The sequence below is a fragment of the Notechis scutatus genome, chromosome 3 (assembly GCF_049901735.1).
Source record: "Notechis scutatus isolate UNSWTSFEM ecotype Mainland chromosome 3, rNotScu1.2, whole genome shotgun sequence".
Classification (NCBI taxonomy): Eukaryota; Metazoa; Chordata; class Lepidosauria; order Squamata; family Elapidae; genus Notechis; species Notechis scutatus.
This window is the reverse complement of record NC_142011.1, coordinates 147348027-147420115: the sequence shown is the minus strand read 5'-3', so window position 1 is coordinate 147420115 and position 72089 is coordinate 147348027. Positions and strand designations below refer to the sequence as shown.

The window sequence follows — 72089 nt, the reverse complement described above, 5'->3', positions numbered from 1 at the left end:
CAACTACAATGACGTGGGAAAATACCCGAACCAAGCCGAACACCATACATGTAAGTACCATGAAAACTTAAGAAAATATATATATATATATATATATATATATATATATATATATATATATATATATATATATATATTGTGTGATTTCATTGGTATTTTTACAGAGAAATAGGGAACAGTAAATGTACTGTATGCATTATTTTGCAATAATCACTTTTTGCCAGTTAATTATGATATCTATTGCATATCATCAACATAACTAAACGTTAGCATTTATACCTATAGGTTACAAATAAGAACACTGATTCTATGTTCACATTTTGTGTATTTCTTTTACTTTATTTGTATTAGTTCTGACTTTAAAACCTGGGTGGGCCTTAGACACTGGGCCTGTTGTGCCTAACAAATAAGTCAGCCTTGATTTCAAATATAGGTAGTCCTCAACTTACAACAGTTCGTTTAGTGAGCATTCAAAGTTATAGCAGCACTGACAAAAGTGACTGATGATGATTTTTCACACTTAACAACTGTTGCAGCATCCTCTTGGTCATGTGATCAAAATTCAGATGCTTGGTGACTGGTTCAGATTTATGACAATTGCAGTGTCCCAGGGTTTTGCAACCTTCTGACCAGCATAATCAATGGGGAAGCCAGATTCACTTAACAACCATGTTCCTAACTTAACAACTGCAAAGATTCACTTAACAACTGTGGCAATTAAGGTCATAAAATTCACTTAACAAATGTTTGATTTAGCAACATAAATTTTGGGCCCAATTATGATCATAAGTCGAGAACTACCTCCTAATGAGATTGGAACAGGTAGCAAATTGGATTCAGGTTATCATCTACCACCTTTCTGATAAATCACCTCTTTTGGCAGCTGCCTTACTATATCTAAGGTATATGACTCTGGACAGATTTCCAACCACATTAGTGTCCTAAAATGAAACCTTTTAAGGTAGCTGCCTCTTCTTAACAAGCATAGACAAAAATATGTAGTGCTAAAGCAGGATTCACCAAGGTTACATTTAAATGAACATTTCAACAGTTCTTCAGAACAGTAACTCAAGAGGCCAACTTTGGAAATAGGCCTGCTTTTTGTGCTCTATATCTCCAACAATTAGTTGAACTAGTCAGTTTCTTTCTGTATTATTCAACTCCTATCTATCTATCTATCTATCTATCTATCTATCATCTATCTATCTATCTATCTATCTATCTATCTATCTATCTATCTATCTATCTATCTATCTATCTTATCTACCTACCTATCTATCTATCTATCTATCTATCTATCTATCTATCTATCTATCTATCTATCTATCTATCTATCTATCTATCTATCTATCATCTATCTGTCTGTCTATCATCTATCTATCTATCAAAGCGAAATACCAGTCATGCATCATCACAAAATCTCCAGAACCATAAAGCCAACAAACATGAAATTTGGCATGTATGTTCTTCTTGGCTTCTAGGTGCTCATTAAGAAAGGATTTTTCAAAATGACCATCAGAGCATTAGTATTTGGCATATTATTAACACAGTTTGATCAGTTATGGAATTCAATATTTTTTTTACTACCAGTTCTATGGGCGTGGCTTGGTGGGCGTGGCAGGGGAAGGATACTGTAAAATCTCTAGTCAGAGGTGGTATTTGCTGATTCTCCAAACTAGTCAAAATTTCTGCTACCGGTTCTCCAGAACTGGTCAGAACCTGCTGAATACCACCTCTAGCTCTGATGCTAAGGAGTTCTACTCCCCCTCCCCACCTGAAAAAAAATGTACCAAATGCAAAACACAAGCAGAGGAGAGGAGTTTCAGTTTCAGTTTCAGAGCAGCAATCAGCTTTAGTACAGAACAGTTGAGCTAAGCCATGCCCAGGCTCCTTGCAGTCTCCTTCTTGCTCACACAGCAAATACTGCTTCTGTTTCCAAACAGCTCTCAACTCTCTCACACACTGACAGGACACTAGCCAGATGAATATCAATGGATACTTGTAGGCAGAGGCACAATCCCACCCCCTTATTTTCCTCCCCAGAAACTAAGCCAGATCACATAGTTTCGTAGTGAAGCACGGGTACAGAGCTAGTTTTTTACATAGATGATGGTATATTATAATATTGTAATTTTAGAGATATTCATGCCAATCTATATTATATTATTGGAATTAAGAGGAATAAATAAATATATCTTTAAAAATAGAATGTGCCTATAGAAATACTATTAGATTTTTAGAATTTGTTTAAAGTTGGTGGCCTATTCACTATTCATGCTTTCAATGGGTTCCCTGATACTCTTAGTTTTCTCATAATTGATAAGGGGCTTTTATTGGTGGAAAGATAAATTCACTGTTAATCTTAGAGGACAAAAGTTGAATCAAAGTTAGCAACTTCTGGTGCTGATTGGTGTCTGCCAATTTATTTCATAATCTATCTCTGTCATTCAAATAAATAGTGACACAGCAATCAACAAACAGCTAAATAATTTTAGCTCCCAATGCTTCACATATTTGTTAAATAAATGAGCCAACATAGAGCAGCGATCCAAGATTGGCTATCCTTTATAAAAACCAGCCTGCTTCAGATAATACTGTTTGTCATAAAATAATCCTCTAATTTGTATAATACATATTTAGCATACAGTTTGGCCACTGTATCTATTCACTGATTGGTTTGTAATTTGCTGGAAACCTCTGGTTCTTTTGTTATATATTGGAAGCAAAATCCTAACATGGTGTAACTTCAATGTAAAGGACCATTTGAAGATAAAAGATGTCCGTTAAATCAGAACATCAGCTAAACATGAACCTAATCATTTAAGTTGTTAGTTGCGAAGTCGTGTCTGAACCTCCGCAACCCTATAGACAATGTTCCTCCAGGCCTTCCTGTCCTCTACCATCATTTAAGCACATTTATGTAAATGTTTGCCTGTTTGCCAAATTGCATAATAACATCAATTACATCAATTTTCTGAAGTTTGTTTCAATAGACTTGTCTGCTAAATGGAAGGCATTGTCCATTAATCACCTCAAATTTTGTCTGGTTAATCTTAAATGTTAATTTTAAACCAAAGTCTTTTAAATTCAGAATTCCTTGTATTCCATTGCTGGGCAAGTTTCTGACCATGTTAAAATAGCTTAATTAAGATACAACACATCAACGTACATGTTTTTAAATACTTCTGCAAGAATATTTTTCTCCAAGCATTATTTTATTCATAAGAAGCTCTTTTCTTATGGGCTTGGGGCTATCCCTCGGGGCTATCAAAGGACTTGGATCTATAAATGTGAGATAAAAGCTGCTTAGTGTGTATATGTTCCTTACATTAAAGGCAACAGAAGTATTACAAAATATACACGTTATTTGGAGTTTGGTGGTGAACCTTTATCACACTGGTGACTGGAAAATCAGTTAAGTGTTGGATCACATTCATTTTTTAAAAAGGAAATAATGAAATGGAAGCATAGAAAGAAAAATAATATATGCGCTTTTAAAGTTTCTATTGAGGTTTGAGCCAGCATTACTGGAGCTGAAGCCCCAAAATTGCCAAGTTTGAGAAACCTTAATCCATAGGCTATCATGGAAAAGCATCAAAATATCAGTGGCTTCATTTCAGTGTCTTCAGGTAGTCCTCCACTTGTAACCATTCATCAGCCACAGCTTAAAGTATGTCGGTGCTGAACGAAGGGACTTACAACTGGCATTCCAACCTTACGGCCATTGCAGTGATTGGGTATTGGGCGGTCTGCTTACACTTAGGACTATGGGATGCTTCAAATCTTCCAACCAGCCTAACTCATCCCCTTATCCCTGCCCTTTTGGATGCCCTGCACAGTGGCATTTCTCAGTGGCGGCAGCAGCGCTGAGACTCCAGTACAACTCCAGGTCCTTCAGCAGGCTCAGCTGGCTGCTACTGCCCTGACCTCTACTTCAGTCCCAATGTAGCCAGCACCACTGCTGAGGAGTGCCACTCCAGCCCCACGCCACAACCAGCCACACCAGCACCACAGTGCAAAACCCCAGCTGCCCCATGTTATGTAGGCTGTTATGCCCAGCTGACCTTCCCTGTGTTCCTCTTGCTGCTGACAAAAGTGGGCCTGCCTGCCTCATGCAAGGCAGTTGTTGGCTGTGCCAGCCCTTCTTCCCAAGGTCGCTTGCCCTATTCTCCAAATGACATCTGCCATTCTCCAATTAGTGTACCATGTTCCTATATTTGTGATGACCCAGAGTGGGTTACAAAACAAACACAGCAACAGAAAACAGGTGAGGCCCCTTTTATGCCTTCAGTTTGCTTCCAAGCTCCGAATATCTTTAACGGAAGACAAAAAAACTCCCACACAAACAGTTACACAAAGAAGTTAAAAAAGCAACACAAATCGGGCAAGATAAGGGCTGGAGGATGTCCACAGATAACACACACTGGGAAGGACTCCAAACTCAGAGAGGAACTATAAACTAGAGATATTTACATGCTTTGTTTCCAGCATTCGCCAGTACACAGATCCAAACTCTTATTCAGTTGTCACAGCTGCAGCCCATGAAGAGGATCAAGGCCCTCTCCTCCTGAGTAGACTGTGTCTCTCCCTTATTCTCTCCTCCCTGCATGCCCTAGGATGGAGAGGGGATGGGCCTGGGTCCTCTGACTGCTCAGCCAGCCTCTGCCCTTCCCCAGCCTCTTCCACAACCTCCGGAGTCACACTTCCACTCCCTGTCGGCTGTTCCTCCTCTCGCTCAGAGTCAGTCTCCACCAGGGGCATGACAATATTGCTTTGGAAAGCATCAAAGGAATGGAGCACATTCTCTAAAATGACACCATAGAATGGGTTACGCTATTTGGAGAATGGCACACATGCCCTAATCTCTTCTGCCCAATGGGAAAGCACTGGAGAGTGGCACAGAGACCCACACATAGGAGAGCTGAGCGAAGACCTAGTTCTTTCCCATTGGACAAAACCACGTCCTTCCCCATTGGCTGGCATTTTAATTTGCACCAACCTGGTGAGCAATTACTATCTCTGTTCATAACAATGTGAAATCACAACTACCCGTTCTTTAGCTGGCCTTGGCCTAGGTGCATTGATTTATTCTCAGGAACTAGGATGTCCTAACATGGTATGCTGTATGTGCAGATCCAAGCAGTGTGGCATTTTGCAATTGGCAGATGTAAATTCTGTCAATGTGCAGATTTTGCCATCTAAACTTTTTTGGCCCAGCACCCAGTGTGCCGATAATGACTGGAACCACCGGTGCCTGTTTATGCCATAACCTTTCAATTTCAATTTTCAAATTTTGTTACTTTGTGACCTTCTCCAGTTTTTGGTCTTCTGTTCCTACTATTCTCTTGGTATTGCCACATAACTTATCCACACTTTCATCTTTTCAACCACAGCTAAATCTGTTGTGTTATAAGCCAAGACTTTATCATTCTGCATTATTATGATTATTCTATGGTCACAACAGTGTAAAGTCACAGCTGCCACTTCTTCAGCTGGTTATTGTATTACTTTGGGGGCACTGGGGGGCTTGAAGTGCCGAGTGGTGAGGTCAACTGGGACTGGGCTGGGGCTGGGCTGACTGTGCCTCCCCAGGATGCAGCAAGCAGCCCCAGAGCTATGTTGTTCACCGTATGTAAAGAAGGCAGGATGGAGGATGACCAAAAGCACAGAAATGGGGAAGGAAGTGGGGCGGAGGGAGGTGAAGGCAATCTTTTACCTCACTGAGGTTCAGGGCCGGGAGTGGCCAAGCCCAAACTTGATTGGATTGGGATGGATTCTCAGCTAATGGAAAGTAAAATTTGTCTAATAATAGCAACGGGGAGCGGAATTTCAGTCATAAATAGGGGATCTATGTGACTGTGTCACTTAGTGATTGTGCTTGTAAGCTGAAGACTACTTGTAATTTTGATAATTTTCTGCACCTGATTTTTAGGAACTGTTTAATGAAAATGTACCTCTGTAAGAATTCGTGGAGTGCCAGGAAGGTTAGTATAATTGGCTGTCAAACTTGGCCTCACCTAGAAAGGGCTCTGCTGGCATACCAGACTGGATGGGGCCAGAGGTGGTATTCAGCAGGTTCTGACCAGTTCTGGAGAACCAGTAGCAGAAATTTTGAGTAGTTCGGAGACCGGCAAATACCACCTCTGACTGGAGATTTTACAGTATCCTTCCCCTGCCATGCCCACCAAGCCACGCCCATAGAAACGGTAGTAAAAAGAAATTTGAATCCCACCACTGGATGAGACCCTTTAGAGAAGCTTGGTGTCTTTTGTGTCGAATTTGGTTGTGTCATTATTGTGGTTCGCTAGTTAGCTGTGAGACAGCAGTATTATAATTTCACAAGCATAATGAAAGAGAATACGTGAACTTCATCTACCCATTCTTACAAGAAAAAAATATTCTGACTAGACCTTCCATGTGTTTGCTGCTATCCACACTCTTACAATTGAGCAATCAAAACTGCTAGTCAGTCAGAATTTAAAAATCATATTTGAATTTAAAAATCATATTTGATTCAAGAGTGCATAATTGATTGGTCAGTCTTGAGCTCATATTCAGAGTGCTAGGAGCTGGAATAAATTCCCGGTTGTGTTGATGGCACCAGTACAAAAGTAATTTATTCCATTAGTTCAAGAGAGAGCTTGAAGAGAGAGAGCTAAAGCTGACCACATTAGAGCTGAAAGCTGAGAAAGTGAATGAAACCCAACCAATATTACTTTTGACACTCACAAGAACTCTGAGGCAGACATTCAGAGATATGATAACATTCAGGGGCTAGTTATTCATGTCAGTGTTAGAGGACTCATCACACACCAACCACTTTCAATATTCTACGCATATGGAATTGAAGTTGCAATATTGACATTGTCTGAAACAATCCCCGAAGAAGCAGAAAAACCATTTGTGAAGAACTGCTCAAAGCTGCAAAGCACTTCAAGGCCAGCCAATTCAATTTATTGCATCAGAGGGAAATGTGTACTTTGATTTGTCAAAAATGGAGTCATTTGAATGAAGTCTAAACTTATCAAAACAGGTCTCTGAAGCTTTGCACAGCCTTGTGATTTATCTGATAGTTTCCTCACCTGATCCTTTCCTGGCTTTAAAATCCCTCTGAAGCGGAGACAAAATCCTCAAGATGGAGTAGATTTGGTTACAATAAAACTAGAGTTAGAAAACTAGAGGTATTAGTATGTTTTCCTTGTACAAGGAGAGAGACAATCATAAGCAATGAAACCACTCTATATTCTGTTACAATACCTTTGAAAAATAGAGTCCATAGCCACTTTCCCCACCTCGCTCTGCTAGGAACTAATTTCCACCTTCCCAACATCTTTGCCCCTAACAACAAATATCCCAGACTGTCTGGGAGCCAATAGCAATTTCTACCATAACAAACAGCAGCTTTGGGTCCTTTTAATCAGTATGAATGCATTGGGATTCACTATGTTTTGTTTTTTTTAATTGGTTTAGACAGTGCGTCCTTACCTCTAAAAGAAATAAGAACTATGTTAAATGCAACTTAAAACGACAGGCTCAGTACCAACTCAGTAGTGGAGCCCTTGCTTTGCATGCAAAAACATCAACCCTAACTTCTTCAGTTAGAATTAAATAAGATAAGTATCTGAAACACAGGAAAGCTGTTCTGTTTGTTCACACAGGCTGGATATTTTGAGACTAACAACCCATTATATCTAAAAGATACCTTTAGGGAAGGCTGCTATAAACTCTGGTGGGCTAATAGTGCGCTCAGTAAAGTACAGTTTCTTATGTTCTTGTGAGGACATACTGAGTATCACATAAACTTAGTTTCTGAATTACAAGCTTTCTTTTCAAAATAATTTCAGTGTAATAGGCTGTATTGAAAAATATGATCCCATTGCTTATCTTAAAGGAGCCTTGAGCCTAATCACGCCTTTGTGAAACACTAATGATTTTTCTATCAGTAGCAAAAAGCAACAGATATTATCCACCGGGACAATGATATAAATTCTACAGAACAATTAACTGTAACTATCTGCAATATGCATGCTTCACAGGGAAATTTGTATATTAGCTAATAATGCAGGATTTTATCACTGTTTCATTTTCTGCTGCTGAATATCACTGGTGTTGTGATACTGAAATTAAATGTTATAACACTTAATATTCAGCTTATTCAAGAAAGTTGTTGTTTTACCTTATGAAAGAATCAGTCGCCGGGGCAAAATGCTGAGTTTTGATCTATATGGCCCTTAGTAGCTTGGGTCCTTGGTATCTAATGGAAGCATCTTCCTATTTTGGCCTTTGTCTGTCCTAAATATATCTTTGGAGACCTGCAAAGCTGACAAGTAGCTCCAAAAGCAGAGGAAGTATTTCATAACCTCAGCAACTTTAAAATGCATGGACTTCAACTCTCTAGAGTTCTCCAGCAAACATCCTATCAGCTATCTGTATTTCTAGGCAGTAATCTCTGGAACAGATTCTGTAGTCATTTTTTTCATGCACATTTTTTAATGTATAGATAATAATACAAATGCAACGTCAGGAAAATAGAAGCAATGTTTGCTGATCATGGAAGCTGTGGGTTCAGACTATGTAGGTTCAGGCCTAGTTAGAACTTGGATGGGAGACCACCAGGAAATCTCATGCCTATCAGTTAAATTAGGATTTTTTGGGGGAAAGGATAGTGTAAGTCGGTGATGCTGTAAAAAAGCTACATGGATGTCCCCAGGAGTCTAGCTGAACTAAAGGTTGTGGTTTTTTTCTCTTAGTAATGCAAATAAGTGATAATGCATGATAACAAAACATGATTCTCCCCCATGCCATAGTGTTCCCTCTGTCACAAGAGTTCTACCTCTTAAATTAAGGCACAATATAACTCAGTTTCCCAAGACAGACAGAAGCTATAGAATCATGGGGATAATCAAAGTGGTTTCAGTTCCAGATTTGTGCATCCCTTGAATACGGAAAGTCAAGCTCAAAATTAATGAATGCAAAGGTGATCCCCTAATCTGTCAATTACCAATTATATGTGAATATTTAAGGAACATTTAATAGTCAACATCATCAATTGACCTCTGAAGTTTTTGCAACATAGTTTAATATTTCGCAGCATTTGGCAATCGGCATGATGTAACAATCAACATTTTGCAGCATCTAATCAGCGTTTCACCATATGTGATAGCTGGCAATAATTGACAGCATTTGACAGATTACTTGAATTCATCCATTAATCCAAACAGTTGAAACTTTAATTTTAGCTTCCAAATTCAGGTGTCCAAATCAGAGCAATTAAAATGGCTTTCTGAAGGGTCCTGAAAATTTTCATGTTAATTTTTCTCACACTGAACACAAGGGGAGGCTTGTCATAGAGGTGGACAATCCCTAGCTGCTCTAAGAAACTTCAGAATCTTGCTATATGGCACAAACTGAGTTTAGTTTGTATTTGTTTTTTGATTATTGTAATCAAAATTTTCAATCAAAAATATTTTTAAAAAACATGCCGAGGGCACTCAGATCCTTTTGGAGGAGATGCTCCATAATGTAAAAATATTCTGAACAATAACAGAAATTGGATGTGCACAAAACTTGCAGAGTTATCAGACAAAACCAACTTTATATTTATTTTCTTCTGAACAGGTTACAGTCTCAATGGAAGACATTTGCAATGGAGCATGTTCACAACTTAAAATGGTCTTGGGACCAGGTAATTTCAGTGACTGGGAACCCTTTGTCCTGCTTTAACTGAAGTACCAGTTGTACCCCTTTTTAGGGGAGGAAGATCACATCACATATTGTGCTGCCCCACTTCCCTCACACACATGCACATACAGCAAGAGTTCTACAGGTGTTTATTTAACACACACAACCCAAACAGGTACTCAGAAAGCATCCTTTGTTGTGCAGGTTCAGATTCTGAACTCAGCACGCAAGAGTCCCTGGGTAACTTCGGGCACACACGAAGTCCAGGAAAGCAGTCCACGAGTGAACAGGTCAGGATACACAGCACGAACATACAAGGCACGGAACTGGGCATGTTACTGCAGCAACACTTAAATCCTCAAGGCGGGATTAAGTAGATGATACCAATATAACCCTTCATGAGAGGCAAAATTGCCTCCTCACATGTAGTCTAGCTGACCAGCATTGTGCCTGTCTCCTCTCTGCCCTATGTTTATTTTATTTTCCTGTCAAACATGTACAAGATAACAAGTATAGGTATGAACATAAACACGAACAAAGGAAGTAAATACAGATAAACGGGGACAGTAAGACAGGGACGGTAGGTATGTGTCCTTGAATCAGGTGGAGGTGTGGACTCAGTCTTCACCTGAAGCATCCTGGCCAAGTTGCTGCCACTGTGGCCAGCAGTGCCCTGCTCAGACTCAGCCTGTCACTCGTCCAGTCCACCCAGCTGAAGCTGTACCAATAGAATATAATTTACTGCAATTATATTGCTTTTCAATATGTTTCCAAAACCAGTTTAAAGATGCAGAAATATACAAATTATTCTCTATGTAATCAATTTTTTTCATCAAAATCCCTCTTGGGGACCTCTTTGGCAGAAATCCAAAGACTTTCCTCTAGAAACATCCAACATTTTTCTGAAATCCCACTGAAGAGCAGTTAGGTCTGTTAAATAGTTAAACTTGTATAGTTTCGACAGGACCTATGAAGCACTCTGATCTTATTTCAAAACCTGTTTAATTTTTGCTGTATTAATGTAATTGTTTTTTTAAATAATAATTGCACATTGTTCTGAGGCTTTTATTAGATAGAACATCATTTATAAATATTTTAAAATATATGATTGTTTAAATTTCCTTAACTTTTTATACTAAGCATTACTATATACTATTTTGGTTGCTGATGGCAAATTATTTTCTAAAAATCAACCTGAACAAGAAATTTTAAAAAGACAGTAGAATTTCTGTTAGGAGGCAGATAGAATTAAAACATATCTAATTTTTAATATGTTCTCTTAAATTTGTATTCTAATTAACTAGATGTGTCTGATTTCTTTGTACTTGGCTTAGATGTGTTTATTTTTCAGTCAGTAATTATTCTGCTTCTTATTGCTCAGATGTTAGTCATGGATAGCTTATTTCCTGACAATAACTTTAAAAATTCATATCCAAAAATGCATCAATCTGTGTGTGCATCTGTGTGCATGTTGTGTGTAGGTATGAGAAATGGCTAGGTATGAGAAATATTTAGCACTGTTTTTTCTTAATGGAAATGCTCCTGTCCTTGCTGATTTATATGAGCAGGAGGAGGAGGAAGAGAATGAAAAATGAACAAGTCATGGATTTTTCAGTGCTCTAATGACTTGTACTAATGTATTCCTTCATTTAAATACAGATTTCTATTTAAAATTCAGCGCACAGTAGTATTACGAATTCGAGTTTAATGGATTCCAAATAATTGCCCTTTAAAAATGATGAATAGCTGTTTAAAGACACTGATAAGAATATACTATTCCTCTCCTAACAATGGGCCTTCTGCATTGACTGTGTCATATATGCCTGAAATTAGTTTATTAATTTTTGTATTGATATGCAAAGTGCAGACTGATAGCAAATAAATTCCTCTAATCTTTCCCACCTACCCCAAAAGTCTCTGTGCAGTCATTCGGAGATGGGGGTTGTGAAACAGATAAGAGATAGTTTTTTGTATTGAAGCCATGCCACTGAAATGCAGATGGGTCTCATTTTATAGTTTCTTTGGTTTTCTCAGATTTTTTACGCTTTAAGAAGAATAGGGATCTAAAGATGAATTAATGACCAGGTTTTGCAAACTTCTGCATTCAAGAAGCTTTTTATAGGCAATTCATGGTTCCTCTTTATACAGCATAACAAAACATTTTTTTTGAAGAAAAAAACTTGTTCACCCCCTTTCTAAAACCAGGGACCCAGCACGAATGAAATTAAAAATGCATTATTCATTTATTCAAACGTGATAACAGGCTGACAAAGTTTTCACTTAGCAACAGAAATGGCTCCTTTGTTAATTGTATGGGGGGAATCTTTAAAAACCCACCAAATTCTAATGATTTCAATGGGCCTTAGATGAATTATGCCCCAAATACTGTTCAAAAGGATATATTTTCCAAATGGGCTACAGAGACATGTGTAAAATACTATATTTTTGCTTTGAGGGATTATACAGTCCCAAATTTTCCTTGTTTTGTTAAACATGAGAATCAATAATAGTTTCTCTTAAAGAGTTTTTATGACCTGGAGGAGGGAAAAAGGAGTAAATACCCGTCCCCCATATACACACACTCTTTCTGAAATAGCTTTACCTTTTTCAATATCTTCTATGCCTTGGTTCTAAAAGAAAGACACTTGGCATAAAAATCAGAGGTTAAACCAGCCCACTCAGTTCTGTGGCTTTTGATTCAGAACTCTCCCTCCTCCCCCCTTGTTCTATAGAAGGAGTGAGGAATCATGGCGCTTTCATGACTTGTGGACTTCAACTTCCAGAATTCCTGAGCCAACCATGCTGGCTCAGGAATTATAGGAGTTGGAGTCCACAAGTCATAAAGGGGTCATCATTCTCCACCCCTGCTCTAGAGGAAGAGAGCCAATTTAGTGTAGTAATAAGGTGGGGGGCGGGTCAACCTTGGCCACTTTAAGGTCTATGGACTTCAACTCCTAGAACACTCCAATCCAATGGTTGGGGAAGTTTGGGTGTTGAAGTCTGCAAGTCTTAAAAGTGGTTGGATATCACATCAGATTGGAAACCAGGAGACCAAATTGCAGTCCCATCTTAGGCACAGAGCCATTGGGTGACTTTGGGCTGGTCAGTCTCTTTCAGGAAGGAGCTAGTAGCAAGCTACTTTTTAAATCTGGCCAAGAAAATTTCAGGGAATTGTCCAGGGAGTTGCCAATCAAGGCTGACTGGAAGGCACTGAAGAAAAAAAAAAGGAGGGAGCTGTGGCTACTTTCTCCCCATTTCTATGTGCTTGGTTTTGCTTTCTCCTCATCCTACTGGTACCCAGTTGAGAAGAGTTCTTGTGTTTGTCTCAAGCCCTGGGGCATAGTGCATCCTAGCTTCATTCAGCAGGCCTTTTCACTGCATTTATGTCATCCTGCCAAAGAGATGCTGAGAAGAGGAGAAATTTGAATGACCAGGGCCAGGAAGTGGATGCTGGGAACACCTCCAAATTCCATTAAGCAAACCATATCTATCAACTTGTGATCTCCATGGTCATCTTCTCTGTCTCTTTAAGTGTGTGTGTTCCCAAGCTCTCTTCACCAAAAATGTAAAGGTAATATTGCTCCAATTTTAGCTGCTATTTTAAATAGTGACTTGTATTAAATACTATAGAGGATACAACATGGAGTATATACTACAATGGGTTTAAATGGAACAGGGTGAATCATTTTGATTTAAAATCTATTGGTCTTTCCAGCCAATGGGCTAGATTCAAAATTTGTCAAAGTTGTGCTTGAGATCTGTGGTTCAGGTTCAGTTCCGCTGATTTCAAGGGAACAAATCTATTTCAAAGTCTATCCTAAAACAGTCAAGTCTGCTCCCAACTGCTGATTTTAGAAAGCAAATAGCAGACTGCTCAACAGTGCTAAAGTGTTTGGTGGAGCTTCTATAAGAGGGTCAAACTGGCAGCCTGCAGGCCGGATAAGTCACGTGCAGGCCACGCCCACTCCATCTCTGCAAATGGGAAAAATATTGTGAAACATCACATGACGGCAATGTGATGCAGTGAGTTTGACCCCATGTTCTTTAACAAGAGGCAATCCATGTTCAAAGAACTATGGCAAATAGGCAGCTTTAGTGATTGGTTTGGCAGCTTCTTAGAGACCTTTGTATGGCATGTGTGTAGGTCATAAAGGTGGAGGAGGAGGAGGTGCCCTTTGATAGGAGAATAAGGCAGGCAGGCCATCTCCTTGGGTGTTCTAATGGGTTTATGAATTCATCCCTGCAGGCTAAAGTGTCAGTTATTGTCAGTTATCGGTTATCACAGTGAAGATGCCTTCCTAGAGGTCAGTTGCTCTTCAGTAGGGCTCCTGGACTCTGGTAAAGCTTCCCTTCTTTTATAGCCAACTCTCAAGAGAGGTAAGTGAGGGTGAGAGTTTGGGTTAGGTTTAGGGTGTGGGTGAGAGGGTTGGGGGAAGGATGAGGTTGAAGTTTAGGTTGAAAGGGTGAGGGTGAGGGATAGGTTGAGAGGGAGGGTGAAATTAAGAGTCAGGGTCGGGATCAGGGGAAGGAGGACAGGGTGGATAATAGATATAGGGAATGAGAGGAAGAAAAAGTAAAAAGAGAGGCAGTGAAGGAAAAGGAGGAGGGGAACAAAAAAGTGGAGTAGATGATAGGAGAGGGAAAGGGACAGGACAGGGAAGAAAGGACAAGGGAGGGTGAGAGGGATGAGTAGGGAATTTGGAGGAGACAGGGAGATGGGGTAGGTGGGGAAAGGGAAGGAGAACAACATTTCATTTCTTCCCTTCTCCTCCCCACTCCCTTTGATTCCCCATCCTGATCCCCATTTTATTTTAGTTCTAGAATAGAATTACAATTACAATAGAATTAAAATTACAAAAGAATCTAAATAGACTAGAATTAGTGCAGAATTAGAACAGAGTATCAGAATAGATAGGGTAGGGTAGAGTAGAATGGAATGGAATAGAGTCGAATAGAATAGAATGGAATAGAATAGAATAGAATAGAATAGAATAGAATAGAATAGAATAGAATAGAATAGAATAGAATAGAATAGAATAGAATAGAATAGAATAGAATATATGATTACTATTTGATTGCATGTAGGCCTGAATTGGAAACTTGAATTTGAAAGTTCAAGATTTAATTTTATGTCTTGGCTTGATATACATTGGAACAAAACAATTTTTATTTTATTTATTTTATTTGGTTTGTCAATTGCTTACAAGATAATAGGTATAAATAAAAACATAGTTATGAATACATGGATACATATAAGAAAAATAAAAGAAACAATAGAACAGGGACGGTAGGCACATTGGTGCGCTTATGCACGCCCCCTACAGATCTCTTAGGAAAGGGGTGAGGTCAACAGTGGACAGTCTGAGGTTAAAGTTTTTCAGGTTTGGGGAGGAAACCACAGAGTCAGTTAGAGTATTCCAGACATTGACCACTCTGTTGCTGAAGTCGTATTTCCTGCAATCATGTTTGGTGTGGTTAACCTTGAGTTTGTATTTATTGTTTGCTCTTGTATTGTTATGGTTGAAGCTGAAGTATTCATTTGCAGGTAGGACATTGCAATGTATGATTTTATATACTATACTTAGATCGGACCAAAGGCGGCATAGTTCTAGGTTTTCTAGGTGTAGAATTTTGAGTCTGGTGGCATAAGGTATTCTGCAACGAATAGAGGAGTGGAGAACTCTTCTTGTGAAATATTTCTGGACTTTCTCAACTGTGTTAATATCAGATACCTAATGTGGGTTCCAGACTGATGAGCTGTATTCGAGTATTGGTCTAGCAAATGTTTTGTATGCTCTAGTTAGTAGTGTAATATTATCAGAGAAAAAGCTATGTAAGATTAGGTTAACAACCCTTAATGCCTTTTTGGCTATGTAGTTACAGTGGGCTCTAGCACTTAGATCATTAGAGATTAGTACTCCAAGATCTTTGACAGAGTTTGGATCATCAACAAGGTCTTGACTATTCAACCTGTATTTTATTTTCTGGGTTTATTTGCCAATATGTAAGACAGAGCATTTATTTGTTGAGATTTGAAGTTGCCATTTGTTTGACTGTTCTGATACATAGTCGAGGTCTTTTTGAAGGGTAGCAGTATTGTCTGTGGTGTTGAATAGCTTTACGTTGTCAGCGAAGAGAATGCAGTTGCTCTTAATATGATCACAGAGATCATTTATGTAGAGTATGAAGAGAGTTGGTCCTAGAACACTGCCTTGGGGGACACCACTGATGACAGGTACAGAATTTGATAGGACACTCCCAATTTTGACCATTTGTTGTCTGTTTGACAAGAATGCTTCTATCCAGTTATGCAGGTGTCCAGAGATACCATAAGATTTTAGTTTTAGTATATAAACTAATATGTTTGTGTGTTGTGTGTTTATGTTTTTGGGAGAATTAATAAAACCTTGCAGAAATATAGAATGAGAATAATGGTAACCAAGTCAGAAAGAAATAGATGAAATAATAATAGTGAAATTGAATAAGAGTAAAGAGAAGTAAAGAGAAACTGGATAAGAGGTATTTGTATGCTCATATGGAAATGGTTTAAAATAGAATTATATTGTATAAAATAAGGTTTTATTTGACTTGTAAAATTTATAATGGAAAAAGGTTCAAGTATGTAATGGTTAATGATGATTTGTTTGTCTTTAAAATTAATAAAATTTGTTTAAAAAAAAAAAAAGATTTTAGTTTTAGTAGTAGTTTGTCGTGTACCACTGAATCAAAGGCTTTATAGAAGTCTATGTAGATTATGTCTATTGCTTTGCCCTGATCGAATTGTGGAGTCCATATGTTTTTGCAGTGTAAGAGTTGCAGATTACAGGATAGTTTTTTTTTTCTGAAACCAAATTGTTTATTAGAGAGTAGGTTGTTTGTCTCTAGTTGGAGGATAATGGATTGGTTAATAATTGATTCCATGACTTTACAGGTGACGCAACATAAAGAGATTGGTCTGTAATTTTCAACTAGGCTGGGGTCTCCCTTTTTGAAGATGGGGATGACCGTGGCTTGTGACCATAGTTTTGGCAAGGAGCTGGTCTTGAAAGATTTTTCAAAGATTATGCTTAGAGGTTTGGCTATGGCAGTGGATAGCTTTTTTAAGAAGTAGGCACATATTCCGTCTGGTCCAATAGATAGAGATGGTTTTAGATTGCGTAGTGCTTTTTCAACATTGTCTTCTGTAAAATTGATAAGGATTAGATCATTGTAGTTGTCTGTGGTTGGACTAGGAAATACTGGGCTTGATCCATTGCTGTTTACAAATACTGAGCCAAAGTATGTGTTAAAAAGGTTGGCTTTAATGGTGTCATCATTGCAGTTTTTTCCATTAGGTCCTTTCAGGGGTGGGATGGACCTTGAGTCTTTTAGTTTGTTGTTTACAATATTGTAGAAAGCACAGGTGGAATTGGTGCGTAGAAGGTTTTCCTCTTTTTTAATGTGATAATTGGTGCATTCAGTCTTTGGCATAAATTTTTGTATTGGCTTTTGAAGTTGGCAACGTGATCAGATTTGTTTTTCCACCAAAGATGACAGTTAGATGCCAGTTTAAGAGCTCTGGCTTTTTTAGGGGAAGAACTGTGAGCTGCTGGCATAAGACTACAAATTATGTACTTCTAACTGCTTGAACGGTGTACTTACATGAAGAACTCTATGACTGATGGTATACTTTAAATTTCTCTTTTATCTTTGTGATATGGCTGCGCAAATGCAGATGCACAGCACAATTGAAATAGGATACACCCATTTAAATAAAGAAGAAGAAGAAGCAGTGTTTAGTAGCAATTCCTTTTTTTAAAAAAAATTACTCCAACAAACTAGCCCTCGTGGGTGTATCTGGTCAGCCACTATCAGCCTATTGAATCAAAGCTACAATCTTCTTTTTAATTACTTAATTTATCTTTATTTATGGCTATAGTGATAGCGTTCAAATGACACTAGATCATTTAAAAACCTCTTAGCCAGATCCTACTGGGACTGCCATATAATTGAAAACATTTAGCAGAATATTTTAGGGAACGATGCCAAGGAATGAACAAGAGACTTACATTTCAGTTTAAACTACCAGACAAAAATCATTTCAAACAGTCAAGGCTGTAGCTGGGAGAAAATGCAAGCTTTGTAATTTACATAGACTTTATTTTTTATAACCTAAAATTATTTTCTCTCTTTGTTGCACTTGACATCTTACTAACATCACTTCTGAACTGTCTGACATTCCCTTTAATCAACTAGCGAGGCGTAACAGGCACAGCTCTGATATAAAAGCATTACATCATTAGCTAAAAGTGCTGAAGGAATCAAGACCTGTATATCAGGTTGTGGAAGCAGTAACCTCCATGAGGATAACTAAGGGTCATGCCACATGCAGTAAATTTTCTTAGCAAAAGAAGAAATAATTCCCACTTTTTCCTATTAGGGAAAGCCACATATCAATTGGCTACAGTGAATCCTCTGGTGTGTAAGCAATGGGAGAGTATGGATTGAATCATTTGTTTTTATCTTCTTATCTATGTATCAATCAGTCTGTCTGTCTATCTCCAATCAACATTTACAAATCTATATATGCAATCTGTGTATGTGTGTGTGTGTGTCTGTATGTGTATACACACACATACAGACACACACACACACATATTGCATATATAGATGCATGTGTACATATATATAAAGGTAAAGGTTCACCTCGCACATATGTGCTAATCGTTTCCGGCTCTAGGGGGCGGTGCTCATCTCCATTACAAAGCCGAAGAGCCAGCGCTGTCCGAAGATGTCTCCATGGTCATGACTAAATGCTGAAGAGGCACGGAACGCTGTTACTTTCCCACCAAAGTGATCCCTATTTTTCTACTTGCATTTTACATGCTTTCAAACTGCTAGGTTGGCAGAAGCTGGGACAAGTAACGGGAGCTCACTCTATTATGCTAGGGATTTGAACCGCCAAACTGCCGACCTTTCTGATCGACAAGCTCAGTGTCTTAGCCACTGAGCCATTGCATCCACTGTGTGCGTATATATACACATACACACATACAGATTGCATATATAGATTTGTAAATGTTGATTGGAGATAGATATACATATTGCAGTGCAGGTTTAATTTTATAAAATTAGGCAATGTATCCTAATAGACCAAATCATAAACACTGTAGTGATATTTGCTTTTGTTTAGTTTCAGGTTTCTTCCTCAAAAACTCCCACCCGTCTATCGCAAAGTGCTTCAACAATTGCTGTATAAACAACCTTATCGTATTTAGGCCTGACAACACTTGAATAGAATTTACCAACTCAGGTGCACTTGAGAATCCAGATGGAACTTTATAATAATCATAGTGCAATACAAAAGTTGTCAATTGGCAAAATTATGGTGCCAATTCTACTTTGATAGCATCTAATTGAGGAAAAATCCAAGCACTTCATATAGCATAACATTTATTGTCGGTATGGGATGATGTTTTCACACCACAGCCTTTTTTGTTGTCATCACATCAGCACAAAGGTAGATTTCATTCCCCACTCTCTCCTTCCCTCCTTCCTTCTCCCTCCCTCCCTCCCTCTCTCTCTGCAGTATCAACATATTTGACACACAGTTTGTACCTGCATATGTTTATTCTAATACTATTCTAGCAGATTGTCTCTCAGTCACCATTTATAGCTCCCATATGGCACATAATTCAGGTTTTGTGCAAGAGATACATCAGACTCATTGACTGTAACTCTGTGAGGATATTCAATAATTTGCACATCCCCTTCAAACCTCTTCAAATTACTTTTCCAGCTGACAATGAGAATCTACCATGGCACTTGCAACATAGTTCAGATTTTTCTTTCTGAAAAATATGAAGGCCATGATAGCTCCAAGTTTTCTTTTATAACATGTACAAAATAATTACATTAAAATTATGCAGTAAAGTAGCCCAAACACATGAGCAGGACTGTCCATAACCATTTAACACACATACACACACACACACACACAAACACACACACACACACATATACACACACGCGCGCGCGTGCATATACACACAACCATTTTCAGAAGTGGTTTTCCATTGCCTTTTTCCTATGGCTGAGAATGTGCTAAAGTCACCCAGTTGGCAAATTTGTATGTATACATATAGAAGAACTTAATTCCTTGCTTGCAAATTCTGTACAGGAAAGTTTACTATAAATGAAATTCCATGCTCTCCCAATCACAAAACACCATTCACTAGTTTCTTCCCAATAGGACTCGTGATTTATTTCTCTCCAGAATCTACAAAAATTCTCTCTTCATCATTTCTATTGTTCTAACACACCACACAAACTTACTCCTTGTGGTTTTTTTAGCTCATGATGCAAGATAATTTTTCATAAAAAATATGAAATAAACATCCATAATAATTCTGCATTAGAAATATGTGCATGCAGTGCAATATGTTGCTTTGTGGATGGTACTGGATTCACAAAAGATTCTGAGTGTAACTGGCTTAAATCTAGGAATACAATGTCTTTTGACTGCATTTTACTGGCCTTTTTGCCATCACCACACCAGAGGTGGTATTCAGCAGGTTCTGACCTGTTCTGGAGAACCGGTAGCAGAAATTTTGAGTAGTTTGGAGAACCGGCAAATCCCACCTCTGACTGGAGATTTTACAGTATCCTTCCCCTGCCACACCCACCAAGCCACGCCCACAAAACCTGTAGTAAAAAAAATGAATCCCACCCCTGCACCACACAATGCATTTTCATACCAGCTGCTTTTGAATGGTATCTGCTTAAGGGTGTATGCATAACACAGCTAATTTCTTAAGTCCTTTAACATATGCAGCTCTTCTGTTCTTCGACCAGCTGTAAATTATTTCATCACAACATTGTTTGAAGCAAAATACTTATGCATTTTTCTCCTGATAAAGCTTGGGGGGAAAAATACTAGAGTTCCCAAACAGAGCTGCAGTATAACCGTTCCGGTAGCATCTCCATTGTTCATCTTAATAGCGATTTCATAGAATGTGATTTTGGGAATAGTAGAGAAGCAAGTACAAGCTCCACTGATGCTTACGATGAAGCTAGATTAAAGTTGAAAAGACATCCAGCTGCCGATGTGCCCAAAGGCAAAAAGTAAGTTTAATACTGGAAAGATATGTGTACTATTGGTACAGGGAATGTCAGAACCGTGAACCAAGGCAAACATGATGTTGTCAGAGCAGAGATGTCAAGAATGAGCATTGACATTCTGTAAACCACTGACTTGAAATGGACTGGAATGATCACTTCATATCGGAGAAGCATCAGGTCGTCTGCTGCGGACAAGAAAATCACAGAAGAAGTAGAGTAGCCATCACTATTAACAAGCGTGTCAAAGTCAAGTATTCAGACACAGTCCCAAAATGATATCGCTGTCTCAACTCCAGTCTAAAAGCAAAGCAACCAATAGCATTAATTGTTGTAATATTTTTGGAATTGTAAGCAGCCCAGAGTTATTGATTGAGATGGACAGCTACAGAAATTGAATAAATAGTATGGTTCTTCAGGTTTATGCTCCAACCACAAATGCAGAGGAAGCAAAAGTTAAACAACTGTATGGTAACACACCACACACACAAAAACTACATCATTCTAATAAGCTACAGATATTCTCTTCTATAGTTAGATCTTGCCGAAACTGAAAAGAGAGTTGAAATAGCTGGACATATCCATCAGTTCTTGAAAAATCCCAATGAGAACAAGTTTCTTTTATTATTTCAATGTGGAGGTCTCCCAACTCCATAATGAATCCAGATAGCTTACGGATAAAAATTAAAAGATAACAAAATACATCCAGAGGAAATAGAAGCTAGCTAACTGGAACCAAGATTGATTAAATAGTAGTAGATAATCAGTTGCTTCAGGTTTTTAAAAAGAGACTGGATGGTCACTTGTCTGAAATGGTACAAGGTCTCCTACTTGCGTAGAGGATTGGACTAGAAGACCTCCAAGTTCCCTTCCAGCTCTATTCTGATTGATTAAATATTCCTATATCCAGATTAGTAGAGAGAGAGAGATAAATGAAGACCTATACTCAAAGGATGAATTCGTTCCTTGTCAAATAAAGGAATTAGCATAGCAATTTTGTAATTTAATTATTTTGTTTTCATTCTTTGCAGCCTGTATTTACACTCACTTGCCCCCAGCTCCCAAGCATGAAATAAACCATGATTGCATTGTACTACCAGCATTAAAGGCAAGGTCAGTCATTTAATACTGGAAACATGGAATCCTTCACATTATCTTGCCCACAAAGTATGGGACTCTAGGGACTGCAACATGCCCAGACAACTCCATCCCTACTTAGATTTCCTTTGTTGGACTAAGGATGAATCCTTTGACTATTCAAGACTTGATTGTGTCCAACATATCAATGAATACTTTGATACTCCACCAATTATCAGTACCTGACCGTATGTGTTACCTGCTGATGTTCTGGAGCCCTCACAATGACTCTTTGGAGCAGACTGCAGGACAGATGTCCCTCTACCCTTGAGGATGAATGCCTGTATGGCTTCGGATCAATGCCTAAGTTTTTTTCACCGTGCAGCCTCTTAGTGTAGCTGAACACCAGATATTGAATTACCCTTCGCTGCAACAGCTGCTTTCTGTGGTTGCTTTCAGAAGAAGCACTGTATATTTATTCCATTATTCAAGGTAGCAAAAAAATACAGCAGGTAGGTAATCAGCTTAATTATTCTACCATGCAATTTTATGTATAAGCAGGAAAGGGAGGGTGCAAGAGCTATCTGAGCTGAAGCTATTTGCCAACAGGCATTGGTTTGCTCGGTCAAGTGCCAGGTAGTTTTTATAAGATTAGCAAAGTTATTAGAAGAGAAGTAGTTATGGGGAGAGTGGTGAAAGGTGAATTATTTTTCTGTCTAAACAAAATCTACACTTAATTCTCCCAATCCTTCCTTCCTTCCTTCCTTCCTTCCTTCCTTCCTTCCTTCCTTCCTTCCTTCCTTCCTTCCTTCCTTCCTTCCTTCCTTCCGCTCTCCCTCCCTCCCTTCTTCCTTCCTTTTTTTAATCTCATAATCATATTGTCCTTCTATTCATGTTGCCATAGATTGTATGCCAGGTGCCATTTGAATTTTAATCTCATCTACTGATTTTCCCCAATCCCAGTTTTATGCCATCTACAGATTTTTACAGGCATAATAGACAATTTTTCATTTGATCTACCACAGTGAACCTATATTGGACCCTTCAGTGACTCTGCTTGATGCCAGTATATAAAATTTTCCTTTCTAAAACAGTTGTGCATCACATAAAACAATCATTTTTTTCTGATCAAAATCAATAGGATATTTATGAAAACTGAATCTAATTTTTGTTGCATCTTCCCAGGTTTATGATTCTATGACTAAAAGTTGTCACTGGCATCAGCTGTTCCATGTATTTATAATATTTGTATATATTGTACACTAATTAAGTAACTAAATATAACAATATAGGCATGCCTTCTCAAAGGAGAGAACATTTCTACAACCTTAAAAGGAGCAGTAGAGCTGGGTTTTTTTTAAAAAAGAAACAACCCTGATATGTCTTATGAATTAAATGATTTTTTGCTTTACAAATGTACCTGATAAAGTCTTCAATTGTGAACCCTGCTTTTGAAACGCTGTGTGCTATTTGCTGCTTCATTTATGCAAATCTTATACTAGCCTCTTACTCTTATCAGAATAATGGACTGAGAATGTCAATTCATATTAGAGCCATGGTGGTGTAGTGGTTAGAATGCAGTGTTGCAGGCTAACTCATTGCTCACTGCCAGGAGTTCGATCCTGACCAGCTCAAGGTTGACTCAGCCTTCCATCCTTACAAGGTTGGTAAAATGAGGACTCAGATTGTTGGGGGCAATATGGTGACTCTATAAACCACTTAGAGAGGGCTGTAAAGCAGTGATCCCCAACCTTTTTTATGCTGCGGCCCGGTACCGGCATCAGCTGGGTGCCGCGCCCGGTACCAGCATCAGCTGGCGCCGCCATCTTTATGAAAAGTGCCGGTGATCTCACCGAAGCACTTTTCATCAAGATGGGGCGCCGCGCTCGTGAGCTTTTCCGGTAGAAATGGCTTTCTACCGGAAAGCTCACCGAGCATCTTTGATGACGGTGAGCTTTCTACCGGAAAAGCTCACCGGAAGCACTTTTCATCAAAAAAGATGGCGGCGCCCAGCAAACCAGCGGCCCGGTAGGACTTGTTCCATGGACGGTACGGTCCGCGGACCGGTGGTTGGGGACCCCTGCTGTAAAGCACTGTGAAGTGGTATATCAAGTCTAAGTGCTGTTGCTATTATAGGCAATGATTACAGCAAGAGCTTTTGTGATCAGATATGGGCAGATGTGGAAGCAATGGTACTCAGAAGATTGTGGTGGTACTGGTGGTAAAGATAAGGTCAAAGCAGGCTACAAGCATGACTTTGGAGTGAGAGAGCTGCTTAAACTTTGTTTACACACAATATACCACCTTGGACACCACCCATCTGGTCAGGATGTGAACCAGAAAACAGTCTCTTCATTATTTCTATATTAAGCCTATGGAAACCATCAGACTTCTGACTCATTCATGGCTAACCTTACTGTCAGTTACTGTCAGTTGATTGGCTAATAGAACAGTCTTTCACAGATTATTTGCAATATTGTATTTATAAAAATGAGGCACTCACTCTTGTTACCCTAGGGTATAGAGATTGAACCTGTGTCAATAAAATGTTCCATTTCCAGCAACACGTAGGTATGCTTCCATTATTTTACTGTGTATTTTTCCTTTTTGTCATTATTATTAGTAGCGGAAGCAAGATTAAGATTAGCAATCACACTGAGTCATAGCAGTGCTTATTCCTTAAGAAAAATCTGAGGACAGTTTTTTTTTTCTTGACTGTAATTAATTGAAAGTATTTTATCACTTTTGGCAAGCTTTTGTCCAACAATTTGTGTTGTTTTTGAAATGTAAATCTTAAATGTAAATGTAAATCTTACATGAACACACTAATTGGGGAGAGAGTGTTTACTACTCATGAAAGTCTGGTAAATTGGGAGGCGTGTCATTGTAGTGGTTTCCATCACTTATGCAATAACATTTACATCATTTGTATCGTTATGCAAATGATTCAAATTGAAATGCATCTTCTTGGGTGGGAGACTAGGAATGACTGCCCACAGCATCTCAAAGGTGCCTGATTGGGGGAACAGTGTGTTCTTCATTGAGACTGCCAGGCTTCACAAGAAGAGTGGAGAGAATGGCTATATCAATAAAAGTGTATTCTGTAGCAAGGTCAAGATATCTATTGATATATTCTCTTTATTTTGCATGCTGGTCAAACTTAACTTAGAATATTGCACTGAATTCAGGGCACTGCATTTTATGAGGGACACTAAGAAATGAGCATGTGTGGCAAAGCAATTAAGATGATGCAAAACCAGAAAGAAAAAACTTACAAGAGATGATTGGAGGTACTGCAATCTCATATCTTCAGTTCAAAGAACAGAAGATTCTGGGATGCTCTGGTATTGTTTTCAGATATGTGAAGGCTTTCTTGTAGAAGAGAAGTTGGAATTGTTCAGAACTGTTCCTAAAGAAAGGACATTAAACAATGAGTTTAACTTTTACAGGAATCGAGTTGGGTTAGATATCAGAGAAAAAAATCCCAAGTGTAAGATCTATACAATGATAGAAGAGACTGGACTTAGGAAGTTGTGAAGTCTCTTTTGCTGTAGGTGTTTAAACAGAGGCTAGAAGTTTGTCTTTCAGGGATGATGTACGGGAGTTGGACCTTCAGGAAGTTGGAATACATCCCCTCCAAGAAATCTTCTCATAATTACGTTCAATTAATCTATGACACAGAAAAGAATTTCTGCATAATGCCTCATGTAGTCCATAGGTTATTCTCCTTTCCTGGAGAACATCAGAAGTTTCAACTGGGTTTGTAAACCTAAAACATACATCACAGGATTGTTTAAACAATCCATATTGTAGAGAAATAATGAAGAATTTCAGCTGTTTCAACTGAAAATAAGGATGCAGCATTATTTAGGTCAACAGTTTCCATAATTCTAAGTGAATTGTCCAAAATATAGAAGAATTCATTTTGAATTGTCAAATGTTTTAACTAGCTAATAATTTATATTATACCTTTATTTAATATAGTATCTCTGCATGATATATCTGAACTCCTTTCTGTATCCTTCCCACTGAGGGTAAAACATTGATTTAACAGGTAAAGTATGGACAATTGCTGGACATGATTGTTACAACCAGAACTATAGAAATTTGATATTACTCTGTAGGCACCTTGTTTACATAAATGAATAAATCTGATTAATTGCCTTACTCAAACAGTTATTCCAATATATGTAAATGTTTATGGAAATTATTATTCCAATGACATGCTTATTGTCAGTAATTGGCATCTTATGTCACCTTCCTTGATCGTTAAACGAAGACTGTAGTAGAAGATTTTGATAGGTGAGCCCAAACTGATTTCTGGAAAGGCAGATCAGCACACGATCACTACCTAATAATGTCAGAAAATAAACGACAACTTCCAGCAAATGAGCAAAAATTAGTTATAGATTTCAAAAGGTTTCAGCTCATAGTCAAGAGATAATGAATGTAATTTTTCATTACTGAGAAAAGGGTGATTTAATTTCCTGTTTCTGCAAAAACATCACAGTAAAACTGGTTACAGTCAAAAACTCTACTACCTAAAGGGATTTGTGATCATTAATATGACAATTGTTTGCATATAATTAGTTTATTTCCTATCACCTTCTCATACTGACTGATTCTAGAATTCCTTCTGCATTGAATAGAGAAAGCATATTTTTTTTCCTGGAAAAGTACCTTTGGGACCACCATGACCTGAATGATTGAGAATCTCCATAGACATTTGCTAAATGTATGTTTGCTCTTGAATCAAATTAGACAGATGCTAAAACCCTAGTGAGGTACTATGGGTTTTTAAAATCTATTCATATGCATATTTATGGCATAAAATAACTTCCAAGTTTTGTATTACGATCAATATCATATGCATACCTTTCTTATTACATTATTCTAGTTAATGTCATAGAGTGCTGCTGCATTTTCTTATCGTTTAGACTTGGTCAGTCATTGTAAATAAATTTTCATTGATTGACTGACAGATCAAAAGATATATAACAAGATGTCAGCCAATATAAGTGCATTCACTAAGCAGATATCCTTAATGGCTGCAGACAGTAATTGACCTACATGTTTATTTAGCAGCAACTGATCAATGTACTGATTCAGCCAATAAATAAGATTGATAACTAGTAGGCTTTAAGCCACCAAGATTTTTCTCAAAGATTATATTGAATTCTAGACGGAGGCAGTTTATATGCTGCATTTCAATGAAGCAACATTAACATAAATAGTAATCTTTGTCATTCTTTTTAACAAGATAAATAGGACATTTCAGATAGCAGATGGCTGTTCCTGTACTATACACTGAATTAAATCTGGATGATCTTCTGATTTCCATAAGCACTCCTCCCTTATTATAAACATGACTTAGCAACTAACTTGTCTGCAGGAAGTCTTCCTGGAGGAAGTTTAGAAGCCAAATGAGTGGACGCTGCATGTTTATCCATAGACAAATATTTTCCTATAGCATGGTCACAGTGAAGATTGGCCTTAATTCAAGCAAGGTTACCTGGACAAATCTTACATTTTTGGAAAGTAGGCAAGAAGCAGGTTTAGCATAGTCCAGAACTGACATGCCTGATTGCAGAGATATCACATTTCATTGATATTAATTCTTAGCCAGGTAGCAGAAGGAATTCCTGTGGTTTTATATAGATGGAATAAAAATATAGGCCGTAGTGTTCCTCAGTATCTGGCTTTCATTAGTGGTTCTTTTGGTATTTTTATCTGCTACATAGCATAGTGCAGGTGGCAAATTTGAAAATCTTGTTCTTTTTAAGGTGGAAAAGTTTTTAGAAGCCTTAGGAGTTTTTGTTGTTGTTGTTGTTGTTGTTTTAAACCCATATGGGAATAATTTGCTTTGCAACAAGGTAGCCATGAAATGTATTCTCAATTCACCATCCAACTTCTCAATCTCTTGTTTTCAGAGGCACATTGAAGGGATGAAGGATAAAACTGAGGCTTAGAAAAGAAAAGTAGTAATAGATTATGGCTTCCTTTTCAAAGCATGTTACATTTCTATCGTTCAGCTGCCACAGTTCCAAGGTTTAAGAGATCTGGTCAACTGATATTTAATGCTTTCCACAGACAGATGTACCTTGTAGTGGCAAAGAGTAATTCATCAAGCTGTTTAAGTCTAAGATGGTCACGGTTACTGGTTGAGCTCATCAATCCTATTAAACTGCCACAATTATTATAATTCTTTAATGTAGGAAAGGCTTTGTGTTGTCCGAAAGACTAGCTAGAGTTATTCTGTTTTTTATGGTTGAAAACTGATTTATGCTTGTAATACCTTGTTGGTTTGATTTTGGAGTGGGGACTTTCCTGCCATTGAATGTGCCGGAACAGCTCTTCATAGTGGCAAAAGCAGGGAAGAGGCCTTTTATACTACCAAAAAACCCTTGAGCCATTCTTCTTCTCTGATGTAGGCAGGCTTCTATGTTACCGTCTCCTGAAGACAAAATTTCCCCCCTAGGCCTTTAATATATGATATCGTGTTATGGGTATGAAAATTATTCTGAAGCAAAATGCGGGTAATACAATGGTTTCTCCATGTACCCGATTTGTGTCTGCTATTGGAAAGGTCCATCAGTCCATTGAAGCATCGGGAAAGTTCCAGGCTCAGCTCCTTGCATCTTCAGCTTAAAAAAATGGAACAGTCGCACTTGATAGAAATCTTCATCTCAGAATATGCACAGTGCTTGCCAACCAGTGCATAATATCGGTTTTGTTCAGTGGTGAGATTCAATTTTTTTTACTACCAGTTCTGTGGGTGTGGCTTTGTGGGCGTGGCAGGGGAAGGATACTGTAAAATGTCCAGCCCGAGGTGGTATTTGCTGGTTCTCTGAACTACTCAAAATTTCCGCTACTGGTTCTCCAGAACTGGTCAGAATTTTGTTGCTGTATTCTTCAAGCTATTTTCTCGGTGTTCCCATGATTCTTAAAACCAGCCTAGTGGCAATAGTAATCTGAATCACATTGTATTTCTGCCATACGCTGTCAAAGCATATAGTTGTGACATCACACTGACAGTGAGTTACAGATGCATATACCCATATATGGAATATCAGAACAAATAAAATAGGCACAGGACTAAGGCATGGAGACTGTTTTTTTTTTTTTTTTTTTTAAAAAAAGACACTTTATATAACAACTAAGAATTAAACAAATTCCAATATATAAAATTAATTTTATTTTAAAGTCATCTCTTTATTTAAAAATTAAATAAAGTCACAATTTACCAGGCCACTTACTTAACAACAAAAACGTTGACCCAAAGATGAAGGAAATAAAAGAGGAAGTCTACTTTTTCAGACTTTTAGGTTATAGTGCAGTAAACTGTAGAGCTGTAGTTACATTTCACTAGATTTGTGACATTTTTTGGAGTGTGACCTCATCTAATGTGGCCTAAGCTAAGGAGGCCTCAATTTTTAGTAAGTAAGTCTTTAACTGTATTGTAAAATAGAGTTTGAAAAGTCTGGTCCTACATCTAAATATTTCACTCAGAGTCATTGATCTTCTTTAAAATTGTGTGATCATATTAACACCACTGCAAATGAGAAACATGGGTGATCACTGCAACTTAAATCAATTTACATGGAGACTAGTTGGATCCAGTTATTAATATCAGATATACCAAACTGGCTCTCTGTTTTAGCACTGATTACTGATTCAAAGTAAAGTAGGAGAGCCAGAGGTGGTATTCGGCAGGTTCTGACCAGTTCTGGAGAACTGGTAGCGGAAATTTTGAGTAGTTTGGAGAACTGACAAATACCACCTCTGACTGGAGATTTTACAGGATCCTTCCCCTGCCACGCCCACCAAGCCACGCCCATAGAACTGGTAGTTAAAAAAAAAAGGATTCTGAGGAGAGCAGAATCTAGCCTTCAGATGAGATTCTTTGTGCCACTCACAAAGTAACCTGAGAAAAAGACTGAGGTTTTTCAGCATGGGTCGCCATGTGGACAATAGAAGAAACCTACCACTTTTTCTTTTAGCAAATTTAAAAAGTTAATAGGTCTATTTATTAGACTTACAGTAGTACGGAGTATAAAAGTATAAATGTGCTTCAGAAAGTCATACATTCAGTTGTTATTCATTGAAGAATAACATTGGGATTTGTTTAGTTACTCATCACTCATCACATTTAAGAACTCATTCCGACACACTGCTTTTTACATGAGCAAAGATTAGAGTTGAGGATAAGTCAGTAAATACTGAGATTCTCAGGCCAACTACCAAACTGTTTTATCTGGTTACAGCAGAGGACCATCAGTCAATGCTCAGCTCCTTTTCTGATTAATATCAATAGATAATGACCAAGGGACAGGAAGACTTAGCTCATAAAATATAAGTGCATATCAATCACCATACGTAATTCTGTACTCAAGTAAAATCAGCTTGAGACATTGCACATTGTGTGTGTGTGTGTGTATGTGCACATGTATAAGCTATCTGTTTGGATTTGCAGCCAGAAAAGCAGATCTGGATAAGATGATAAATTATGGTTATAATTTACTCCTGGTTCATAAGAATGAGTTTGTATATTCATTCCATTTACTCAGTCATATATACTGCTACTATCTATAAATCAGGGAAAACAAAGTCGGGTTTTAGAATTCTTCTAAGATCTTTTAACAAATTCTCTTAGGAAAGAGCGCTCCTTTTTTTTTGCTAGCACCATTCTTAACTGAGAGCCAGGAAACCTCTTTAATCTTAGTCCCTTACCCAAGGCAGCCAAAACAACTATCTAGCTCTAGGATTTGTATACAGCAATGTTTCTCAACCTTTGCAACTTAAGATATGTGGACTTCAACTGCCAGAATTCCCCATCCAGTATTCTTTTTTTGTCTTTACATAAGTTCATTCTATATATACCAGGTGTGATGACCCAGAGCATAACACAAACACAACAAAATCCAAAACGTAAATAAATGTCCTTTGATGCCTCCAGCTTGGCCCCACTGTTCAATAATTCTCAGTTGGAGATAAAACTTATTCAAAAATAGTCTTCAAAAGAAAGCAATACAGTCCAAACTTAATGAGCAGATAGAGGTAAAATAAAAAAACCAAAACAAACTATAATGAAAGAATTTCCACAACAGACCAGGATAAGTAATTACCAATGTCAAGGAGATAACAAGGCACAGACTGTTGGAAGGACGCCAACCAAGATAACTTCAGCCCAAAATAAAACACGCTTTGCTTCTAGTAACGCTGTGTTTTAACCATCTCTCTTATATACTATTCTCCCCAGCTGCAACCAATGAGGGGGACCATGGCCGCTTCCTCTCTTGTAAGCCAAGTTGTTTCCTTCTCCGTTCCTCCCTGCATGTCCTAGGATGAAGAGGGGATGGGTCTGGTTCTTCCTCTGACTGCCCAGCCAGCCTCTGCCCTTCCCCAGCTTCCTCCACAACATCCGGAGCCACACCTCCACTCCCTCAGAATCCAATTCTAACAAGGGCATGACACCAGGCATGTCAAACTCAAGGCATGTAGGCCAGATCTGGCCTGCGGGGTTGATTAAATGTGGCCCACAGGGCCACCCTGGAAACAGTGAAGTACCAGCCTACAGTGCCTCTGCCAACAAAAACTGAGTTCGTGAAGAAAATAATGGAGCTCTGTTTTTGCTGGCAGAGGGCTGCAGGAGGCCATTGCAGCTGAAAACAGAGCCCAGAATGGACGCCCATGGCCCTCACAAGCTCCGTTTTTGCTGGCAGATTGCTAGCAAAACAAATTACTAGCAAAAGTGGCATTTGATCAGACAAACGACGTTGAGCTGGCCACGCCCACCCTGGCCATGACCACCCCGGTCCCCCGAGGTCAAACACAACCCTGATGTGGCCCTCAATGAAATCAAGTTTGACACCCCTGATATATATGGTATGTATGCATGTATGTATGTATGTATGTATGTATGTATGTATGTATGTATTTAAAATTTACATGCTGTTCAAGTGGCCAATACAGTGTTTTTCAATCTTGGCAGCTTGAGTATGTGTGGACTTCAACTCCCTGATTTCTTCAATCAAAACAGAACAGATATGAAGCCCAGACACCTTCAGTCTGCCAAGATTGAGAAACTCTTCACTAATAGAACCATAGACTAAGTGATTTCAAAAGTGGTTAAGATTGTGTACTACAACACAACCCAGAGGTTTACAGGCATGGAATCTAGGATATTTTGCGTTCAAAATATCCCGGTATTTCACACTGAAAAGTTTCTGTAACCTTTGCTTCAAAGAATGGAAAGCTAGAGTAGTGTACAAGAATACATGTACTTTCAAGGAAGATAGCTTTTGTCATGCCCCTGGTGGAGATTGACTCTGAGGGAGAGGAGGAACAGGCGACAGGGAGTGGAAGTGTGGCTCCGGAGGTTGTGGAAAAGGCTGGGGAAGGGCAGAGGCAGGCTGGGCAGTCAGAGGAGGACCTAGGGCACACATGGAGGAGAGGATAAGGGAGAGACATGGTCTACCGGAGAGGAGAGGGCCGTGATCCTCCTCATGGGCTGCAGCTGTCACAACTGGATAAGAGGACGGACATGAGTATGGGTGAGTGCTGGAAACAAAGCGTGGAAATATCTCTAGTTTATTTTCCTCTCTGAGTTTGGCATCCTTCCCAGTGTGTGTTCGGATATCTGTGGACATTTTCAAGTCCTTATCTTGACTGGTTTGTGTTGTTTTTTTTACTCTTTATTTCCTCCTTCTTGTAACTGCTTGTGTGGGAGTTTTTTGTCTCCAGTCAAGGATATTTGGAGTTTGGAAGCAAAGTGAAGGAATAAAAGTGGCTTCACCTGTTGTGACTGTGCTTATTTTGTATCCCACCCTGGGTCATCACAGCTTTCTTTAAAATACTCCTGAGGTGTTAATGGACAAAGCACCTAAGAAAAATGACTTCATTTCCAAGTAATCTAGTGCTCCAAAAGCTGATCAATTCTCTTTCATGAATACATGTATAATGCATGCATCTCACTCATCAATTGATAGTCTATTCTAAGGAGAAAAAAGATGGAAATATATGGAAACTTAAACAATGATTTGCCATCCCATCAGCTACAAATTGCACTTGGCTAATGGACTTACTGGTATACTTCCCTTACCCAATAAATATTTTTTTCTTCATAATTTTTCCAGCAAAATCTGATGAGTTTTCAGAAATGTTACAATTTTCATCTGATTTTTAGAGAAGTTGTTCGAGTGGAGTTGTGTTTTGTTTTGAGACAGATGCACAGTAAGCATTTCATTGGATAAATGATTTTTTTTATCTTAAGTAAATGCTGTTAACTTATATATGTATATGGGGTGTTGTCAAAGACCATCTGGAAATGTCTACATGTCTTTATACAACCAAAAAGACTAGTCCTTCACTTGAAAGCTTCAGCCTAGTTCATGGATTGGTAACTATGGCCCCTTTACAAATTTTGGACTTCAACTTCCAGAATTCCTGAGCTAGCCATGGGTGTTGAAGTCCACATTTGTAAAGGGGCATAGTTACTCAAACCAGGCCTAATTGAACAGCCAGTGGTTAAGGCACCAGGTAGAAATCAGGAGAGTCAAAGTTCATCATACTCCATAAATCCATCCCATTGTTTTATTAATTTTATGATGTTCTATTTCTCTAGAAATATATTGATTCAACTTCTGAATGAATGTCAGCAGCATGACAGCATGCCATATAGAATTGGTCTGGAGCAATGCAAAATACATATGAAAGTATGCTTTGTGAAATTGGTGATGATTGGTTAAAATGTTGTAAATTGTGTGTGTGTGTGTGTGTGTGTGTGTGTGTGTGCATACATGCCTGCACATGTCAGAAATTAAACTTATTTGTATGCCTTGCTAATGTTGAATCAAAGAAACAACAGAGTGAAGATAACTAGTGTTTAAAAAAAACCTGATTAATTCTTTACAGATAGCTTTTGATCTGCTGGAAAATTTGTTTTTGCCACAATCTTGCTGGAAATATCTGTAATGTAGACATTGGCTTCAGTTCTATTCACATTTTCCTGGAAGGAGTCCAATTAAAGAGACCACATGTTACTTGTGAACAGACAAGTTAAAGTCATAAATGAACTTAATAATCATTCCCTCACCAGGGAACTCTGAAAATTGTAGTTTTGTGGGGAAATATAGTGATATTTAATATACTTGTTAACATTGTCACTGAAGTACTATTCTCAGAACTCTTTGAGGAACAATGAAAGTTAAGCAAGTATAAATGCAATATTAGGTCCAGGAATCTTTAGATTGAAAACCGAGAATGCAGTCCTATTTGGCAAAAGAAATATGAATCTTGAACCCCAGATTATGGATTTAGATTTTTTTTTTAAATTGTGTGTGTGAAGCATTGGAATTCATTTTAGCTAGTTTTAATCCAATTAACTTCAGTTCACTGTCACTTTGATCTCCCACACCCTGTTTTTTCCAACTTGTAGGCACTCAAAGATCATGGAGATGACCCACTCCAAGCTCACAGAAAATTAAAAGTTGAGAGCTTTGTAGCTGGCTTCAGGTTAATTCCCAGAAGGCTGAGCGAAAATCATGCTATATTGTTTTTCTGTCACCTAGAAGGGTAATAGAACCACCAAAAAGCAATGCCACAACATTCACCTCCCCAAAGCAGTTTAACAATACTGTGGCTAAAAGTATCCATGCCAGCCAAAAGATCTAGGAGAATCAATAAAGCTGCCCTTTCTGTAGCTCTCTGCCAGTATAGATTATCTATCAGAGCAATCAAGGCTGATTCAATGCTAAATCTGGAGCAATGCTCAGATAAAAAAAGAACCAAAATAATCTATTTAATTTAAGAACCTCTCGTGCTCCCATCTTTTCCACCAGCCTGGTTAAATGTATAAAAACATTGATCAATTGTCAATAGCTAATGAAATTGACTGGATCCAATGATGATACCTTAAGCATGGGCTCCTCTGCGCTGCTTCCTTTTAAGTGGTAGGTAAATGCAAATATGTTTATACTTATTAGGCAGAAGATGATCCGACTGTATGCACCCCACTAATTCCTATGTGCACTTTTTGATGCATAGGAATTTCCTGCTGACACCCTGAATTTTTTTGTACACCATGCACACATGCACACATTGTTACATAGAAACAGCTAGGCTTACCAATGGAGATGCTCATGAAATGTGTGTGTGTATGTGTGTGTGTGTGTGTGTGAGAGAGAGAGAGAGAGAGAGAGAGAGAGAGAGAGAGAGAGAGAGAGAGAGAGAAAAGGGGGCTGGATCCATGGATCCATCTTGAGACAGATTTTCAGGGCTGCCACAACGGGGGATGGGCGAACTGTGGGAACAAGAGAGTAGCAAAGGGAATATAGCCATAACAACATTCTTTCACAAGAGAGCAAGGACAAGCTGCTGGCACCTGGAGGGGAGTGACCGAAATTTGGTGGCAACTGAGACAGGAGATTGATTGGGCCATGTGATCTAAAAGTCACTAAATGAGGCAGGGTGTGAGTTTTGGTGTAGAGGGGGGAAAATGCAGGAATTCAGATTTGTTCTTTCCCCAGATGTGCCAACATGACTTCTCTAATAAATTCTTACTCTGATGGATTTTGTCTGAGAATTCTGAATTGTATTGAGGGTTTAATTGAAATGCTGACATTAACCCAAATCTCCAGTTAAGAAAATTCCAGCAGACAGTGTGTGTCTGTCACAGTGGCTATTGGTGGTGCAGAACTGCAGGCTACCTCCCTGCTCACTCCAGGAGTTTGATCCTGACTGGCTCAAGGCTGACTCAGTCTTCCATCCTTCCAAGGTTGGTAAAATGAGGGCCCATATTGTTGAGGGCAATATGTTGACTCTGTAAACTGCTTAGAAAGGGCTATAAAGCACTATGAAGTGGTATATAAGTGCTATTGCTATTGCTACAGCAAGCACTGTTTTTGCAGAGTAGGTTAAGGGGAGTGTTTGTGATACTACACTGCTGCCAAGGTTTATTGATTACTTAAGCATAATTTTGTCAAGATGGAAAAAAGAAAGCCAAACAAGCTTATAGAAACATACAAAAAGGCTATTGCTTTAAAAAGTATCTGGCAGCAAGCTCTGAGTGAATGTATTTTGACAAGCACAGTTGGTACATTTCTGTCTAATCTATAGGCTTTGTTAGTTCCCTCTGCACTAAATCAACCATCCAGGCATATTTCTCCTGTGAGCAGGAGAATAATTCTGGTATACACCACAGCTAGAACTGTGTTTTGACTGCTCCACCATTAGGTATATGTTTGCAAAAGGTATATTTTTGTAAAGACCAGTGTAAGGTTACAAGAAAATTCCACTGGAGAGTAGCCTCGGATTTCCTGGAGCAGTGCCATTTGATCCAAATTTATCCAAGTGCATTATCACTATGTGGGGGGAAAAAGTGCTGACTGTAAGCAAAATGATATATTGAAAAGCTCTGGTGATAGAAAAGATTCATGAACATAAGAGTTGCTTGATATTGAGCCTGTCCTCTATCTACCTGTCTCCTTATCAGGGCTAGCTTTCTTTTGACGTTCCAGATGGTTGTGGCATTCCCATTCCCAGCTGCTTTGGCCAGATGACCCAATGTGCTGGGAATGGGAGCCCAGCAACATCTGGGTTCCCACCCATGCTTTCTTCACCACCATTTTCCCAGGCATTCAGCCACAAATGGAACCTTTTTTCAGCCCCTCACAAAGTGGAAACGAATTTGGATTTTGGCTGGGCAGTCATGTGCTCTCTCATGAGATATGGTGCTTGATGAAAACTAGATGTCAGCCTCAAGAGATACCCATCCCTACCTATCAAGATATATCCGCTCCTAATTATGGTTCATTTGTTGCTATGCTTTACTTCTCTTTGGCTGTCATGAAACGGTGGAGGGGGTTCAAGGGAAGAAGGCAGGAGGTGTTTTGCATTCTTTTTGCTGGGTAAGGAAAGGGAGGGGGATCTTTTGTTGTAACTTTCCTAACCTCTGTCTTTATGCGCAACTGCGAACTTTTATCTGTCATAATGAAGCCTCATCATCACCTAGAGATGACCACATGATCCTATTCAGGGAAGGCAATTCTATCCCTTTGGATGCATTTTACCCGCCAATATTTTAGTTTCGGAATTGATTCTGTTTGCTACCATTCATTTTCCAGTAAAAGATAAATTTTGCTCTACACCATGGAGGTGTTGCATTTTTTGGGTCTAGAAGGAGTACAGATTCTTTGTTGTACACTAGAGGTGATTTTTAACCTAAGCAGATGGCTTGAAAAATATTGGTTCAATGAGACAATAACCACTATACCAAGAGTTTAAATGGAATCTGGGACACTTGCCCAACTTCTAGCTGATGTTTCTACTCCTTGTGCATGCAACCCCCACGTTTTAAAGAGGCCCTTGCAGAAGCAAGAATGCTTCTTTACTCAGGCTCAGTAGCAATTCTATTAAGAATAGCAATTCTATTAAGAAAAAATTATCTCACTCTTAGATTATGAGTGCTGCGTGTCCATCTACATTTCTACAATAATCATCTTGAAATATGCATTTCTGCAAGAAGGCTTAAGAAAGTAAACCCACAGACAAACGAGAATCTCTCTGAGATGAATGAAATCCTTCTTTGATCACTGAGGATTTTAATAAGAGATTGGATAGCCATTTGTTGGAAATGATAGAGGGTCTCCTGCTTGACCAGGGGGTTGGACTAGAAGACCTCTAAGGTCCCTTCCAACTTTGTTATTCTGCTATTCTGAGATAAAAACAACTACTATATACAAGTTGGGACTTAATTACCATGTTCAATTAAGAGCCTTTGTTATGCCGGGGTGCTAAAGGTAGTGATTGGTATTGTAGAGTAACAACATAAATCATGAAGGTAAATAATAAGTGCCATCAATGATATCACCATCCATTTTTTCCTTCTTCTTCAGGAATCCTTGGTTCTTTCAGAGCCTGGTTGTTGCTTGGAGACCTTACATTACCTGACTAGGTAAAATGACACCACAGTTCCGCTCTGAGCTACCTGTATTCTCATCTATTGGTACTTTCTGTCTTTATGACTTGTTGGTTGTCAAAAGGTTGTAGAGAAGAGAATGGAAAACATATGTAGTAGGCTATGTGGATCATTCAGAAGTGGTGCTTTGTGATGTATAGGACCATGAACAGATCTCTCTTCAAAATGTGAAAGCAACCCTGTCTTCTTCTAGACTTATGCTGTAGCTTTGTAAGTCATTCCTATGTTTTTGAAGACAGCCAGCAACATACAAAGCAGTAGTACAATGTTGGGAAAGAGATGCTTAGTAGATATTGTTCAGCATTTTGAACCACCCCTTCAGATTTGCAGAGTCTTGGCCCAGAATAACATGAAGCATTGATTCCATGCTGGAAATTGGGGTTAAGAGAGGCTGAGGTTCATTGTGGTTAGGGCCTGGGTGGGGCCTGAAAAGATGACAATAATTGGAAGCTATTTTGAAGATTCAAAAATACTTTGAGTTCTTAAGCACAGAATATAAACTGACAAACAGCATTGAGACCTGAAGGTTCATTGCCCACTGCAATATCATAAAACAGCTTTTTTCCAATTTGATGCCTTCTAGATATGCTGAGATTATTAATTCCAGAAGTCCCAGGCAGCCAAACCAGAAAACATACCACCATTTCAGATAAAGTGGTAAATTCTGAATTTTTCTCCCTCTCTCATGAGGCCTGCACACACACACACACACACACACACACACACACACACGGGCTCAAAACACATTAAACTGCTTGCTTGCTTGCTTGCATGCTTTGTTTGCTAGCTGTAGAAGCCATGAAATATGATAGTAGCTGATGCCCAGCACGATAGGGTTTTTATGTTGTGATGAACAGTCATCTTCTTGGAGCCAAATAGTAATCACTATCTCCTTTTGGCAATAGTGTAACCAACAGATGGTAGCAATTTTCAAGTACTGTCAACTTCAGCAGCATTGGCATAGGTAGCTTAGAGAGAAAAGCTGAATATTCTGCTGCCAAATTTTAACATTTGAGAGATTTAGTCCTCCCCTGTATAGAGATCTCAAGTTATCATGAAATTTAAAGAAGAGTTTCTTCTTGGCTCTTCAGCCACATTTTTCCAGGGATAGTCGTGAAACTTTTTTTTTTTTTGCTTCTCATCTTATATTCACACATATCCAGAACATTAACTTTTAATCTCTTGTGGCTTGGAATTTTAGTCCCTCTTGTGGAATTGCCTGATCCCAAGGAGAAAGTGTGCCCCCCAAAAGTTTCAGGCCATTCCTCAATCCTGCCATCAATAATGCACAACTTATCTTCCATTTATATAATCTCATAGATTCAGCTATAAGATTAATGTGCTCCTAGCTCTGTATTCATAGAGACTGCCTGGATCCTCAGTCTTCATGTGCAGTCAGAGATTCAGGCTGTACCGAACTCCATGTTCATGAATGTCCCCATGTCAAATGTTCACACTGTAACATGGATGAAATCACAAGAACCCATGATTTTTTTAGACAGAGCCTATAAATTGCTTTTCATAGGATAGGCCAAGGACACCCACATTTTCTGGGGAGGTTCTACAACAACCTACCACATTCAACTCACCATGGCCAACTTGCCATGGGACAAGAGTTACACTAATATCAAAGAAATAATCTGATGGAATCATTAAAGAAAGGATGCTAAAGGAAGGACAAAATTAAATGTGAATGACAACAATTAAAATATTTTTAAAATTATTTCAAATAATTAAATTGAATTGTCCAGACAGCGAGTTGCCCTGTGGCGAGTTGGCTAGGGCAGAATTGGCCATGGCAAATGGACCATGGTGAGTTGGCTGTAGCAAGTTCTCCCATTCCCTTTTGTGGGAGCTAGGCAAGTGTGAAGATTTGTGGATTGAATGGGTATTCTTTGGCTGAGCAGGGGAGCACACCTCCAAAGCTGGCATTGGCTGTAGCCATTGCTATTTTTATTTCGTAAAAAAAAAAGAGAGAGAGCTGATGACTTAAACTTTGTCTCGTGTATATGTACCTGTGCAAAAAGAAGTTTAAATCTCCAGCTCCTTCTTTAATGCATGAGCATCTGTCTGTCTGTCTTACAAAATTAAAAAGAGATGCCAGGAATTAGGCAGATTGATTCTACAAGCCTCAAAGCTGAGAGGACCAAATAAAGGGTGAAAATCTCTTTGGAGCCTGAACTGTGCAAGTGGGAAAAAGGACTTTCATCCAGTGAGATCTGCAGTGAGATTTTTAAAAAATGGTGGTTGCAGCAGGCTAATTGGAGTTCCACCCTATTATATGTGTGCCAACATCACACACGATTATAAAGGGTCAGGATTCAAGGTTCTGGCACAAACTACCATCTTGACATTAAAAAAAATCAACAACCTCTCTCAGGGCCATTGGTTTCATCCTTGAAAGGAAAGGTGATCTTGCCTTAGTGTTATATGATGTTTCTTGAACTTGAGCCACATTTATTACAATGTAGGAACAAAACGAATCCAAACTGTTTTTCGATAAATATATTTTTCTGAAGTTAGAAAATCAGTCAAAGGAATCAAAGTGTGAAACCTAAGAAGAAAAGACACAATTTAATAGTACCACCCTTCATAGTTGCTATCATTGGCAAATACTAGAGTGCATATGAGCTATAAATCTCTTAACCCCCAAAAGGGAGAAAATGGGATAGTAGAAGAAAAAGACTTACGATTACCATGTCAATGCTAATACTGTAAACTCTTATTTTCGAAAAGGGATGTTTTCCCTTATTTTCAGTTGCAAGCTATTTTCTTACCCTGCTATTACAGTGGGGTACAGTTTAATAGAATGCCAATTTCCCCCCGGTATCATGAACCGTAAATAACATCAATACCCACAAATTTGTGGCCTGTGTTTGAGCAATTGCTGAGAGAGAAAAATGAAAACAAACATTAATTGTAAATCCTTCCTTCCTCAGTCTTTATTTAGAAAACATATTATACCACTAAGGCTGAAATTTGACTGAACTATGACCTTTGACTCAGCTCTATTTTAAGATGACTTCCTTCATCTTTTGGGAGCAGGGAGCTGCCTTTTGGCTTGCTTTTTGGCTTGTCTGAATATTGTGGGTGTGTAAGTTACAAAAACCAGAGCAATTTACAGCAAGCTTCAAGACATATTTTCTAATTGGAATGTGTAGGTCCAATGTAAGTGTCACTTGTACCTTGGGTCGAGCTGTGATTGTTCATAATGATCAGTGGCCATCCTTAACCTGGGCTAGCTACTTGTGGACTTCAACTCCCAGAATTCCTACACACACACACACACAAAAACACACACACTTTTAATATATATTTGTTTATTTTGGACACTTTTAAGGCTATCCAATAACTAGAGTTCTCTAGATGGTACAGAAGTAAATTAGAAACATAAAATACAAACCTATAAAAATGCCTCTCCAAGGAGAACATTTCACAGATGGGCACCACAACTAAAAAAAAAAATCATTTACTCAACTGCAAAGATTTACACAAAGCTATTGTGACATTTAATGCACGGTTGGGGGCTCAATTCCTGTGTTTTACACATGCAAAAAAAATGCATACATATTTGGCAACTGACCTGAAAATAATAAAAAAAATATCCTTCCAAAAGGCCATCTAAAAGCCTCTGGGGCCTCCTCTAGGGCAGAGAACCACATGGATATCAGGATCCATTGTGAGATATTTTTTCCAAGTTGTCTTCCCTACCTCAGGGATCCCCAACCTTTTCGACGCCGCGGCCCGGTTCTGGTATCAGCTGGGCGCCATGCCGCCCGGCGTCAACTGGGCGCCGCCATCTTTTATGACGAAAAGGCGCTTCCGGTGGCGTCACCGAAGCGCTGTTTCGTCAAAAGATGGCGGCGCCAGCGCTTCCAGTGAGCTTTTCGGTAGAAATGGCTTTCTACCCGGAAAAGCTCACCGAAGTGCTAGCGCCGCCATCTTTTTATGACGAAACAGCGCCCGGTGAGCTTTCTACCCGGAAAAGCTCACCAGAAGCGCTTTTTACAAAAAGATGGCGGCGCCAGCAACCAGCGGCCCGGTAAGGCTTGTTCCGCGCCCGGACCGGTCCGCGGACCGGCGGTTGGGGACCCCTGCCCTACCTTACTCATTGCCCATTGAAATAAATAAATAAGAAATTAGTGAGTGAGTGAGTGAGTGACTGAATGAATTTCCAAAGATAAATTGGCAATTGTCTGATACCACCAGGTTCATTGGAAACAGAAGAGTTTCATAAATACTATGAATTATTTAGCTCTATCTTTCATTTTTTTAAATCTCTCAGACTCACAAAGCTGAGGCAAGCAAATTTAAACTAGGAGAACGAGATTTGTTGTATTTTCTACATGCAATATATCACATAAATGTCATGCTGTTTAACTTGGAATTATATCATAGATCTCCAGAGAAGAATAAAAATAAGACTGAATTCTTGATCCTAAAGAAATGTTTGGATGAATTAATGCTAGCTGCAAGCCACAATTGTTACTACTGGCATAACTCTTGATCCACAAAATAGTCATTCTTACTTCATTGTAGTTTTCCCCAGAAGGAAAAGGAAGAAGCAGGATTCTCTATATGAATATCCTGGGCAAGGCAAGTTTTTTTTAAAACATGTGAATTTCTTATCCTACTGTCAGAAAGCACTTAGGTCTAAAGCTATAGTCCTTCTAGATCAGGGGTGTCAAACTCACATCATCACGGTGGCATCACGTGACATATAGGGACTTTTCCCCCACTTCACTAAACCAGGCATGGGCATGGCCAGCCCATGGCGCATCCGGCCTGCAGGCTGGGAGTTTGACAGCCCTGTTCTAGGTAGTCTTCCTATTGGGAGTATGGTTGGGTTTTTTAGATCTATGGTGCAACAATTGAAAGGAACACTAGGTAGAATGAAATAGAAATTTTTATTTATTTTATTTTATTTGTCAATCGCTTACAAGATAATAGGTATAAGTATAAACATGAGTAAGAATACAGAAAATAGGTATGATTAAATGAGGACAATAGGACAGGGACGGGAGGCACAATGGTGCACTTATGCATGCCCCTTACAGACCTCTTAGGAATGGGGTGAGGTCAATAGTGGATAGTTTGAGGTTAAAGGACTGGGGGTTTGAGGATGTAACTACAGAGTCAGGTAGTGCATTCCAGGCATTGACCACTCTGTTGCTGAAGTCGTACTTTCTACAATCAAGTTTGGAGCAGTTAACATTGAGTTTGTATCTGTTGTGTGCTCTTGTATTGTTGCGGTTGAAGCTGAAGTAGTGATTGACTGGTAGGACATTGTAGCAGATAATTTTGTGTACTACGCTTAAGTCCAACCATAGGCAGCGTAGTTCAAGATTGTCCAAGCCCAAAATTTCAAGTCTGGTGATATAGGGTATTCTGTTAACTACCATTCTAGTGAGCATGTGAAACTCTACAGCAAGAGTGTCCAACCTTGGCAACTTTAAGACTCGTGGCCTTCAACTCTCAGAATTCCCCAGCCACAATAGCTGATTGAGGAATTCTGAGAGTTCAAGTCCACAGGTCTTACAATTATCAAGGCTGGATACCCCTGCTATGCAGTTTAGAGCCATTAACCCCAAACCAATGGAGTCTATCCCAGATAAAATAAGGTACTTCAGCAAACTCTTGGAGTAAAGACCAATAATCTTTACTCATAATAAAACTGTCATATAAATCCCATTGGCTCTTTGTGCCCCTCATAGCATGGCACAAAGAGCCATGGAAAGATATATGCTTGGCATTACAAGATAAAATAGAAAGACCTGCACATGGATTAGAGAACAAACAAAAGTATACGATATGATCAAGAGAGTAAAAGAATGGGAATGGAGATGGGCTGCTCACATAGCAAGAAGAACTGATGGCAGGTGGACCAAGGCAGTCATAGAATGGATCCCGCTTGATAAGAAGCGTCCACGAAAGAGACCTAAAACATGATGGAGAGGCGACATCAGCAAGTATTGTGGGCCGAATGGGCAAAAGAAAGCTCAGGACAGTCCACTGATTTAACTGATTGATAAACCACAGTATATAGGCAGCAATACCACTGGGAAGAGAAATTATTCCTCAGTTCTTCAGCTGGGGCGGAAGGACTTTACATCGACCATTATTTAATTCATGAGTATTCTGTTCTCCCTGCCAAGGACAGGAAGAAATGCTTGAGGAAATACCTGCTTAGGTGCCAATCGAAGTTTGCTACCCTTCTCTTGTGCTGAGCTCTGTTTCTGATTGCAAAGTTCTTGGGCTGCAGTTTGCAGTGGAAGGGTGTTGGGGATTACAGGATTAGCAGAAACATAACAGACCCTGGAATGGTACAGCTACTCTGTAAAGTGCCAGATTCTTTTATGGGCCAAAGCACTGTGATGAGAACATCTGCAAAGATGATTTACAGAAAGGAAGAAGTTGCTTTGATTTGTAAAAAAAAACAAAAAACAAATGATAAAAACAAATATACTTATCAACAGCCAACATCTGGGAGCCTGTGCAATGTCTCTTCTTTCACCTGAAAAACCATAGAGCATAATCTGCTAAATTCTGGTTGCTCTCAGTGAGGGAAAAGTTATAAGCAGAAACACCTGCATATCACTTGGGCAGACTCAGCCACAGATCCATGTGTTCACTCCAGTGTGCAGATCTGACAACAAGTAAAATTCAATTGGCAGGGAAAGCAGAAAATAATTTTACAGAACTTTTTTTCTCCCTGTTAGCTACTGTTCATTTCTTTCATGTTTCCATGCCCCCTAGTAAAACTTTATTTCTTCCTGGGACAAGGGTTAGAACACCAATAAAATCTATACCTAGAGCCAGTTTGGTTTACTATAGGGGTCCCCAAACTTGGCAACTGTAAGACTTGTGGACTTCAACTCCCAGAATTCTGGGAGTTGAAGTCCACAAGTCTTAAAGTTGCCAAGTTTGGAGACTTCTGGTCTACTAGTTAAGGCAGCAGGCTACAAACCAGGAGACCATGAGTTCTAGTTCCGCCATAGGTATGAAAGGCCTACGTGACCTTGGCCTAGTCATTCATTCCCAGCCTAACTGTCCTCACAGTGTTTTATTGTGGGGAAAATAGGAGTACTATGTATGTTGACTCCTTGAGATAAAAATAATAAAGGTGGGACAAAAATAAATAAAATATACAGTAGGTGGATATTTTTTTCAGATAACATTAGGTTGGATGCTGAGCTTAGGATACCATACGTGGGCTCCAAAATTCCAGATGAATACTTGATAGCAGCCAAGAATTTTTGGTATCTCCCTGTGCCATCTAATGATTATTTGGAATTTTGCAGTCTAAATGGGACCACCTTAGTTGATCCTACCTTCATAGTTTGAATCTTACTGTACAGCCCACAGCCCTGCACAGATATGTGTATTTGACACTATTTACCTCCACTTTGGCCATTTTACAATTAAAAATGTAAATACTAAGATAAACTTCTAAAGGAAATGCCACTGCTGCAGATCCAAATAATTTATCCATGCTTGACCAGATCAAAAATTATGAACTTTGTTCAAATGGACTGGCTAAAAGAAATATGCAACTCTGGAAGAAATTGTGCAGCACAAGATTGCTGAAGTAGGTTGTCTGTCCACAATTGCACCCATTTATTTCCAACAAAGGGGGAGAGATGACTTTTGAGCAATGTAGTTCAACTTGAAGGAATTCCATTTTTGGTTTTCCAGCCTAGATTTTTCTTTGCTTTTAAAATTGTTTTTGTTATGGTTCATCACACAGTTAGTCAGATATTTAGACTGGATTTGGTATTTCTGTCCTCTTCTTGAGTCATTCCAAGAATCTGAAATAGGCAGATGTGGATGTGTGATGGTCACAGTTTTTGTCACAGAATGTAAGCTGTTCTGAGTACAGCTGACTTACATTTGACTGATGGCAATTTTGTCAATGCCAATGGTGTTGAAGTAGTGGTCCAGTTGTTTTTGGATTGCACCCAAGGCACCTATCATTATTGGGACTACTTTTATCTTCTTTTGCAACAGTCATTCTATTTCTATTTGCAGGTGTCAACTCATAAAATATTTCTATGGTTGTTTTGTATTTTATTATCTTCTCCAGTTCTTTCTCTTCTATTCTCCTATCTCCAAGTACTATGAAGAGGCATGGTGGCTCAGTAGTTTAATGATGCTGGAAAAGGTCTGTACTCTGGCAGTTCGAGCTCTAGCAGTATGTGACAGAGTGAGCTTCCATCACTTGCCTCAGTTTTTGCCAACCCAGTTTGAAAGCATGTTACATGCAAGCAGATAAATAGGTACCACTTCAATAGGGGGAAAACAGCACTTCAAGCGACAGTACACATTCAATTGGTGCTAGACCTGCCCAAATGTGATATTTGAATGCGAGGTGACATTGGTGGTGGGAAAAGCCCTGGATAACACTACAGAATGCCATCAAGCCTTCTGAATTGCTCCCTGGATAGCGCACAAGTATGAACTGAATGGCTAGCTATCAGCAGCAGCAAAACAATTACGTTGCATTTACTCTGTGACCTTCTGGCTAATGTAACATCGCTATAAATAAATAAATAAATCTAAATACTCCCATATCCACTATCCAAACTTTTTTTTCTTTCTTATGGATAATTGGGGTCTTATGAGGCAGATGCCTGTCTGTTGGAATCCTAAAGACCCAGAACACTTTAGCCTTTTCATTTTCTATTTCCTTTCTCCATTTTATGACAATAATGGTGGGAACACCATTCTTAATCTTAATACTATTAATCTTGATGTCTCATTATTTTTAATGACTTCTGTCATACACACTTTCTTTCATTAATTTGATATCATAAAATAAAATGCACTGATTTTTTTTTAAAAAAGGGGTACCTTCCGCTTGCCTTTGAGCAAGTATGTCCTTGTTTTTTGCTCTTGTACCAATGTAGAACTGGCTGTTTCTAACTTTGTCTGATGTTGTGCTTTTGTACCATACAAGCAGGATCCCTCCAAGGAGTCATTTCTACTTTTTTTTATGTGTGGCATAAAGGCAGAGGCAGAATGATCAACCTGAGTTATAGCTTTTTATATACAGATGCCAATATAGAGGCAGTACTCATAAAGAAAGGTCCCTGGCCTTGACATGCTCATCAGTGGCCCTTACGATAAGGTTATTACTTGGTGACTCAGGAATGGGCATCCTAAGTAATAGCCTTCCTCCATCTCTGCACTATTGAACATTTCCCTAAGAAAGGTCCACATGGTGTTCTAGTCTATTATCATTTTGCTAACAATAAAAATCTCATTGATTTTGTCAGGTTATTTTTTTTATTTCTTCTGCTGCTTAAATAGCTTTATCTCTGGTATTTTAAAAATATGTACGCCATACTTTTAGTTGCTGCTTTAAATTGAAAGTTCATTTTGACTGGATGGCCCCTGGAGAATTCCATGCTGTAGAATGAATGACCAACATGTACATGGAAGGAAGCCACTAAGGTTTAAAATGAGTAAATTAGTGAACCCAGAAGCTCATCACAATTTTAAGAGGTTTCCAACATTGGTGGGATTCAAAAAATTTTACTACCGGTTCCGTGGGCAAGGCTTGGTGGGCATGGCAGGGGAGGGATACTGTAAAATCTCCAGTCAGAGGTGGTATTTGTCGGTTCTCCGAACTACACAAAATTTCCGCTACCGGTTTTTCAGAACTGGTTAGAATCTGCTGAATACCACCTCTGGTTTCCACCCACGGCACAACCTAGTAGCTGGCATTGTGTACAGGAACATTTGCACCAGAGGTGGTATTCAGCAGGTTCTGACCAGTTCTGGAGAACCGGTAGTGGAAATTTTGAGTAGTTCAGAGAACCGGCAAATACCACCTCTGACTGGAGATTTTACAGTATCCTTCCCCTGCCACGCCCACTAAGCCATGCCCACAGAACTGGTAGTAAAAAAATTTGAATCCCACCACTGATTTGCACAGAGTATGGTCTAGACATTCCCATGTCCAGATGAAAGATTCCATGAAAGTCATGGAGAATAAGAGGGTTAAGTTCACACACATACACACACACACACACACCACATTGGGTTATATGGAAATCCCCAGTTGTTCTTCCACCTACATGCCAAGCAGACTCATTCCTGCTGAGTGTCAGTAAGGCCACTGTATTAAAGACTTTCCAGACCCTTTGTCTAAACTTTCTCACTTTAGTAATAGTAGCTCCTTCCCAACAATCCTTCATTTTGTTCTTAACAAAAGAGGTACATTCTGTTTTGTTTTTCACAGTTGTAGAAATGATGGACATTGACCAAACTGATCAAAACAGGAGATGTTCTTAAAGACTGAACTTAACGTTCCATTTGAACAGTATTCCAGTTCCAATAGACTTTTTGACCTATAAAACTGTTTTCTATAAAGCCGATTTATTCAAAAATGAGAAGAGTTATAATATTTACATGAACTGTTTACAAAATTTAAGAATCTTTCATGGGAGATAATGAATATGGAAGCAAGTTGCTTTACATGAAATCATAGTGTAAGAAATTCAGGACTTGATTTCAACAAATCATAAAGACCCCAGATTAGAAGAATGTGATGCAAGAGATGCATACACATCTAATCATCCCCAGCATATTTAAATAGCAGACTAAGCTAAGCTAATATTTTTGGGATATAACTGATTTTATAAAGACAACATTTTGGTTTATGGAATGAAAATTATATTACTGTTAAAATACATTAGCTATGATTTATAGTGTATTTTAATATCAATCTAAAGAGCCTCAGACACTTTTTGCACTTCTGAAAGCAGACCTTGCAATATTCAATAGTTCACAAGCTAATTTGTTTCATATTTTCCTGCATCTATTGTATAATAGTCAGTGTCTCTCCTCTTATTCACAGTCCTGAATTATAATTGCTGGATTTTAAATTAATGTATTTTATGTGTAATGTGGCTTTTCTTGTGTACTCTCCAATCTGATCAGAGCAGTTAGTGCAAAAGCTATTTTAATTGAGTTTCTGTTAGAATAGTAGCTGGAGAATTATGCCTGGGTCATGTTGGAATAAAGTTTTATCAATGTTTCATCCAAGAGGGGTCTGCTTCAAAGCAGCACAATGGATATGGATGGGATAATAAAACAATGAAATGAAGGAAACATAAGTGATTTGTAGTCAGAATATCAAGTGGAAAGAAACAACCTTGCCACAGAAAACATAAAAGCGAACTGAAATCTGGATTCAACAAACAAATAAGCCCCCAAAAAGAACATTGCAATGTTCCAAGCATACAATAATAGCAGGTGAAAGAATATTGACTTATTTATGGCATTTTTAATCAAGCTCAAAGTTATCTAAGTAGGAAAAAATAATAAATGGGAAATAGCATGTAAGAAAAATTATAAGCAAAGGCGAGGGAGAGTACATGAAAATTAGAGGTGATGACACCCCAGCATAATGTAAGTACTTAAAATACATCCAATGATTAACATCCAAAATAACTAAGAGAAAAGGAAGGTCTTCCCCTGGTACCCAAAATAATGTGTGGTGGCCAAATCTCCTTTGAGAAGATATTTCATAAGTAGGTGTCCCAATCTAGAAAAAAACTTACCTCCTTATTTATTAAGGACAAATAGAACAACTAGAAACACCCTAGATCACAGGTCCCCAAACTTGGCAACTTTAAGACTTGTGGACTTCAACTCCCAGGAGGTTGAGGTCCACAAGTCTTAAAGCTGCCAAGTTTGGGGACCCTTGCCCTAGATGGACTTAGCCAAGGCCCCCCTTTTTAAGTACTCTGCTCCAAATGGCAATCTTAAAGATTGTTGAGATCACTACTAATACTGTTGATTTAGTCACAGAAATTGATTGAAAAAAACAATAAGCTGAAAGAGCACTTGAATCCCTTGATTGTATCAGAAACATTATTTGGGACAAATTAAAGCTTTTGAATCGTTTTGAACAAAAGCCACAAACAAGGCATAACATTAATACAGCTGGGAGGATGCCAGAGATCTCTCTCATTCCAGAGAGATTTGCAGCTGGCACATCAACCGTGGTTGATAAAAGCATTCCTAAGCAATAATAGCAGGCAGTGTGAATGCACGAGTATCTAAGCTAATACCAGCCTTATTTGCAATGTCAACCACATAACAAAAGGGACAAAGGTTGCATTACTGCCCTCTTGCCCATTTTTATCCCTTGCAAGCTATTCATGGCATTGGGAGAGACATATTTAGTTCTTTAAAGTTTTGATTCTGCATTGCTCTTTAGTAGCAGCCCATATCAAGCATTGCAAGAATAATTGGGCACAGAATTTCCTATCCAGATTTCTCAAAGCAAAGTATTCAAATCTGGCTGGCAAGTAAGGCACCTGCATTCTCCCAGCCTCATTTTTAAAAAAATCAATTCATTTTATTGCATTTACAAAGCAATGTAATAAGCAATGTTCTTAACAAGCAACCTGAAGATTATCTGAAATCTGAAAGAATGTAAAGCTGCTGCAATTGAATAACATAAATGTAGAATAGATACTTGTGACATGCAGTCATCCCTCTATATAGATAGAAAGATATATGCAGAGGTGCGATTCAAGAGGTGTAACAACCGGTTCGGTGAGTCTGCACTTTGTGTGCACGCAGAGTGTTTGCTACTGACCTTCTCCAGCAATCTCTATGTGTTAAACAGCTGACACGCGGCAATCCGCTGTGCCATGTGAATCAGCTGAGCTTGAAAACCCAGAAATAAAGCACAGACTAGAACTGTGGTGGGCAGGTGAGCCCAACAGCTGATCCTCGGAGCAAACTGGTTTGCCCACATCTGATCCTCGGTGCTACCGGTTCTCCCAAACCAGGCTGAACAAGTAGAATCCCATCATTGGATATATGATAGATAGATAGATAGATAGATAGATAGATAGATAGATAGATAGATAGATAGATAGATAGATAGATAGATAGATAGATAGATAGATAGATAGATAGATAGATAGATAGATAGAAAGATAGATAGATAGATAGATAGATAGATAGATAGATAGATAGATAGATAGATAGATAGATAGATAGATAGATAGATAGATAGATAGATATAGATATACTCATAGACACACACCAAGTCATAATATCTGCTCTCTGAAATAAACATGAATTTTAGCCTGCAATTGTTTTTGTTGGCTATGTATAATTGAACAGAAACTAATATACATACAATACCCTTGGGTGAACCAACAATTCATTTGTAAAAAGCATCTAAAGTTTAGGACAAAACTAATTATCTTATTAACACTTTTAAAGAAAAATATATAAACAATGCATTCATTGGGGGAGGGGCAGGTAAAGCACCCATGAAATCACAATTGGACTGGAAGTTGTATTAATTTCCTGAAGTTTTTTTTTTTTTTGTCTATGCAGCTTATGAACTTCGGTGGCACAGTGGTTAGAGTGCAGTATTGCAAGCTACTCCTACTGCAATTTGGTAGATCGAATCCCATCAGGCTCAAGGTTGACTCAACCTTCCATCCTTCCCAGGTGGGTAAAATGAGGACCAGGTTGTTGGGAGCAATATGCTGACTCTGTAAACCACTTAGAGAGGGCTGTAAAGCACTATTGCTATTATGGCTGGCTGGCTGAGGAATTCTGAGAGTTGAGATCCGCACATCTTAAAGTTATCAAGGTTGAGAAAGGTTGCTTTAGAAGCTGGCAGAAATGAAGATGATCTGGTGGCATTTGCACGTTGGGTCAAAACTGGCAAGACGGCAGACAGCATATACTCTCCAATCCATGTTCTGCCCCTTTATGACAGATTGAGGCACACCCCAAAAGGAGCAGGGTATTATGGATCATTGTGCTATGACATTCATCAGGTCTGCATTGGCTCAACCTGTTAACAACACTGAGATGAACACAGACAATCTTTTAACTGCTATAGAGAAATTGGGAAGCCAAAAATGGTGGTCATGTGAAGATATATCTCCTTTCTGGTAAAGTGGAAGTAAGGTGAGTGAAGGATGAATAAATCAGTCAACCAGGTGCTTTTCTAACCACTAAAGAAGCCATTAAAAACCATTAATGTGATTTATTTATTTTTACTTCTCTTGGTTTAGCCCTGCATTCCCTTCTACTGGTTTAATTTTTTTTCCCAAATGAAGATCATATAGAATAAAAGGCAATGATATTGCACAAATTCACAAAACACAAGCACAAAATGGATGTTTCTTATATAGTGTTGCACATAAAGCCTCCAGCAAAACTGTTCCTCTGCTTAAAGGAACATATCACATGAATGCCATTTTCAGTTTTGAGAAAGAAGCTTTTCAAAATCTGTGTTAGTTGTAAGTGGAGACTTGTATAGGTAGTGCCTGGTTCCCTAATGTTACTTTGCAAGTGCTAAAGCATCTCAGAGAACGCTGCTTTTAAAGAAAAGAAGCAGCTCATGGGTTCCTTAAGAACTGAAGTGGCTTTGTGCATCCATCATCTGTCCCATGCTGCTGATTATAATGATGAATGTATCATTCTCCTTGTATTTAAATTCTGAAGCAAAATGCACAGCCAAGCCTCTCCAGTTCTTGTTATTTCTTGTTTTCAGAAAAACACTGATGTTTCTTAAACAGGCCTAATTTATAATTTTAAAGTCATACAACAGTGCCTCGCTGTGCAAAAGCAACAAGAAAACAAGACTTCTTTGAGACCGTTGAAGAAAGAGGAGAGGAAAACAGTCTTGTGCTCTTTGAGGTCACTCCAACTTAAACCGCAGAAAGGGTGCAGGGCCGGGTTAGTCTTGTGATATATTTCTTTCCCTTTTAATCTGTTAAAAAAAACTCCCGCTGTCAAATGCTTGATCCAGCTGAGAAAGAATCCCCCGCCCTTAGAAGTGACATGAAAAATGACATATGACCAATGTGCTGATGTAGTTGCATCACTTTTTAGGTCTGTTTTCAAGGTCAGATGTTAGAATTGCATGATCTATCACCAGAATGGAACAAGTCAAATGAAGGGAGTCAGAATCGTGTCTGGATCGTCTTGCCTTGTTCCAAGTGACATTTGATGGCCCAATTCTTATTTTTGGCTGGCTCCAAAGACTGTTGTTTTCCTAATGTTCCTGTTCAACTATTAACAGAATAAGAGTTGGAAGGGGACCTTGGAGGTCTCCTAGTTTAACCCCCTGCTGAAGCAAGAAACCCTATACCATTTCAGACAAATTGTTGTCCAATCTCTTCTTAAAAACTTCCAGTGTTGGAAAACCCACAGCTTTTGGAGGCAAGTCATTCCCCTGATTAATTGTTCTAACTGTCAGGAAATTATCTTATTTCTAGGTCAGGGGTCGCCAAACTTTTGGACCTCAGGGGCCACCAAACTCATAATTTTAAATCCTGGGGACCACTAATATGAATTTTGAGTGATGGTGGCTTGCTGACATTGGTGGAAGAGAGAGAGAGAGAGATCTGATCTAATCTCTCTCTGTCCCCCCCTCTCTCTCTCTCAAACACACACACACACACACACACACACACAAACACACAGAGGCAGGGGTGGGATTCAAATTTCTTAGCAACCGGTTCTGTGGGCATGGCCTAATTTGTGGGTGTGGCTTGGTGGTCATGTGACTAGCTGGGCATGGCTTGTATGTAAATATTATAAATATTTATGTAAATATTGAATTTTTTATTTAAAAAAGAGCAACTTTTACCCCAAATCAGGCAAAGCAGACAAGCAGATTGAGTTGCTCACAAAATCACAGATTCACTTAGAGATCTATGTTTCTGCCATTGGCTACCTGAGTCTGCACTGAATAATAGAACCTTCAGTCCTAAGGGAGGTTCAGCTCTGCTTAAAAGCAGAGCCGAAGATCTAAAGATTAGCTAGAAAGCAATTTCCTGCTTTCTAGCTAATCTAAATCTCCCGGCACAGCGGAACAGCTGATGGTCGGGGGAAAAAAAGGAAAAATATCAACTTAGCAGGCAAGTTTGCCAGGTAAGGAGTGAGTGGGCAGGTAGGGTTCCTGCAGGCCATGTGGGCGGCGCAGCCTTGTGTTCCTGTGCAGCCTGGATTCATTGCTTTGGGGGGGGTGCTCTGGTGTGGGGGGGTGACATTTCTCTGCGGACCACCAAAATTTTCTTGGAAACCACCAGTGGGCCGCAACCCACTGGTTGGCAAACACTGTTCTATGTTGCTTCTCTCCTTGATTACTTTCCATCCATTGCTTCTTGTTCTGCCTTCAAATGTTTTGGAGAATAGCTTGACTCCCTCTTCTTTGTGGCAGCCCCTCAAGATATTGGAATACTGCCATCATGTCACCTCAAGTCCTGCTTTTCATTTAAACTAGACATACCCAATTCCAGCAACCGTTCTTCATATGTTTTAGTTTCCAGTCCACTAATCATCTTTGTTGCTCTTCTCTACATTCTTTCTAGAGCAGTGGCCTTCAAACTTGACAGCTTGAAGACTTGTGAACTTCAGCTCCCAGAATTCCTCCTCCAGTCATGTTAGCTCAGGAATTCTGGGAGTTGAAGTCCACAAGTCTTAAACTTGCCAAGTTTGAAGACCCTTGTTCTAGAGTCTCAACATCTTTTTAATATCATGATGACATTAACATTTTCTGGCTGTATTACAAGATCAATAGGTGACATGGCAGGTTTTTGAGAACTGTACTTAGCTACAGTAGCATCACACAGATCTGCTTTATATCTGATCCACCTTGCAGTTGAAAAAGCAACTGGAACTCATTCGAAGTGTTGCTGGTCAGAAGAGAAAGAGATCTAACTTCTTAAGTGACTCCAAGGGAGGAATTGCATTTCCAAAGAGGCAGTGACAGGTAGTAGATGTTCTTATTCAAGCAGAAATTGTTTGGGAATATTTAGCTATGGTCCCTGAGCTTTCTCATTTTCTCTCATATTCCACTGCTGTGCTCCAGCTGTACACAGCCTGATCAGCAGCTGCTTCAGCACTATTTCCTCCAAAACCTTTGGGGCTAACTAATTAGCATCATTAGTTTTTTTTAAATCCACTCCAACTATTTTGCTACTTCTCAGATTGGAAGCAAACTTTACCATTTCCTCTTCCATACACCCCCTCCCCAAAATGCAGCCAAGCCCTCTGCAAATTCTGCAGGTCTATGCCCACTGGCACCAGTTCACTTGTTATATCAGCTTATAAATTTACTAGAGTATCACCCCACACAGCTGAAAGGACATTACACCTCACTCAAAGTCTACAAAAGGGATGTTCAAACTTGGCAAGTTGAAGACTTGTGGACTTCAACTCCCAGAATTCCTGAGCTAACATGACTGGAGGAGAAATTCTGGGAATTGAAGACCACAAGTCTTAAAGCTGGTCTACAGAAGCAAAGAGTCCACACTCATTACAAGGCATGAATCATTTCTTGTATGAAGAAAAAAAATGGTAGCAAAATGTGTGCATTGGTAGATAGAACCATTACTTATATGTGTGTTCCAGTAAACTATAAATTGAAACTAAGAGATTGTTAACCTCAATCCCAGAGTATCCTTTTCCTTTTACAATAGTTTTGTGAGCATAAGCATCTGCATCAGGGTGCATACAAAATGTGTGTTGCAACATCACAACACAAACTCCATCCTTTACCTATTTGCATACCACATCAAGATATACAAGTATGAAAGAGCAGAACTGGCATCATTTTGACATCATTGTAGTTGGAATGGATGTCTATTCTAGGCAGTAACAGCAATTATCCAAAGGCCCTCAGCTTAACGACTGAGATGGATTTGATCTGATGATGGATGAGTTTTCCTTGGCTAGAATGATACCAATCTTTTCCTAAAACTTACTATTTATTTATTTATTTATTTATTTATTTATTTATTTATTTATTTATTTATTTTTTTGTCAAGCATGTGTTAGATACAGATATAAATATAAACATGATTATTAATACATGAAATGGATGTGAATAAAAGAGAACATTTGGACAGGGACAGTAGGCACGCTGGTGCTCTTATGCACAGACCTCTTAGGAATGGGGTGAGGTCAACAGTAGACAGTCTAAGGTTAAAGTTTTTGGGGTTTGGGGAAGAAATCACAGAGTCAGGTAGTGTATTCCAGGCATTGACCACTCTCTTGCTGAAGTCGTATTTCCTGCAATCGAGTTTGGTGAGGTTTACCTTAAGTTTGTATCTATTGTGTGCTCGTGCTTTGTTGTGGTTGGAGCTGAAGTAGTCATTGACAGGTAGGACATTGCAATGTATGATTTTATATACAATACTTAGATCGCACCGAAGGCGGCATAGTTCTAAGTTGTCTGAGCCTAAAATTTCAAGTCTGGTGGCATAAGGTATTCTGTTGCAAGTAGAAGAGTTGAGGACTCTTCTCGTAAAATATCTCTGGACTCTTTCAATTGTATTAATGTCCAATATGCAGTGTGGGTTCCAGACAGATGAGCTGTATTCGAGAATTGGTCTAGCAAATGTTTTGTATGCTCTAGTTAGTAGTACAATATTACCAGAGAAAAAGCTACATAGGATTAGGTTAACAACTCTTAATGCCTTTTTGGCAATGTTGTAACAATGGACTCTGGCACTTAGATCATTTGAGATGAGTACTCCAAGGTGCTTGACAGAATGAGGGTGAGTAGGAATGACTTTTAAAAAGTTTTAATGACTTAAAATTTTCAAACGTGAGAAATTTAGGAGTCAGCATCTACGTAACTCCTCTTTTCTGGTCAAGGGGAGAAAAACTAGCAGGGAACATTTTGACTGTTAGTAGTGAAGCAGAGTAGTTGCAGGTTCTTTCCTAGATTCTCTGCAGTATTTTAAGCAGCATCCACCTATGCTTCTGGGAATTGCAGGTCAGGCTAGGGCAGTGTTTTTCAACCTCGGAAATTTGAAGATATGTGGACTTCAACTTCCAGAATTCCTCAGCAAGCATTGGAATTGAAATCTACATACCTTCAACTTGCTAAGGCTGGGCTAGGGTTTCCCTGTAGCAGTGGTAAGATTCAAATTTTTTTACTACCAGTTCTGTGGATGTAGCAGGGGAAGGATACTGTAAAATCTCCAGTCAGAGGTGGTATTTGCCGGTTCTCCAAACTACTCAAAATCTCCACTACTGGTTTTTCAGAACTGGTCAGAACCTGCTGAATGGCACCTCTGCCCTATAGGCTTCAAACTTTGAGATGTAGGCTAAGTTTTAAGGACAGTAAGACTCACATCTTAGTACATTTATCTGAACTGAATAAACTCTGGACTACAGTAGATACACACGAGGCAAAAATATTCATATGAATACATATGAATACACACACACACACACACACTATGTGATTTATTAAGTTTGATATATTCATTTATTTATAATTATAAACATGATATATTTTTATCCTTCACATCATTCCCACCAAAATTCCCAGATATATATTTGCAAATGGATGGAGGCCTGTTTACTGGATTTGATAAAAAAAAAAAAAGTGCTTGAATCATTTCTCTTTTTAAAGAGAGAATGAAAAAAGTTAATCACCTATTTAAATGGATCTGCCTTATAAGCATCAGTGGCATCTGTGTTTGAATGATCAAAGTACTATTCTACACAATACTTTCGAAGAGTATTTAGAAGGTAAATTATTCTTATTTATAATAGAACTTTACAGTTCTATAGTGTGATTTGAAGACTATTTAGAAGTGAAACAACTGGAAAAATGCCATATCCAAAGCCTCTCACTAAACATCCATCAAGCGAAATGTCAAAAGCCCCGAGGATCACCTGTGCCAAAATCAGCAGGCTCTGCCCAATCCCAGGCCACAAATAGTCTAATCAAAAGAAATTGCACCACTCCTTTAAAGTGTTCCTTCACTTCTCAGGAATGATTTTTCTAGACAAGCCACTTCTTTTCCTCTTACCAAGTCAACCACAATTGATCTTTATTCAGCCATAAGCCATTAACCCAATGGGAGGCTTTGCTTGAAATCACTTGTGTTATATATTTATATATATATATATATATATTCCAGATACAAAATTGAATGTGAAAGTGCTAAGTCTTTTGCTGTACAGCACACTGTGTGGTATATAAAAGGATATCCCCTTGCTAGAAGCAGTCTAGTCTAAATTCCTGAGATCCATGCTATAGCTCTTCACTCAGATGCTTCTTGAATTGTAGATTGGATGTGTCCCTATTAAAATTATTTGAAGTTCTTCCAGTCGAAAGAAAGGTTCAAACAAATATATGGGATGAGTATTTGACCCAACTTGTATTAATATATTTCCCCATGGAAAAACCACATTATATCTGTGAGTTTACTTTTACCATCACCTAATCTTTATCCAGCTATACTTTTTATTTTATTTTTTATTTTATTTTGTCATGCATGTATGAGAAATCAAATATAAGTATAAACATAACAGATAAACATATAGTATAAACAGGTATAAGTATATACATAATAAATGAATACAAGTAAATGGGAACAGTAGGACAGGGACGGTAGGCACGCTGGTGCCCAACAGACTTCTTAGGAATGGAGTGAGGTCCACGGTAGACTGTTTAAGGTTAAAGTTTGGGGGGGTGTTGAGGATGTAACAACAGAGTCTGGTAGTGCGTTCCAGGCATTTACCACTCTGTTGCTGAAGTCATATGGTATTTTCTGCAATCGAGTTTGGAGCGGTTTACTTTAAGTTTGTATCTATTATTTGCCCGTGTGTTATTGTGGTTGAAGCTGAAGTAGTCATTGGTAGGTAGGACATTGTAGTAGACAATGTTGTGTACTAAGCTTAGGTCAGACCGTAGGCTGGTCTACTGGTCCTAGATAAGGCCTGCAATGGGATCAAATGTTAAATCTTGATGTACGTAGGGATATAGCTAGCAACTCTGCTATAATGAACACACATACTATTTTTTTTACCATCCCCACAAATTTTTACCATGCCGTCATGCCTTCATATATATAAAAAAGGGTGTTTACGCTAGTTCTTCAGATTCTCTACCCTCAGTGGTGTGGATGGGACATTTTCATAATATTCTGCTTCAAAATACTTCAGTTTCAGTGGTAGTATGCTACCAGCACGGACAGGTTCTGCTGAACCGGTAGTAAAAAAAAGCCGATGATCAGCTGAATGAAGACAAAAGCGCAGGATCGGCCCTCCACCCACCCCTGCACTTTTCCTCTCCTTTATCCTTTCAGCCGATTGGCGCTTCAGGTCTCAGCTGGTGTGGGGAAAGCTGTGTGCCAGCATTAGGCAAAGCACCCCACTAAGCCACGTCCACCAAGCCACGCCCACCAAACCAGTGGTAAAACAATTTGAATCCTTCTACTGTTCAGTATATCTTCAAATGCCAAAGTTGAGACAGTCAGACATGTATTCCTGAAAAGCCCTTTTCATATTCAAAGGAATAAGCTAATCTCACTTATTACATATTATTTAGACTGGCCCCAAAAGACAATTGAGTCTTTGGGACAGTTGGGTTACAATGATCGGTATTGTGAAGTTTCCAGAAAAATGGCTAAATGTTGTAATAGCCATTAGAAGCTGAAGGTCTCTAGACATGCTTAGTTTCTGAATGGGGTTTTTATGTTGTATGCTTCTTTTTAACCGGGGTGGGGGATAGAGGTTGGTTTGTTACAATAAATAAATAAATAGTCCTGGCCTTACTTCATTTTCATTGTCATGCAGCTAGACCCTTTAGAGAGAAAAGATTTTAAAACCATACGTAAATACCTCCAAAACAACTTTCACTCAGTTCAAAGACTGAAAATCTGATTTATTCCATTTTAACTTCAATTTTGAAGTTACACAATGGACCCATTCATCTACTGAAATGTTTAACCCAGCCTATTCCTGAAGGCTCCAGGCAGAAAACAGAATTGGAAACTATAATATAGCATTATGCAAAGTGCTGCAAAAGCAAGTATAAGGCTAAAAATTTGCTAAGGCTAAAAATGCGAGCAGAATACAGCAGCATATTTATAATATTTTTTTAAAAAAAAATCAGTGGAAAGGCAATATAACCCAAGTTTGAGCTCTAAACAATCATTAACTTAGATCTGACTCAGATGAAAAATAAATAATGGATTTGTGTTCTTATCTGTTCGTAAAAATAACATCTTGGTTAGGACAAATACCAATCGATCTTAACTTCACAGCACTCAACAAACACAACAAAACCAATACCTTTTTTCATTACTAAATTTTACAGCACACTTAGGCTGATGGTTAGAGAATAAAAAGTAGAAGAGCAAAAAGAAAAGAGCTCATTGTTTCCAGTGTAGTGGACAAATTTCAAAGGGAAGAGAAAGTTCTTTGGAATATGAGGTACATGGTAAGATTGCCCAAGGCGTACATATTTTAATTGTGATTAAATAGTGCCTTCTGCACAACACCCAGGCAGCTCCTTACCTTTCTTTAATTAGCTGCATTTAGTGTGGGTTTAATGGTCAGTGAATATGGGTGTTAATTTGCGTAAATTAACATGTCATTTCCATATTTACTTCAAGATATTTAGTTGCATTGCTATTACCTTTTGTAGCTTTATTTTCCTAATTAATGTAATGGACGACAGACCACAATTCGCACTGAGCTTGCTTTGTTATCTCTCTTTCATTAAAAAAAAAAAAAGAGAGGGAATGAAAGAGATTCCACGCAGAGGTCTTTCTTTAAAAAGCAGTAATTTTATCTTCTGCATTTTCCTGTCACCACTAACTTCCTCCTGCTTTTATTTCCCTTCCTATTCACGAAAGCAAGCTGGGTGTATTCTTAATGCAGATATTTCAGGTAGTCCTCAACTTACAACAGTTCATTTTGCAACCGTTTGAAGTTACTTCACTGAAAAAAGGGACTTATAACCGTTTTTCACACTTATGACCGGTTGTTGCAGCTTCCTCATGGTCACATGATCAAAATTCAGACCCTTGGCAACCGATTCATATTTATGACAGTTGCAGTCATGTGATCCCCTTTGGTCACCTGACAAATGAAGCCAATGGGGAAACCAGATTTGCTTAACGACGGTATTACTTACTTAACAACTGCAGTGATTCGCTTAACAGATGTGGCAAGGAATGTCGTAAAACGGGACAAAACTCACTTAACAAACGTCTCACAGAAATGTTGGGCTCAATGATAGTCCTAAACTGTAATGCCTCCCTGTTTCAGTGTCAGTGATGAGAAAAGAGGCAGGAGTCTCCATTCCTGAATTTTTCTCACCCAGCCACAGGAAAAACAGCAAGAGAAGAAAACTCACAGGTGCAGCCAAGGAAAGCTGCAAAAGGACAATGGGTGGCTGCCTTGCCTTTGAATTCAGCAAGAGACAGCCAAGGAACATAAAGGTAATCTCTTTGTTGCAATTCAGCAGGATTTTAGCAAGTGGAGATACTAACTTAATTACCCCTGCTCCTTCAATGCACTGAAGTGCTGCAGCAGGCTATAAATCAATACCTCAGGTCACATTGCTAAAAGCATGGAAAAAAACAGGTTTTTCTCTTATTCTGGCATGTTGATCATTCTCACAGAGGTGTCTCTGGAGGTCAGGATCGGATGAGAAATAGAACAGCCATTGTGGAAGGATTACTAGAATCATTAATTATTCCTATAATTAATTATCCCTATAATTAATTACCTAGAATAATAATTAGTTATTTAAAATCACATTCACACAGAAATTGATCATTTCCTATGGGTAGGTATAGGAAGTAACATTCCCGGAACACCTTGAAAGCTGCTTTACATTCTGGGAACCTCATCTCTGAGTCAATTTATTGTGCGTTAGGGTTTTTCGGGAGGAACCTGTGTGCATGTGTGTTACTGCAATATGTGTTTGGTTCCTGAAGTGCACCTTTCCAGCAAACCATAGGTAGATCAGTGGTGGGATTCAAACATTTTACTACCAGTTCTGTGGGCATGGTTTGGTGGGCATGGTGTGGCGTGATGGGCGTGGTGTGGCTTGGTGGGCATAGTGTGGTTTGGTATGCGTAGCAGGGGAAGAATACTGCAAAATCTCCATTCCCATCCCACTCCTGGAGGAAGGTTACTGCAAAATCTCCATTCCCTCCCCACCCCACTATCCTGCTTTCCAGCTCTGTTCTCCTGTGCAGGGCAGCAAAAGAAGACCCAGCTGATCAGCTTGGACTTGGGAGGCAGAGAAGAGATGGGAGCAGGGCCAGTCAGAGGTGGTATTTGCCAGTTCTCCGAACTACTCAAAATTTCCGCTACCTGTTCTCCAGAACTGGTCAGAACCTTCTGAATACCACCTCTGATATAGATCACATCTGATTTCAATAAAATCCTGGAAGCTCATTATAGTAAAGATAAGATTTTTTTCATTTGAACATACGTCTGCTCTGGGCTGATGTGATTTTCAATTTTATCTGCTGAGCTAGAGAATTTACAACCTCCTAGAAGAGAAATGAGTTCTTGGGAACTCCTCAAGATATAGGGGGAGGGGAGGGCTGTTTCTAGCCAAGAGGGGCTTGGCATCCCTTCCTGATAGCTATTGTCAGTGGGAGGTTTTTAATTCTGGTTCACCTGGCTGAGCTGGTGCCTGCAAATATATCTGCTGCTTAGCATTACGTACCGTATGTGCAATATGCACAGCCAACATTTGGCTTATATGGGAAGGAAAGTCAGCAAGTTCCTGAGGCTCATGACTGCTGAATGTTTTACCCTTTGCACCGTGTTCTGCATGAGCATCACTTTGTTCCCAGGTGACCTTGTGCTTGTTCACCTGGACAGGAATGAAGAAGCCCAAGAGGATGCTTAATGTGTTCCAGTGCAAAATTTGAAAGTTGAAGAGAACTCCGCTTCTGGGAGGTCTCTTCAATGGAAAAATAGAATGGCCTGCTGTAAATCAGGTGAAATAATAAACATACACTTCCCACTTTATTCTGATTATTATTCCTATTATGCCAGGCAAGAATTATTATAATGGGGAGGGAAAAAAATCAATAAATGACAATACTTAGAATTGTATCCAGCACGGTCCATCCTAATTATGACTCATCCCAATTATCGCAGTTGAATATTTTGGAGTAGGGTTGGGAAAAGTGTTGGCCCTCCAGATGTTGAATTGCAATTCCCATCGTCTCTCATAATTAAATGTACAGTTTGTTAAGGCTGATTGGAGTTGGCCTTTCATATTTTAATAATCACTCATTGCACATTCCTATCATCAACGTAGCTTTTGAATTTCGCAATCATCAAAGGCAGCCCAGTGATTATATTATTATAGTTGACTAATGGAGAAATCACCAGGATAATTGAGGATGCTTATTTATGAGGATGAGTTCAAAGCTAGTTTGGGGTCTCTGTGACTGCACAGCATTAACTGTGGATCATTGTAATTATATTTTTGAAATATTTAGCCCCTCTTAGCTCCCCTTTATAAAAACTACAGGTAGTCCTCAATTTACAACCATTTGTTTAGTGATGGTTTGAAGTCACAACGGCACTGAAAAAAGTGACTTATGACTGCTTTTCACACTTACTACAGTTGTAGCATTCCCAATGATTGTGGAATGAAAATTCAGGCACTTGGCAACTGGCATGTATTTATTACAATTGCACTATGCTGGGTCATGTGATCACCATTTGTAGCCTTCCCAGCCAGCTTTCGACAAGCAAAGTCAATGGGGAAAGCTGTTCTGGCCAAGGCTTCCTGAGACAGTAACAATCACACTTTGTTCCCAAAAATCTTTTTATTTTATTTCAATGGCTGTGAATTAATTACATGCATTCACAGCCCGTAATGTGTCCCAAACAGTTTATGAATAGTCCAACAGACGTCTGCCACAGTCTTTCAGGATAATGATGATAAGCACCCACCTTGAAATCTCCCTTGAAATGCTGCCAACGACTAAATTGCCAATTAACTGTACAAGGCCAAATGGAGAACAAAGTCAACATGGAGCTTAAACCAACCAGAACGAACAAAGTTGCTTCCTGCAAAAGCTTATGTCCCTTTGCTCCTCCTTTATGTCTTATGGGAGGGGCCAATCATCTTCAAGCCTTACTCCCAAGTCACCCCTTTTGTCTTAACTGTTCTTGCCTTCTGGCAGCTCTGTGCAAGTGTGCACTGGGAACCGGCTCCCCCTGTTCCTCTGCCTCGCTAATGTCAGATTCTGGAGGCTCTGGAATTCACACATAACTCTCAGATGGCCCTGGCCCCATCTCTATGTCAGACACAGAACCCTCCCCAGACTCCAGAACTGGCCCATGTTCCTCCCCATTGTCTGACTCTGATGCTGCCAGCGCCGCAGGTCTCCGGCAGACCACAACAAAAGCCAGATTTGCTTAACAACCACACAATTCACTTAACTACTGCAATTATTTGCTTAACTATGGCTGCAAAAGTGTCATAAAAAGGGGTTAAACTCACATAACAATTGCCTTGCTTAGCAATGGAAACTTTGGATTCAGTTGTGTTCATCAGTCAAGGACTACCTGTATTTGAACTTATTTAGATTTTTATTTTAGACACTTGAATACAAGAGGAAATAAAGATGTTGAGAGAAGGATGCAATGGGTTTGTTTTATTTCCTCTTTGGGTGGAACGGAGTTATGGATAGCTTTGTTTCTTTGGAACTGTGGCAACTTGCTAATGTTTTGCCCTTGGCATTGCTGCAAGAATAGTGGTTTGGAAAGACTGATGTATAGAAAAAAGGATATCATCTAAAGAAGGAGAATATTTGTAGCTCAGAGCTTGCTTGTTATCTTGTAGACGTTTCATTATCCAAATTAGGTAACATCATCAGTGCTAATAAGGAGTATGGTTTGCTGTCAGAATATCTCAAAAACCATCAACAGACTATGACAACCACATGGAATCATGTAGTATGCAAGCCAACTAAAGTCCTTCAAAACATCCTAAGCAGACCAAAAAACCCAGCAACCCCAGAAAAAAAAATCCAGAAGTAATCTAAAACATACAATGTAATGACCATGACAGCCACTATATAGGACAAACAGGCACAAGAGTGGCAGAACACATCCGTGAACACCAACTAGCAGTCCAAAGACATGATGAAAACTCCTTAATTTCACAACATAGAAATAGATGTAACCATACTTTCAACTGGGAAAATGTGACTGTCCTAGACCAAGCCAAGTCCAAAAACATCAGAGAATTTCTAGAAGTCTGGCACTATGACAAATTAGCCATCAATAGATACCCTGTTTTCCTGAAAATACGACCTACCCTGAAAGTAAGTCCTAGCTTGGTTTTTACATGTGCACCCAATATAAGCCCTATCCACAAAATAAGCCCTAATTGAGATCCTGCACACTCCAGAGTGCATGGGTAAAAATTAAACTAGGGTGGGGATAGGCTGGTGGAGCTGCCCTACTACTGTACCTTTGGACAGTTGTATCCAAGCCATGCACACCCCAACACCTGCCTTGCTAGCCAATTTCTTCTGCAGCTGGCAAGGCTTTCCTGAAGGCCTCTGTAGCTGATAACAAAGCTCTGGATCAATATGGAGTTCTGTTATCGGCTGCAGATGCCTTCAGGAAAGCCTTGCTGGCCACAGAAGAAGTTCCTGAAGGGCAAAAAGAAGGCTGGGGGTGACGCACGCAAGTGAGGTTAGTCAGTGGATGACATCCCCCCCCCCCCCAAAAAGACCTGGTGCCTTTTTTGGTGGCAAAAATATATAAGACAGGGTCTTATTTTCGGGAAAACATGTTACATAAACATTAACAACATCTATAGACTATGCAAAAGAGACAATCAACCAGCCAAAAAGGGAACAAAAAGACCCAAGCATCTCTCCACTAATAATCAGCACCCAGGTCAGCATAGATTAACTTCAAGTGTTGGGCTTCAACAACACTACTGCCGAAATGAAGCCCGACACATAGTCACGTCCTCCAGATTGGGGCGAGTGATCCTTCCTGACGACCCCGGGTTGATGACAGCTGACGATGCCAAATGCAACCTCTTTTCCCCCTGTCAGGTGTAACCAATGCTACCGATGAAATGAAGCTCGATACGTCATCGTAGCTACCAGCCAGGAGACTAATGGATCATCTGTTCGGCATGACCGGCTGCAGGGTTGCCCAGTCAACTGTTCAGCGTTTTGCAACTATCTCAGCAAAACGCCTGTCTCTTTCTCAACACGCCCAGCCGGGGAACATTTCGAAAGATAGTATCAGCTGGTCAGCATGTCATATGGGGGATCGGGGTAGAGAGAGACCTGGGATAAAGGGCAGGTATTATCTGAGAGCTTTTACACCGTAGATAGAATGCGGGTGGGTGACGGATGTTGGGTAGTTATCAGGGGCAGGTGTTAGCTAATGATTGGGGGTGGAAAGGGATTATAAAAAGCGCTGAGAGGCAGACTCTCTTAGCGCTGGCTTTGCTCGGACTTACCGTTTGTTGCTGCTGTTGGAGGAAGCCAAAGTAAACACACATTGCTACATCAGGACCGTGAGTAAAGTGTTTTATTGAACCAGTTTCAGCGACCTCCTGTAGGAGCTGACACCAAGATTAGCATCAGACCAACAATCAAGTAAACAATGCCCTAATTAAGAAACTGCAAAGGAAGCCCACAGTAAACAGCTCAACCGAAGAACCACCAAGATCACTCCCCCCAACAACTGACAGGACACACCCCTAGAATATAAACTGACAGCAAACCACTAGCTGGCACTGATGATGTTACCTAGTAGTGAAATTTCTGCAAGAAAAAAAGCAAGCTCAGAGAGCACCAAGGATCCCTAATATCTATAAAAGTACTTGAGGTTTTTCCATGGGAAACCAGGGATGGGATTCTACCAGTTTGCACCTATTTGCTAGAACCGGTTGTTAACATTCCAAGCAGTTCGAAGAACTGGTTGTTAGAAGAAATTACTGGCCTAATCCTGTAAGGAAGGCAGGAAGGAAACATTCTGGTGTTGCTTACAGAAACTGCCTCTCCGTTAACTCTTATTACATTCTTGGCAGGACTAGACTTCCTGTCTCAGGAACTTCTCTGGAGTTTTTTTTCCCCTCCTTTGCTGGTACTTTGCTTGTGTGGAGTGACCATTCAAAGTTACAATGGCACTGAAAAAAGTGACTTATGACTATTTTTCACACTTACGACTGTTGCAGCATCCCCACAGTCATGAGAGGCCAGGCGAGGAGATGCGTGCCTCGATGTAAGTGATATTGAGTTGGCCACGCCCAGCTAATAACATGACCACCAAGCCATGTCCACCCAGTCACATGACCACCAAGCCACACCTACCACCTAAGCCATGCCCACAGAACCGGTTGTTAAAATTTTTGAATCCCACCCCTGTGGGAAACTCATAGCTGCCGTGACAAAGCATGTATTATTAGAAAAGACTCTTGACTTCCTATTCTCATTGTGCTGCGAGTTAGGTTGTTTGATAAAACTACTAATAAACCTGTGGGCAATTATAATCCTGCCTCCAACTTTGTATGGCCAGCTTGCATTCATTGCTATATGCTGAATGCAGCGTCTGAAGAGGAAGCTTAGGACCAGTGGTTGTTTATGGACCAGGAACATTGGCAGAGTGGGTCAAAAAAAGTAAAAATCAACCATGCAATCCAAGTCTCATCCTTTTCTTGTGAATGTTGGGCAGTAGAATCACGACTAGTATCTTTTAACAATGTTCATAATATTGTACTGCTGTTAGATCAAGATAGCTTCTCCTGTATATATGTATGTATGTGAACAAAAGTTTGCACATACACCATTATAAATTTAAAATATACCAAAAATGGATCAGTTTTATTGCCATTTTTCCATACTTTCAAATTTAGAAATAGTGAAGGGTCAATGATAAAAAGACATATATTCTCATTTCCCACAAAACTGCTTTCAGCACAAGATTTTTCTGAACTTTGTATATTTTAATAATGAATTTTGCATCCTTTATTAATGTTTATTTTTCTTAAAACTCATTCAGGGATGATGTTCAGCTACATTTTCTCAATCCAGAAATGATCACATTGGAAATTGGAACATTTTCTCAGTTAGTTACATCAAATGTTTGAATCTAATCCAGTAAAGTTCTTGGTTCCCGGTCAGTTAGAAAATGTTACACCATTCAGAGTTTAACCAAAAAACTTTGTCACATCATCTATAAAGCTCCATATAGACTGATAGTGCATAAACATGAAGGCTATCTTGATGGATATTTTTCATGTTTATACTAGTTACAGTGTTAATCAGAGAAGAGGGATGGGTAGAATACCCAGATGAATAGCTTACTAAGAATTTCATCTATTGGAAAGAAATTGTGGTTTCCTGCTATATTTGAACAAGCCAAAAATGCATATTCCTTCATATTTGGCAATAGAAACTCTCCAATATTTCCACTAATATCATAGAGTTAACACATGAAATAAAGAAGATTCCTGTTTTAGGGCATATTCTACATGAGGTGCCCTTTGGTCCATGGATAAATATCAAGGAGTCTAGGACCTCGATGCAATAAAGAATTACAACTTTATTTTCACTAACCTCTAAATGAACTTTAGCTTGCTTTGTTATTGATTTAATGGGTTAATAACAAAGCACATACATTACTATATTATGTAGTTGTTATTTTTCCTATTTTGAGAGCTTCATTTGAGCATCCTATGTATTGTCTATATATTTTATGTATTTAAATACTTTTTTTAGAGATGGGGTCCGTAGACTCAAAACAGTCTATGTACAAAAAGTTTTCTACAGAAAAACAAAGCTCTCATGTCAAGCTCAGTTACTAGTGAGTGTATCCAAGTGATTTTTCTGGCAATAACATGGAAATGGCTTGCCAGTGTCATCTCCTGGGACTTTTAAAAAACCCCTAGCCTTGTCTACAGTCCTGGAATTCCAGACTCTGCCCTTTTCTTAAAACTAACAAGAACAAAGTCTGCCAAGCTTCCAAGATCCACCAAGTTCAGTTAGGTCAGAGGTCTCCAAACTTGGCAACTTTAAGACTTGTGGACTTCAAGTCCACAAGTCTTAAAGTTGCCAAGTTTGGGGACCCCTGAGTTAGGTGATGATGCCTTCTGGAGATGGTGACCGGGGGTGGGGGGTGAGGAGATCATAAGGATTCTCAGACTCATTACAGTATTTTATTCTTTGTGAATCTTTTCTGGCATTGGCTATCTCTCTGTAAGGATTGAGTTGAGCCCATCAAAGCAAGGAAGCTAAATTAAAAATTTAGGTCAATGCCTGGAACACCTGGAATGCACTACCTGACTCTGTTGTTACATCCTCTAACCCCTACACCTTTAACCCTAAACTATCTACTATTGACCTCACCCCATTTCTAAGAGGTCTGGTAAGAGGCGTGCATAAGTGGACCATCATGCCTACCGTCCCTGTCCCCATTTATTCGTACCTATTTCCTGTATTCTTATTCATGTTTATACTTATATCTATTATCTTGTAAGCGACTGATACATCAAATAAATAAATGAATAAAATAAAAATAAAAAACAATATCGAGCACACTGAAACAAATTAAAAGGTCTTGTAATTCAACTTAACTCTAGAATATTTGTTTAAAAATGAAGATGCACCAGTTGCAATCATTCTGTCTACAAATAATATGTGCAATATGACAACATTTTTTTCCAGTTGTTCCAACAATAATGAAGAGGTCACTGTGTCTTTATTTATTTACATAGAAATACATATCCTATGTTGCCGGTGCGTAGGTAGCACTCAAGGCAGTGAACAATTGAAACCATCTAAGAACAATATTTTTAAAAGTACAATATAATAAATACTAAGCCAACATTCAGCAGATAAAAGACTTCCAGCTATATGAAACACATGTACCAATAAAACCAATAGTTGCCTAAACAGGAAAGGCTCTGCAGCTTCCTGACAGGTTAGAACAGATGGCCAATAGTTGCAATACGGTATATGTTAATATCATGTGTACCAGAGGTGGTATTCAGCAGGTTCTGATCAGTTCTGGAGAACCGGTAGTAGAAATTTTGAATAGTTTGGAGAACCGGCCAATACCACCTCTGATTGGCCCCGCCCCCATCTATTCTCTGCCTCCCGAGTCCCAGCTGATCGGCTGGGTCTTCTTTGGTTGCTCTGCACAGGAGAATGGAGCTGGAAAGCAGATTAGTGGGATGGGGAAGGAATGGGATTTTGCAGTACCCTTCCCCTGCCATGCCCACCAAGCCACACCATGCCCATCAAGCCACACCACACCCACCAAGCCATGCCCACAGAACCAGTAGTACATCACACCACTGATGTATACTTAGATTAAAAACAAGAATAGAAGTCTATTTACAAGACAGAATCTTTTCTCTCCCCTTAATATGGTTTTCTTTTCTACCACAACTGTGGGTTGTTGTTTTTTTCATTTTTATATACTTTATCCAATCCTATTATAATGTAGTGTAATTTCAATGTCAATTTTCCTGAAGCCAGGCCATTTCTTAAAACAATGCTATGACCCACCAAGCCAAAATAAACCAGCTTGCCAAGCTAGTAAGAGCATTCTGTTAGGGAACCAAGACTGGGATTATCAAATGCCCAACAGCACGGTGTCTTTTGTTGATGGATCACCAACTGTGTAGATAGATAGTTCTCCATCCCCAGATTTAACTTCCTGCCTTTATATTTTGCAAACGACCAGGAAATATTACACTTGAAACTGAACTCCACAAAATTGATCTCCTTGAATTTGCAATTTACTGTTCTTTAGTAGAGACAGAAGGCAAAAGGCCCCTCAGTGTAGCATTATATCTTTTTAACCAAAGGACTAAAATAATGCCAGCCCTTCCAACAGTTCCATTTCTCTTTGCCTGATGATTAGGAAGACTAATGCTTTCTATCAAAGACTAACCTCCTTCCAAACTTTAAATGGATACATGTGTTAATTGCAGATGGCAACAAAACGCAGTGCCACATGTTTCAATCTGGCATCAGTAGGGAAAGGAGTAAACAAGCTTGGGTAGATTTCCTTCAGAGTGGTCTTTTCCTGTCACACTCAGAATGTGAAATAGAGTCCCGAGCTATTTGACTGTTCCTCCCCACAGGACACAGGTTGCATACCTATAATTTATGACAGCACATCAACACCGGATGAGCTGCCTCTTCTTTCGGGTTGATACTAACTCATTAGCAGGGAAACATGTGACAGGCTGATTGTAGTTTCTTATCTGCATGTTAAATATTGTCAGAATAATTTACGACTGGGCAACGATGATAATAATCATAATGTTTTTTATAATAAGAGAGAGGAAAGGGTTCCCACTTGAGTGAACCTGCTCTGGTGCACATGGTCTGCCTACATCCACCCTCTTCCAAGAAAAAAAAGAACACACACACACACCCGGAATGAAAGAGATAAAGTCCATGAAATGAGTCCAAAGAAATCTTGTGTCCCAAGGGAGGTATCATTAGGGCTTCTAAAAAAGCAAAGATCACATTCAGAAGTCAGACATAATAGCAGTATTCCAGTTTCTGAAAGGCTGCCACAAAGACCAGGGGATCAATTTACTTTTCCAAAGCACCAGAGAGCAGGACAGGAAATAATGGATAGAACCTAATCAAGGAGAGAAGCAGTGGTGGTATTCTACTGGTTCGGCCCGGTTCAAGCGAACTGGTAGTAAAAAATGTTACCGTTCAGCCGAACCGGTAGTAAAAGAACCAGCTACCAGTTTGGCTGAACTGATATTTCTTTTTTTCCTCCCGATGATCAGCTGTGCTGGGATCCCCCTCGCTGTCTTACTGTTTCGCCCAGGAGGCTTCTCTGAGGCCCACGAGGCAAAACAACAACAACAACGGAGCATGGGGGAGTGCTGCAAAAAAGCCACACCCACCTAGCCACACCCACTTAGCCATGCCCACAGAACTGATAGTAAAAATATTTGCATCCCACCCCTGGAGAGAAGCAATCTGGAATGAAGGAGAAACTTCCTAAAAGCGAGGACAATTAACCAATGGAACAGCTTGCCTTCAGGAGTCGTGGGTGCTTCATCAGTAGAGGTTTCTGAGAAGAGAGTGGACAGCCATTTGTCTGGAATGGTATAAGGTCTCCTACTTGACCATGGGGCTCAACTAGAAGACCTCCAAAGTTCCTTCCAGCTCTATTTTGATTGATTGATCCTTTGGAATATGATCGAGCCTTTGACTCTGAAATATTAAGTCTTTTCTGGGCTTTGTATCAAGTTGGGAATAGCTGCTCTAGAAGACCTGGGAATGATAGTGGCTATAGGGAAAGAGAAGACTCAGTGAAGGCAAGAGAGAAATTAATAGTATTTATTCCTATATTATTTGCATAGCCTGTCTTTTCAAGGTTGCCAAAGACAAGAACACACACAAAACATAAATCAAGAGCCAATACATCAAATTTAAAGATAAAAGGCATGGACAAA

General features: G+C 39.2%; 2 long non-coding RNA genes across 3 annotated transcripts; both read left to right on the top strand.

Annotated features, from left to right (window-relative positions):
• The first annotated feature begins 13848 nt into the window (after positions 1-13848).
• LOC148131434 (uncharacterized) lies at positions 13849-51779 on the top strand. Its single transcript, XR_015748370.1, has 3 exons — positions 13849-14058; positions 51200-51316; positions 51591-51779. It is a non-coding gene; the product is annotated as an uncharacterized LOC148131434 (long non-coding RNA).
• Positions 51780-59942: 8163 nt separating this feature from the next.
• LOC148131433 (uncharacterized) lies at positions 59943-62617 on the top strand. Of its 2 annotated transcripts, none has more exons than XR_015748369.1 (3): positions 59943-60067; positions 60963-61080; positions 62483-62617. It is a non-coding gene; the product is annotated as an uncharacterized LOC148131433 (long non-coding RNA). The 2 variants fall into 2 exon arrangements; XR_015748368.1 differs by having other exon boundaries at positions 59970-60074.
• Positions 62618-72089: the final 9472 nt, after the last annotated feature.